At 38.4% G+C, this 72,089-nt stretch overlaps 2 protein-coding genes across 2 annotated transcripts; both read left to right on the top strand.

Annotated features, from left to right (window-relative positions):
- Positions 1-714: 714 nt before the first annotated feature.
- Positions 715-17,906, top strand: LOC101746043 (putative inorganic phosphate cotransporter). The gene is made up of 11 exons (XM_004925315.5): positions 715-1,120; positions 1,859-1,980; positions 6,284-6,463; positions 8,411-8,549; positions 9,395-9,612; positions 10,257-10,406; positions 12,638-12,770; positions 16,718-16,842; positions 17,027-17,146; positions 17,490-17,619; positions 17,780-17,906. The coding sequence occupies exons 1-11, from the start codon at positions 1,084-1,086 to the stop codon at positions 17,836-17,838; spliced, it is 1,413 nt and encodes a 470-aa protein (XP_004925372.1). The 5' UTR covers positions 715-1,083; the 3' UTR covers positions 17,839-17,906.
- Positions 17,907-33,750: 15,844 nt separating this feature from the next.
- Positions 33,751-69,762, top strand: LOC101745899 (putative inorganic phosphate cotransporter). The gene is made up of 11 exons (XM_004925314.5): positions 33,751-34,118; positions 56,571-56,701; positions 59,219-59,398; positions 62,338-62,476; positions 64,449-64,672; positions 65,038-65,187; positions 65,691-65,823; positions 66,932-67,056; positions 67,989-68,108; positions 68,694-68,826; positions 69,599-69,762. Exons 1-11 carry the CDS (start codon positions 34,076-34,078, stop codon positions 69,679-69,681), a joined length of 1,461 nt encoding a protein of 486 aa, XP_004925371.1. The 5' UTR covers positions 33,751-34,075; the 3' UTR covers positions 69,682-69,762.
- The last annotated feature ends 2,327 nt before the right edge of the window (positions 69,763-72,089 follow it).

The raw sequence follows: 72,089 nt of genomic DNA, 5'->3' as shown, positions 1-72,089 counted from the left end.
GAGAACGTTTTATCTTCCCGTTGACGCAAATGCAGAACAGCCATGGCTATTTCGGGCAGTCCCTGTACTGCGTCGCCCGGAGGGAACCGACAATGCAGTACCACCGCTGTGGCTGTGACGAGCACAGCGTCTAGCACACGCTCGCACACTGCCTCACATGGCTGGAGCAGTGCAGTGCCCACTTTTCGCAAATAGGATCGACGCGTCCCGCGATTCGGGTGTGTCTGGTTGTGCTGTTGACTGCGGTAACCTCCGTACTCTACCTGGGTTCTGACCTCGGGTGGAGATCAGGCTTTGGGTGAGTCGATTGGTGGATAGGGCCCTAAAAATATCCTTGGACCTACGGTGCTCCCAACATCAGCAGACCGTCAAGTCCAACCATCGATCTGTTGAGCAGTTAAGACTGCCACCATAAATATTCAAGGGGCTGCGTCTACTCAGGAAGTAGTTCTATAACATAATATGTTTGATGATCAGTCCCTAAATTGCCACCTCATCTGAAAACTCCAAAGTGCCAATAAACACTACAACGTCTCAACTAATCGCCTTAACGGCGAGTGATAGTGCAAAACACTGACAAACACACAAACAAAAACAAAAAAGAAGACTCCAATATTACTTTTATATTTTAGAAGAATCTGTTTTTGTAGGTAAGTATATTACATTTCATTAGTCGTAACAATCGCCGCCAATTTTTCCTTAAACTACTATTTAACATAAAACATGTAACGTGGTAACCTTCGTCGATACAACGTTTCGCTTCACATTTTACTATCAACTAAGGAGTACATAAGACAGACAGTCGGTCGTCGTGTATCGTTCGATAAGTGTATTATTTTCTTTCTTTATGATAAAATAAAATACAATATTTTTCTGTATTGTAGATTGCACTGTATAAAGTATAAAAAATTAAATTACAAATAAAAAAAAAATAAGTTTAATTCGACTCTATGGTTTTATGAATACAGATTTTTTGTGATTCAATGTTAGTGAATTGAACTCAGTGATCACTGAACGCGAGACTCTGTAAGATGTGCATCAAAAAAAAATTGTAAATAAATAAATGAAAATAAAAGAGAAAAAATGGGTGTTGCTACAAATGCGTTGGAAATAAGACCCAGTGAGTTAAGACTTTATTTTAATAAGACTTTATTTAATTAAATTTAATTTAATTAAAATTTAAATAAGACTTTATTTTAAATAAAAATGTACTTCATTCAAAAAGTATGACTAACTGTGTTATTAAATTTACATAAATAAATATATTTGCATAAAATATGAAAAAAAAATTACGTCTTTATTATGCATATATTATTACTGAGTTTGACATTATAAAAGTATGGAATACAATGTAGTAACTAGAGACTAGTTTCCAATTACATTAGATAACTTAGCTAATTCGCTCCCTACTGCTCACTTTGAGGAAGAAATCTGATGACAGTGCAATATTCTGAAGCCAGAGCCAGATGTTAAGTGGGAAAAATATCTCTGGAATGACTGTGGATTTACTGGCGGTAGGACCTTTTGTGTGTCCGCGCGGGTAGTTACCACCACCCTGCCTATTTCAGCCGTTAAGCAGTAATGCGTTTCAGTTTGAAGGTTGGGGCAGCCGTTGTGACTATACTAAGACCTTAGAACTTATATCTCAAGATGGATGGCATTTACGTTGTAGATGTCTATGGTCTCTAGTAACCACTTAACACCAGGTGAGCTGTGAGCTCGTCCACCCATCTAAACAATAAAAAAAAGCCTCTGCTATGATAGCGGCTTGTGCTATGATAAAATGGAGAGTAGTGCACAGCCACTGTGTATTGTATTGTATTGTATTGTATTGTATATATTGCTTTATATTTAACAGAAGGCCTAGGCATCCGTCATGTCCAGACTATACTACTTTTCCTGGCGATGCTGGTGGCGTTCATGATGAGGGTCAACATAAGCATGGCCATCGTAGACATGACTGATGAGAGGAAAGACGAGGTTTGTTCAGTAAACAGAATATTTTTAATGTATTTATTGAAATGGATACTTTTGGTGGCATATTTACATATTTTATTTAAAAAACAATTATGACCCTATCTCTCTTGGTGTACTGAAGTAAATTAAAAAAAATATATTAAAATTTGTTTTGGATTTCAAGAAAGAACATATTATATTTAAAAATAATAACACTTGCTTGATTTATTTTTTTCTGTAAGAAACGGTATGCGGTCCTAATTAGAAAATGTGTATACTATTTTAAATCTTCATTTTACTTTACTTTCATATTAAAGATTTACTAGAACAGAATCCCAAAAAAAAACAAATAACGTAACCATTTAAGCATTTTGGTCGAAATCTCAATTTCATCGAAACAGCTGTAAACCTTCTATAAATCTGAACTACATAGTAGCAAAAAGTGGGGCAGTTGTCATGACAGGACTTTCAATAATGGAGCGCAGTCTTAACAAAAAACATCAGAACGAACTTTGTTACACAGTTACCTATTTCCTCGCGACAGAAATAGGCAGGATAGTTGTACTAATCTGTATAGACCCAATAGTCGCACTACCTCTCCATATTATGTTGTATAGTTCTCTCTGTGTATAGAGGAGGCGCATTATCTCCAATTCCGGTGGTAGATTCTGCGAAGCCCTGCTTTTGCTAGGGCCAGTGATAGCAACACTCCGGTTCGAGCCGCGTGAGCTCGCCTACGTGTTAGGGCGAAGCTGAAATAGCCTCTCAAGGTTATCAGAATAGGTAGGGAAAAAAATCCCCAATAAACAATCGTCATAAATATCAAGGCGTGCTTGAATTGTACGAAACCCAGCAAGTCAAATTACATACATTCACGAATTTTCGTGAAATTATGACACTTTTATTAAACATTTTTGAATTGATCTTTTGACTAATTTATTTTATGTAAAAATACAAAATGATAAAAACTACTAATAATAAATAAGTTTTGAACTTCTGATAACATTTCTTGTCAATTGGTTATGGTTTACAATAACATTTTTATTACGTACTAATTTGCGTTTTTGATAATAAAATTATTAAATAATTAATAATGATATAGTAGTTTATGTTGTAAGTGCCGTGTAACGACGGCAGTAGAGTAAGGTTTGTTACCGGTGATAAACGCACAGCCGAAGGCTAACATGTCTCAAGAACCGTGATCAGGACAATAGGGTTAAGGAATTACATAGAGCTGACGCGCTACTTTCGAGGGCGTTTAGAAATGAACAAGGGTTGTCCACCAAAACTCGATGTGGTAACGTAAAAACAAAAAAAAATGTAAGCTTCGATGTAAGAAGCGTGATAGAAATAACACAGACAGAACAATAACACATCTTAAGACAACGGATTAACTGAAATGAAGAACAATAAAATAGAATATGTACAGATGATAAAATATAGGTCAGAAGATTCAGCGTATAAATTTTATAAATGATTTATGGATGGGAAAAGGAATTGTAGTCGATGATGATTTAGAAGTTAGTGTTACAGAAGTGTAAAAACTGAATGATAAAGTTATGATTATATTCTACTGAAATAAATTATATTCAAATGTCGGTGTCTTCACTGTCGTAGAATAATGACCAAAGAAAACAGGAGTAAATGTGGGAAGAAGGCCCGGTTGTGATCAGAAAAGGTATGGACATCTTTCAGGAAGAAGAAAGAGGTGCTTAATGAGTGATAAAACTGTACGGGAAATGATTTTATTGTCAAATAGCATAATGTCTAAGCCCGTAAAAATACAAGCCACATGAACGGTCAGATTATAAAATAAGTTCATCTGATGAAACATCTAATTGTTTACGGATGCACACATGTTTCGGGGACGTCATGATTGATAATAATATGATGATGCAGAGGTCACTGCAACGCAGTCAAGAGGAAATATTGTGCCGATGGAATCTGTGACGTTTTTGACCCTGGGTCGAACCACGCCTACAATCCTATCAACTTGTGTAATACTCATGATTTTCTTAACGCAAAAATATCTTCAAATACGGCATGTAATGGTAAAATTCATTGCTGTCAAAGTGAATTATTGTAATATTCGGAGTATGGGAGATAATCGTAATATCAAAATATTTTATTTTAATTTATGATTATTTCTTATTTCACTCTTCAATATTCTCAGAAGTATTTTATAGTCGTATAAGTTTGTGATGTATACAAACCTCGAGCTCTCAGTTTGCCCAAAGTAATTATCGAAAACAATTAAAAAAAAATTCCACGAGCTCTCAGAAAAATATCTGCGTCGCCAATCTGAATGCTATCTTCTTTTACTTTATAGATGATAAAATGCGTCTACAGGAAAATAAAGAAACCGAAATGCTAATTAGCTGAATTGTTAATTTTAACGATACGATCAATTATCACACTTCAGATAACTTAAATGTGTGCCAAGTAGAGGCAGACGACGACGCAACACTCCACTGAAATATTCCACTAGCTTTGACCCCCAGGTCTCATTGATTATAAAATTTATAGAGGTCATTGTTACCCGTTCACAATTTAATCTAGAGTGCAAATTTTAATGCACGTGTTTCCAATTACCACGAAAAATGATAACTATAATAATAAAACTATAAATAATACATACATTAAAAATATTCATTCATTCTAATTTTTTTAATGTAATGTAAATAATACATAATCTTTTTTAGTAATTAATTAATTGAAAATTTAAGCCTTAAGCAAATTGTTAGTGTACGTACTTAACGTGATGTACACGCAACTATACTCCAATACTAACATATCTTAACATACGAAACCGAAGTCTTGCTGTATTGTACAACGCTTAGTTGTAGTTAAAGATCAAATCGTAACGTGCAAATGATTTAGGATAAATTTGAAAAATACAATTTTTTTAAAAAGTCGCTAGAAAAAGTCAGTAATCTAAAAAATATGATAGAGTAGGAAATAACTAAGTTATGATTTTCTGAATTTGCCTAATTACCGACGGGAGGCCGCATTGCATACACAGGCCGAAATATTTCGTATTTCAGCGAATACTTCATTATTACGACAGAGCTGCTTTGAATCTTCTACATTATGTCTGAACATTCAGGTTATAATTTCTATGAGCACTGGGCCAATGTATGTCCGACTATAATGCCCCTATATTATACAAATTGCAAGCTCAGAAGTAATACGCCTCATTGCGATGTGTCATAAGCCTTACAGGCGAAAACGAAATGTAATTTGTTCAACAACTGAAAGATGAAAACAAACAAACAGTTTAGTATAAAGCCCTGTCCGTGTGGCACAGTCCTATCTCAAACTTGTCATGAGATAAATACGATATTACATAAAAGTTTATCTGATTAAATTTCAACAAACAAGTATCTTGCAGATCTCTCACAGTTTTATCTTAAAACCATTTGTTTACAGCTACTTATTTGGCAGCCCACTTCAAAAAAGATAGTAGTGGTCAATTCGAATTCCATATTGTAGGAAAATATTTTTGACCGTAGCCAAAGCAGCTGATGACTGCATGATTTAGTCAGTATCCAATGTCACACTTTGCTTCCCAGAACCACTGGAATCAATTCCCCATCATCTATTTGTATATCTAATTGATATGCTAGGTACTAGTGATAAGGTTTTAGCCCCGATGGTATTTTTGAAATAAATTAATCGACTTTCCAATTTGAAAGGTATTTTTCTTTGTTTCTGATATTCATTTTAGAATGTTTATCTACTCTGAATATTCATGACTTGTCTTTTGCGTAAAACTTGTTCGCCTTTTTCTTATTGCCCTTGTAGGCAGATGAGCATACGGCCCACCTGAAGGTGAGTGGTTACCGTCGCCCATGGACTTCAGCAATGCCAGGGGCAGAGCCAAGCCGCTCTTTTAAAGAAGGACATGTCATAGCGCTCGGGAAACACCGTGGAGGGGAGCTCATTCCTTAGCCGGATGGTACGTGGCAAAAAAGGCCTCTGGAAACGCACTGTCGATGAACGCAGGCGGTTCCAGATGATATGGATCGCCTAAACATAAATCGCCTTTATGTATATAAGTATATACCTAAACCGATTTTTTATGAAGTAGACGTTATTCCAAACCTACTGATTCTCCGACGACTCATATGTCAATGTTCAATACATGCCGTGTCTGTGAGATTCGGTATCTGCGCAAACATGGACAATTATCTGCAGCTCTCCTCGAAAACAATGCCAAAGGCGTCTGGTTTGGCGTCAGAAGTCTAATGTTTTGCTCAAGTATAGAACAATACCAGATCGTAAGATCCTTAACGTCGTACCTTAAAATAAGGTAATTCTTTTACAGTATTTCGACTGGAGCCACAGTGTGCAGTCCGTGGTCTTGTCCTCATTTTTCTGGGGCTACGTGATACTTCAGGTGCCAGCTGGTGAACTAGCGAGAAAGTTCGGCGGAAAACCATTAATCACCATCTCCGTGTCTGTTAATGCGTTGATCTCATTGCTCCTGCCGACTGCCGCTAAAATTGTAAGTGCCATTTATTTACTGTCGGTTCTACGTACAACATACACTTTATGAATTCTCTAGTCTCCGTCTTATTTTAATATCAGAGGCCCCGTGAACTCTACTGCCTTTAATAAAATCAATGTTTCTGGTAACGATTGCAGTTATTTCTGTATTTATTATTATAGCATAGTAATAACTAATATACTCTGATTTTAATCACATCAGATTAAAAATTATTTTGTTTTTCTTAAACGAGAGGTTTTTATGTATTAGGCAATAAAGTAAAGTGTCCACGAGGATTTAGATGGATATCGTTAAAATTATTATATTGTTTATATCTCGCGTTGATTATATGCTTACCTACGGCTTTTTGACAGATTAATAGGGTATTTTCCGATTATTCAACTACTTTATCATATATTCGTAAATTCTGAAGATATTTAGAATTTTATCACTTTGAATGCAAGTTTAGATAAACCGTCAAGTATCACTTGAAAGCAGCGGCTATCCTCCATCGTTCAGGGTCGCATTCTCACTTCCTTCGGACATATGTCGCGAGGGTACGACGACACGGTTGAGCGCCTTGTGGTGCAAGATGTGATAGGGGTACAAAACCGCGCGGCAGATCACCGTTACGATAGATCGGCCAAATAAAGGCAGCTCTAAACTATCGCGTCAACGATCGTACAAGAAGGGCCGCGAGGAATAGAGACGTCTCACCAGACGCTTCATCAAGCGCACCAACAACCGAACTGATGACCACGACCACTCTGTCAAGAGAGCATACGACTGAGAAGAAGAATAACTTGAAAATTCAAAAACAAAATCAGCTCTGAATTTAATTAAATGGAACATTACTGTGATATGAAATAAACCTATAACAATTTAAGCAGACTCATCACACATATCAAGTGTAATGCATGTGTAGACAACTTAAATTAAATTTTACTGGTGGCAGAACCTCTTGTGAGACCGCACGGGTAGGTATCACCACCCTGTATATTTCTGCCGTGAAGCAGTAATGCGTTTCGGTGTGAAGGGTGGGGCAGCCGTTGTAACCATACTTGAGTGAGACCTTAGAACTTATATCTCAATGTGAGAGACGCATTTACGTTGTAGATGTCTATGGGCTCCAGTAACCACTTAACACCAGGTGGGCCGTGAGCTCGTCCACCTATCTAAGTAAAAAAAAACAAGTATGTCATCGAGGTATCACTTACGAACAGATTAAACTGAAATCTTAATTTGATTTCGATTTATTTATTTTTATTTTTTATATATGGTTAGTTAAATCCACGACCCATTTGGTGCTAAGCGACCACAGGAGCCTATATATAACATTACCTAACCACAGCCAGTCACGTTGAGACATTTTATTCTCCAAGCTAAAAATGTAGTTAATTAATTTTCATGCATGGTCACAATGGAGCAAGGCCTCGTTTTATTACCGTATACCTATATATAAATATGAGTAAATCACAATAATATTTCATGGAATTGTATCGTGTCACTTGCACATTCCTTATCAGTAAACTTGTAAGATAACAGAATATGTAAAACTAGTTTATACATAATATTGATCACATATTTTATACGTTATGTTTGACGTTTTGACAATCCATTGCGATGAGCTGATTTACACTGCGAAGATTTAGTCCTATCTTTTCACGTCACAAGCGACTCATGTATCCTCAATTTTCGCAAATATACTAATTCTTATCTCAATCACCTGGAAGGGTAGTTCATTTTAGATTTTGAATGTTGCGTAAATCAACTCTTGTTGGCGCCGTTTGCGGTGAGATGTTGGGTGCAAGGCTTATTCGAATAAAAGTGGACTGTATTTAAAGCTGGTTTATTAATCGGACCAAAGCTAGTACAATTTTACGGGACCGACAATGGTTGTGTGTTTTTCGTTGATGCACGTTAATGCACAAAAATTAATTGACAATTAATTGTTACATTTTTCAGGGTGATTGGAAACTGGTGTGCGTCTGCCGAATCCTCCAAGGCTTCACGCAGGCATTCGTGTACCCTTGTATGCACCATCTCGTCAGCCAGTGGGTACCTCTGGAAGAGAAAGGATTGCTCACCACCATTGTCTACGCCGGTATAAGCTTTAGGATGTTCTTGATAAAAACGATGCTTAACCCTTGGTTCAATAAACTTGTCTCAGATGTATAGGGTATATAGTATACTAATCGGATTTGTATATATGAAGTAATGTTGTAGTGTTTTTGATTTGAATTCTTTATCTTCGCTTCGCTAAAATACTCGATCCACTTAAAGTAAAAGAAAATATTTTTTCTTCAACATTCCGACACTATTATTGTTCCAAAACTGTTTAGAATGCAAGAAACTGTGAAAATAATGAGAGAGAAAGATGTAAACAGCACGACTTACATTCATATTCCATACACATTCCTCCCTCTAGAATTCCCTATGCTTCACACTCAGGGATGTCAGATTCCAGAAAAGCGCATAATAATAATTTTCTATCTTTGTTGACCTTATATCGCGACGTTAAATAGAATATCCTAAATATCAGTGAAAAAAGATATTTATAAAAAAGAATTTTATCGTGGGTAACATGGGCACCTACCTGCTTGAAGCTCACTCTTGGGGATTATAAGATTTTAATGAATAAACCAGTATATGATCCGAAGATAAAGTCAAAGAACCACTATTATATTCTTCCTTCGAATACCTCTTAACATTTCAATAAAAAAAAACATGGAGCTATAAATAAAAATGAAGATATTCAAAATTTTACAAAAAAGTATAGACCTCAGTTTTGTATAAAATTTAGTACATCTGGTTGGAGCTATAAATAAAAATGAAGATATTCAAAATTTTACAAAAAAAGTATAGACCTCAGTTTTGTATAAAATTTAGTACATCTGGTTTACTGTTTCACAATCTAACTAGATCACGATCCCAAATTCATCTTTTCAGGTGGCCAATTAGGTATAGCGATCCAACTGATAATATCCGGGTTTATAGCCACAGACTGGGGCTGGCAGGCCATATTCTATACGAACGGAACCCTTGGGGCAATTTGGACTGTAGTCTACTTGATATTCGGCTCAGATTCCCCTGAGACATCCAAATACATTTCGAAAGAGGAAGTCAAATATATACAGGTCTCTCTGGGACGTGTTGGCGAGCAAAAGGTGAGATTTTTTATAAATTAGGCACGATTTTGCTGTCTTCGTTTCAACGTGCTTCGTAAATACGGTGTTTCGAGAATAAATGGAAAGAAATTTTGTTGTTTTGCAGAAAAAAATGTTTTTAGTTAAAGAATTTGTATGTCAAAGCTACAGACCTGTATGTCAGCATTAGTGCCATTAATATCGTGAGTTGGAGTTCGTGTCAGCAAACCTATGGTCCAGAAGACAATTATAAATTTTCACCTCAAACTACAAAGTCCAGCCTACGGGCCTGATACGCAAGATGACGGATGACTCCGTAGTTAAATGATTAAGCCTTAGTCGATCCTCGATGAAAAGTACTAATTTGAAACGATTGTGCATAAATATTACGAGTATATTGCGCTCACGATTTATTTTTGTAATGAATGACGAATACGGTATTAAAAATCGCGAGAACTTTATTAATTTATAGCCATACTTAATCGTACTAAGGCGCGTTGTGAGTTCGTGTGGGTAGTACCACTATCCTGGCAATGCATTCGTTAATCCTTACAAATGAAACTTCTATGAATTCTTCTACAAATAACATGAAACAAAAACAAATAACCACGACGTATAACCGGCGCCTGACTCCTAGGATTACAGCGGTTCTTTTTTATCCATAGATATATCCTGCACCATGGCTTAAGATCATGACTTCCTTGCCGTTCTGGGCAGTGATAGTTGCACATTGCGGTCAGAACTGGGGATTCTTCACTCTGATGACGGAAATGCCAACATACATGTCTAAAGTCCTCAACGTGAATCTTAAAAATGTAAGTCGTATTTATGTAACTACCATCTCAGTTTTTTTGCTTGAAAACAGTGTTCATAGATAGCTCTTTGGGCTTGGGTGATCATTGTTGCTCATAAACATCCACAATGCCGCATAACTAAGATAATACATGCGGCCCTGTCTAGTTTGCAACCGTGTAATCTATTTTTTTAAATTGTAACTTTCTAATAATATATTAAGCTAATTTCTTGTTATATACTAATTGATTATGTTCGTTAGACAAATCGTGGAATCAGAGAAGTGGTCTAAAGTTGTTTGGATACCACACCAACACAATAACAATAAAACGATAACAATAAAATAAACAACAAATAACAATAAAATTGTGAACCCTGCAGGAGCGTCTGGGCAAAATTTGCGTATTTGGTTATAAAATTACTACACAGGCGTTGAAAATCATTGTAAATATTTCGGAAGAAACAATTTCTTGGAGCTCTTATTAATTATGTACCTATACGGTTTTCGTAAACATTTAGAACTGTTATTATTATCTAATGTCGGGTATACTCATATAACTGATACTTACAGACATTTATGACAAGAGAAAACTGCGTTTTATTTAAGTTATTGAGCTCTATTCTACGAATAAATAATAAGTCTTATTTATTCGTAGGCTCTATCATATTGTAGGTATCTGCTGTAGTGTAGGCTTTAAAATTATGATTACATCAGTGTTTCGTTATAAATTCACTAAGCGTAATGCAAAGTTAGATTAGTTAGACTCGGTATTATTTAGATTTAATTTACATTTATATGGAGTACACATTTAATGAATTATGAATTTTCATTCGTGGGCTAACATTTAAACAGCTGTGCTATGAAAAATACAAGAACAACAAAAATATGCACTTGGAAAAGTAATAATTAAATTGAAAAACTTTAACAGCCGTAGCGTGCTAGGTTAAAGAAACCAAATAACATTTGCAAAACATAAGGTGATAGATAGATCAGAGAATGGTTTGTCAGCACACGAGAACTCCTTGTGATTTCCATCACGATTGATTGATATGGGACGGAGTGCGGATGGGTATTATACGCAGAGAACTTCTTTTGGTATCTATATATTAATACGTGAAGCAAAAACTTTGTATCCCTTTTTACGAAAATTGCGCGGACGGAGGAGTATGAAATTTCCCACACTTATAAGAGAATATAGAGAAGAAATGCACAATGCTAATATTTTTTTTAAATTATACATTAAAAATACCTTAAATCAATAAAGAAAACATTACACACACTACCACGTATTTGATGCACACACGCATGCATACTATTTATTGTCAAACTTTTGTTCTTGACGTCTGTGGTCAAATTGAGAATAGATTAAATATTGTTTGTCTTTATTAATATTTTTCTATAGTGTAGTCTTGGCGAAATTTGTGATTAGTCTTTGAAAATAGAATCATAAGTAATAGTGTTCAAATGTATAATTTCAATTAATTATAGTCGAATTTCGACTACTGCGGGACCACTAGTATTATTAATTACAAATCGTAGAGAAGTCGGCATCAAAGAAATGTACGACACGAAGACAACTCGAAATTAAACGTAAGCTGTAATAAAATCCCTACAATGTTTTGGATGTCAAATATAAATTATGTTCAAAACAGTTAATTAAATATAAATTGTGTAACTAATTAGTATTTTTAATTATTTACGATTTGCTAACAAAAATCTAATGAGATTCTTCGAATACAACTTGAAGACGGTAAAACAAATCATGTTCGCGGGGTCGCCATGTCAAAATAAATAATAGTTTAAAAAAACTAACAAAATACGCTTTTATAGAAAATCCAACTAAAAAATAGAAAATAAATTTGAATTAAAAATAGTGTAAGAAAAAATTCTTTTATTGTAAAAAAGCGTGGGGTGCTTTTCAGGATATTATCAAAATAACCCTTCTACTCATATCTGTTCATAAAATATTTATAACAACTGATACTCGCTGTAGCTGTAGTTAATTCCGGCTATTCTATACTATTGCAGAGAGGCAGTAGGCAACTACTAACACCTGCTCTTAGGTACAGGTTCATAGAAGTGAATTATTTCATGAACTATTTGCTTTATTCTTTTATTTTTCCTCTGGAACTTGTCCTGCCTTTGACCCCTGACCTAAAACGCACGTCAGATGTCAATAGCAGCGAATATCAATGTAACCCACTGGGTTATATCCAGAAAATAATATAAGTAGATTTATTTTGTTTATTACAGAACGGCGTTTTGTCTTCATTGCCGTATTTATCCATGTATATCCTGAGTTTCCCCATGGGCTACATGACCGACGTGATTATAAGGAACAAGTGGTTGAACGTGTCCAATACGAGGAAACTCTTTAATACTATAGGTGAGTTGGGTATCATTGTATTTTATACATTTATTTATTCTTAGAATAAATAAATGAATTATATAATAAATGAATTCTTAGAATAAATAATGAATTCTTATTTAGTATTCATTCTAATTATAAATTCTAATTAGGTTTTTCTTCAGTGTCCTTAGCGGCAAACGTAGGCAAACGTTCCAACTCCATACAAATTTGAGTCAACTTTTACGCTATCGAGAACGTTAAAAAACTCGCACTAAGCTCTCACAACAAAACAAGTTTGTGTCTGTCTTATTTTGAAGAACTAAATAGCTTCGCAGTACGGGCCACTTGATCTTAAATTATTAATTTGCCATTGCTGACCCATATTGGACATATTAAGGGACAACTAGGCTGCTGCCTACCGTTAAGGACCCTTTTCGATGTTAACGCTCGTGTTCGCAAGACTCCTGAGCCTGACGATATTATGGAGCAAAAATGTCCCTTGGAAACGCATCGAAGATTAATGCATTACAGTCTAGTCACGAATAAGTTCTTAGAGCGGGGAGTATCAGTCATCTAATTGATAATATTTATTTATATATATTTTTATATTATATGTATATATTTATGTATATGTATTTATTTAAGTACGAGTATTTGTATCTATACATATTATGCATCTTATATATACACATAGTTTAACGTCGTCCTAGGTACGACGTTAAACTTCCTCATCCTGGGTACGACGTTAAACTTCCTAGTTGCCAACCCGCATGCCCAGCGTGGTGACTTAAGGGCACAAACTCCCCAATGATAGGACACAAAATGCAGCGGCCCCCAGTACCCGGCAGCTCTACTATTCCTGGCCACGGTGGCGGTCACGGTAACGGTAGGGCAGGGGGTGCGAAGAATCCCCGGTCGGCAGGCCACCATAAACAACTGTCCATTGGCACGTTTAACACCCGGACTTTGAGGCGAGATGAGGATGTGGAAGAGCTGGAAGTAGAATTGAGGTCCATTAAATGGCATATCCTTGGGCTTTCGGAGGTCCGTAGAGAGGGTGAGGACACCGTCATCCTCGAGTCTGGAAATCTCTTCTACTACCGTGAAGGAGACCAGCTCTCTCAAGGCGGTGTTGGGTTCATCGTTCACAAAGCCATCGCTAACAACGTCTTGGAGCTATCGAGTGTGTCGTCGCGGGTGGTGTACATTATAGTTAAAATCTCAGAGAGATATTTACTCAAGGTCGTGCAAGTGTATGCACCAACGGCGACACACCCTGATTGTGAGGTTGAGGCCTTATATGAAGACATCTCTAAGGCCATTCATAACACCACCAAGACCCACTTCACCGTTGTAGTTGGCGACTTCAACGCCAAAGTGGGAATACAAGGGGAAGGCGAATCCATAATTGGACGGTATGGTTTGGGGACGAGAAACCACAGAGGACAAATGCTTGTCAATTTTCTGCAGATGGAGGGACTCTATTTGATGAACTCGTTTTTCAAAAAGAAGCCCCAAAGGAGATGGACTTGGCAAAGTGCCGACAAAGTGACACGGAACGAGATCGATTTCATCATGGCGGATAAGAAGCGAATATTTACGGATGTCTCAGTGGTCAACAGGTTTAGTGCCGGCAGTGACCACCGACTTATTTGAGGAACCCTAAATATCGACATAAGGCTTGAAAGAACCCGGTTGATGAGATCGACTCTGCGCCCGTCTCTTCCCCAAATCATCCAAGTTTCCGAGAAGTTCCAATTGGAACTTCAAAATCGATTCAGTCTGCTGGATCCCACTGAGGACGTGAACGACGTGGTGGAGAACATGGCGGCGACACTACATGAAGTTGGTGGAAGATACTTTGGATCACAGCGGAGAGTTCGTGAAGCCAAGCTAACCCCTGAGACTCTGGCATTAATGAGGAAACGACGAGAAGCCACTCCATCCGCAAGAGCTACAGCAGAGTACGCAACCTTAAATAAGGACGTCCGGAGGATGGTGAGGCGTGACTACCGTAGCTTTAATGCTAGACGCATTGAAGCTGCGATAGAGCGCAATAAAGGCCTTAAAGCCCTTGTACGGACGTCTAAAAGTGCTCCTCTGCTTAAGCTTAAGCGAGAAGATGATTCTATAGTTACTTCCAAGCCAGAAATCTTAGGCGAGGTCGAAAAATATTATGGCAAACTCTACGCAATGCACACTTCTCTACCTACACCTGCCAACCGAGCTAGTGACAGCCGAGCACCACTTACTCGGCATTACTCGGATGATGTCCCGGACATGAGCATCGGGGAGATTCGGATGGCACTGGAACAGCTCAAAAATGGTAGAGCGCCTGGTGAAGATGGAATTACTACGGATCTGCTGAAATCCGGAGGTTCCTATCCTGAAGGAATTACGGAGCCTGTACAATTCCGTCATACACAATGGGACTACACCATTGGCGTGGACAAGGAGTCGGGTCATGTTGTTCTTCATAAAACTTTGTTGAAGAACTATAGACCGATATCTCTTTTGAGCCACGTCTACAAGGTCTTTTCTAGGGTCATTACTAATCGTCTCGCCCGAAGGCTTGATGAATGCCAGCCACCGGAGCAGGCTGGGTTTCGAAAGGGTTACAATACCGTAGACCATATTCACACCCTCAGACAGATTATAGAAAAGTCTACAGAATATAATCTGCCACTTTGCGTGGCTTTCGTGGACTACGAGAAAGCCTTTGACTCTATCGAGACCTGGTCAGTTCTGGAATCCTTACAGCGATGCCAGATAGACTATCGCTATATCGAGGTGTTGAAAAGTCTATACGAAGCCGCGACGATGACCGTACAAATCCAGGATTGCCAGTCTAGACCTATCAAGCTGCAGCGGGGTGTCCGACTGGGAGATGTTATATCTCCGAAACTGTTCATCGCTGCACTTGGAGATGTCTTCAAGACGCTGGACTGGAAAACATGTGGAATCAACGTCAACGGAGAGTACATGTCACACCTTCGATTTGCCGATGACATAGTCTTAATGTCGGAATCGCTGGAGGACCTCAGTCGTATGCTCAACGATCTCAATGCTGCTTCCCGATGCGTGGGACTGCGGATGAACCTTGACAAGACGAAAGTCATGTTCAATGATAAAATCGTCCCGGGCCAAGTTACCATCTCGAATGCAGTCATTGAAGAGGTAAAAGACTTTGTCTACCTCGGTCAGGCTATCCAGCTTGGCCGGGGTAACTTCAATACAGAGATTGAGAGACGCATACGACTGGGTTGGTCGGCATTTGGGAAATTCCGTGCAATACTCACCTCGCAAATTCCTCAATGCCTGAAGACAAAAGTCTTTAACCAGTGCATTCTCCCCGCTATGACCTACGGCGCGGAAACCTGGACACTGACGGCAGGGCTGGCCCATAAGTTAAGAGTCGCACAGCGGGCGATGGAGAGAGCTATGCTAGGTATTTCTCTAAGGGACAAAATCCGGAACGAAGAAATTCGACGGAGAACCAAAGTCGACGACATAGCTCTCAAAGTTAGCAGGCTGAAGTGGCAATGGGCCGGTCACATCTGTCGAGCCAGCGACGCCAGGTGGGGGAGGAAAGTCCTCGAATGGAGGCCACGGATGGGTATAAGGAGCGTGGGGCGTCCTCCAACCAGGTGGACTGACGACTTAGTGCGCACGGCGGGAAGTCGTTGGATGCGGAAGGCGGAGGACCGCATTATGTGGAAGGCATTGGGGAAGGCCTATGTCCAGCAGTGGGCAGATAAAGGCTGATGATGATGATGATGATATACACATATGTTTAAGTAATATCACTATCACACTACACCTACCAAGGTTCATCTCTGCACCTGACTTTGACTGTCAGAGAATGCCTATGGCATTAAGTCCGCCTTTATACTGTCTAGTATATAAAGTTATAAATAAATAAATATCAGGGTTATGAAATAATGTGAGAATGTGATTTGTAATTAACTGCTTGTTTCATTCAGGTCATTGGGGTCCAGCTATAGCGCTCATTGGCTTATCATACGCGCCGGCCGGAGACACAGTACTGGCTGTCGTGATGTTAACAGTGGCAGTCGGTATCAATGCTGGGCAGTACACCGGATACTTGGTCAGTAACTCCTTAACTTTATGCCGTAAAAAAGCTAAATGGCGCCAGAATATTCTCAACTAAATTTCGCAAACTCTCAACAAGAATATCGCGCCCAAGCAGTCAAAACTGATCCGTGGTTGATATTTGCGAGTAGGGGAAGCTCTTAGAATGTCATTTCTAATGCTTTATTTATTTTTTACAGCTAGTACACATCGATTTGGCTCCAAATTTCAGCGCATCACTAATGGGCATCACCAACTTCTTGGCCAATATTATTTCGATCATCGCTCCTTTGGTTTGCGGCTTCATCGTTAACGACGAGGTAGTCCCAGGATTTTGGTGACCTTCTCTACACTCTATTACTCATATTAGTGATATTTTATGGACCTGAATCAAACACAGACAATGCAATTCGTGTTATGAGATATGATATTCGATCACAGATTCAAACTATGCACTCGGAGATCTAGGATGATTTAAATTCCAGTGGGGCAACCATTACACAATAAAATTGTGAGGTCTGTGCATGTATGCAACCACTTAATACCAACTGGTCCATGAGCTCATTCTCCCGTTTGCAAAATAAAAATCAAATTCAGGTTAAGGGCTTAGAATCGAACAAGGAAATTAATTGAAAATATTGATTGAAATCAACCCTTTTCCAGACCCAACCATCGGAATGGCGTAAAGTATTCTTCGTGGCTTCAGGAGTATACTTCTTCGGGAACCTGTTCTTTATATTGTTTTGTACCTCAAAAAGGCAACCTTGGAATGAACCAAAGGAGTCTGATATTGGTAAGTATACCTAACATTTAATGTCTTGTTTAAGAAAATTCCAATAGTTGACCTGAGCCAGATCCCAACTGTACTTTTTGATGGTGTAGTCATCACACAAGCCCATTTGAAAAACAATTACCTGTCATGTTTTAAACAATTTTTTCCTGATTTATTTCAGAATCGAAGGAACCAGAAAACAAGGCAGCTGAAAGGCAAACAGACACAAATTATATTTGAAATAAAACGACAAACATTTGATGTACCTGATTTATGTTACGCTTTTCGAATAAATACTGGAAACATTATATTTTATATAATTATTATGTATTTTAACCAACGACAATTTAATCTGGACCGGGATTATGGGACCTGATTAAGCCATAAAAATCTAGAAATTAACTAAATCCGCATTTCGATGTGCTCCCAAGCTATTCCTCACCCATTGTGGACACGACCTGGACACGGCGGAGCATACGCTCGCTGTCTGCCCCGCTTGGGAGGTGCAGCGCCGTGTCCTGGTCGCAAAGATAGGACCGGACTTGTCGCTGCCTGGCGTCGTGGCGTCGATGCTTGGCGGTAATGAGTCCTGGAAGGCTATGCTCGACTTCTGCGAGTGCATCATCTCGCAGAAGGAGGCGGCGGGGCGAGTGAGGCAAAGCTCTCCTCACTACGCAGAAATCCGCCGCCGCCGAGCAGGGGGTCGGGACCGGGGTCTCGTCCGTAACCCGGCCCCCTAAGAGCTTCGGGCTCCACCCGTTTTGTGCGGGAAGGAGCCTAGGCGTGGGGCGGCGTGGTAAGCCGCGTTCCCCCGACCGCTCCGGGGGAAGGAGTAGCGCGGCGCCATCAATGCGGGCTCTTGGCCCGTCGACCGAGGGAACCGGCGGTCGTGTCGCTGGCGGCCGCCGGTCCGGCGTCTGGGGGACGGCGGGATGGATGTAATATCCGGCGATTTTCTCCTGTGGAAAAAAAAAAAAGCTATTCCTCACAGACCAAATTTATTTTCGCAGTTTTCAGATTTGGCCTATTATAGTTTTTAATCTTTTTCAAATTTTTTGAAAAACAATTTATAAATAAATATTATCATGTCGACGCGTGATCGCCATCCCCGCCTTAATAATTTCCAATAACTATGAATTTTATGATCCCAAAGCAAAGTGCCAAAACATAAAGTCTCAACTCTACTGTGCTATTAGCAATCATCGGATACATGAGTTTGCCCTCAAAATATCTGATCGCCTGTAACCCTCTCAAGGGTTCTTTTTTTAGACAGGGAAATCGACGAAGAAAAATTTTTGAATAAAATGGCACAAGTGTACATACGTAGTATATAATAATATTTACATTGCTTAAATCTCAATTCTTGAACTTAGAATAATACAAAAGGACAATTTTTTTTAGTAAATGAACTAAAAATGTACCTAGATTTTTCTTTACAACTGACTATAGTTTGTATAGTCACGAAATGTGAGATGCGGATTAAGGCGTGTCTCGAGGGAGACCATTTTCACTAATTCCTATAGAAGTAAGAGTCGCACTGAGTCAAATCGCCGCCTGTGGGCTCCGATAAGCTAAGCCCTTTGATGACCCACTGTTAGACATCAGAATGGTTCGGGATATTTTATGTCAAAATACTGTCGAAGGAATCTTCGGTAAAATCAATTCAATTTAATCTTTACAAAGTAAACTGAAATCTTGGTAGATCAAGATCATTTTAATTACTTATGCTAAGTTTGATATTTGATGCGAACGACTCGTGTTTTTATTATGACTTGTTAGGCGAAAGAACTGGACTCCATAAATTACTTCCACCCAGGAGTATACTTGCTCGTTTCAGAAATATGTGATATTCTATTAATAAATCACAAGCCAGCCCGTCCGACGTTATCAGCTATCTATAAAATCTTGACAGATGATCAAATCTTATTATTATCTAACTGCAGTATCACAGCTCCAATTGTAAATAATTCAGACACTTACTCCAATACACACCAAAAATCATCAAAATCGGTATAAACGTATAGGAACAGTTCTGTGCACGTACAAAAGAATTCTAAACATATGTTTAATGATTGCCTGAATCAACTTGTTTGATTTTATGGGGAATGATTTGAGGCTGATTGTCAAATATTGCTTTAAGAAGTGAGTCTGCCTAACGTGCCATCATGCTTACGCTTGTGATCAATAAATTCCGCGGTGTTTATTACGCGAAAAAATTGGAATGAGCATCGTATTGAATGTGCAATGGACGGAATTCCAATATCGTGCAGTGACCTCTGCGCTATTTCATTATACCTTGTTATAATTCCAATACAAACTTTTATATTATGCATACGGACTTATATATTGAAATAAGAGAAAAAGTTTAATAGCCTTATTCACGCTAAATACGACATGGTAAATAAAATATTTTGATTTTTTTTTTATTGCTTAGATCGGTGGATAAGCTCACAGCCTACCTGGTGTTAAACAGTTACAGGGACCCATAGACATCTACAACGTAAATGTGCCACCCACCTTGAGATATAAGTTCTAAGGTCTCAGTATAGTTACAATGGCTGTCCCACCCTTCAAATACCACCAGTAATTACGCAAATTATAAGTTTGCAGGTTTCATTTTTATTATACGATGTTATTCCTTCACCGTGGAAGTAAATCGTGAACATTTGTTGAGTACGCATTTCATTAGAAAAGTTGGTACCCGCCTGATATTCGAACACCGGTGCATCGCTCAACACGAGTGCAGAGGACATCTCATAAAATAGAGTGTAAAAAAACACAATTTTGTTGCTGTAGAAATAATAAGGCAACGCAACACTCATCTTATATTGACATAGACGAATAGTGAAGTAGCGGGTCACTTAGTCTTAATTAGCAATCGTGCTGTAATACTCAGCACCCATAGTCATCTTGAGACATGAGGTCACAGTATCAATTAATCGCGATCCTAATAATCGACATCCTGCCCGTCAAACCGAAACGCGTACTAGCTCGTTTAGCGGTCGGCCTTTTGGTAATGATGGCTTCTAGAAATAACAGTACCTTTCACAGGTAAGATTTTATTCAATTAAAAAGAGACTAAGCAAGACGTTAGGTACATGCTTAAGTTGTTTTCAAATTATTCTTTTAATGATTGCATGACCGCGAGCAATTCTCGTCTATTTATACACATCTATCGTGCATTGTGGAGACAGAACAGACGATTTTAATCAATATTTGAATTAAGATATGGTTTAGTTTTTAATTTTAGATAAATCCCTAAAAAAATTCTCGCTTTTATGCGACATTTAATGTTTTTTTAATACAACCTACATAGTAAATGTTAGCACAACTTATTGCTTCTTTCTATCTAACTTTTTTAAAAGGGATTTTATGACCTAGTAACTAATACCTTTAGGTCATGTCTTACTTTAATTTATATTATTATTTTTATGAAATATGATAATATGGAGCGACATACATTAATCAACTGAGATGAAATTAAATGAAATGAGAGGAGATGATATGGGATGAAATATAATCTCAGTAAAATGCTGGTTGTTTATTGAGACTTTCTCAGTGGACTTTTTGGACGATCCCGAGAAGCTACGTTTTTTATTTATTTTTTATTGCTTAGATGGTTGGACGAGCTCACAGCCCACCTGGTGTAAAGTGGTTACTGGAGCCCATAGACATCTACAACGTAAATGCGCCACCCATCTTGAGATATAAGTTCTAAGATCCCAGTATAGTTACAACGGATGCCGAACCCTTCAAACCGAAACGCACTGCTTCACGGCAGAAATAGGCAGGGTGGTGGTACCTACCCGCGCGGACATACAAGAGGTCCTACCACCAGTAGTATGTCCAGCGGCCTTGTTTCATTTTCCCACATTTGTGCACTTTCACGGATACTACACGGATATTAATAGACCACCGTTATTGCACATTTAAACCTGAAGAAACTCTAAATAGACAAACTTCACTTCTCGCGTTCCCGCCAAAAAAAGTCTTTCTATCTAAATAATTTATAATTGAGACCTACTCACTGTTTTTTTTTACTGTTTTCAAAGGATTCCACCTACATAATGTAATTTGCTAGTAAAATATTATCACTACATAGTATAAAACAAAGTCGCCTTCTCTGTCCCTTATATCCCTATATTGTATGCTAAAATCTTTAAAACTACGCAACGAATTTTGACGCCGTTTTTTTTTAGTAGATAGAGTAAAAGAGGAAGGTTTATATATATAATAACATCCATTAAACAGTGGAGAAATCAATAATAAATTACAGTTTCCGAAGCGAAGCGAGGGCGGGTCGCTGGTTAAAAAATAAATAAAAGTTTTAATAAACTAACAAAATACGCTTTTATAGAAAATCCAACTAAAAAATAGAAAATAAATTCGAATTAAAAATAGTGTAAGGAAAAATGATTTTATTGTAAAAAAGCGTGGGGTGCATGATATCAGCAGATATAAATATTTTATGTATTTACGTATTTTGTTAGTTTTTTTTAAACTATTATTTATTTTTCATTTTTTAGTTGAATTTCAATTTTTTCAATTTCTTCTTTAATATTGCATTGTCATCGTTCCTTAATAAGTATACCAAATTTCGAGTTAATCCGATGTTTTGGAAGGGGTCAAAATCATGTTCAAAGATTCCGCTACATACTAACATACATACGTTTGAAGCTAATAAAAGCGTATTAAAATAGATAAGCTCGGTCGCCCAGGTGCTGAAAGTACCTATTGCAAAGTGGACAGGAACAAAAATACTGACCTAACAGGCACTAAGTTATTCCGACCAATAAACATTACTTCCGGGAACGCTGCCGTTTCTTTTGATTTACACAACGCTAGGCTTCGAACGCGGATGCACTCGAACCAATTGATTTTAATTTGCGATAGCGACATAATGTTTTGAATATATATTTTTAGTGCTTAGATGGCTGGACGAGCTCACAGCCCACCTGGTGTTAAGGGGTGACTGGAGCCCATAGACATCTACGACGCAAATACGCCACCCACCTTGAGATATAAATTCTAAGGTCTTAAGTATAGTTACAACGGCTGCAACACCCTTCAAAGCGAAACGCATTACTGCTTCACCGCAGACGTAGGAAGGGCAGTGGTACCTACCCGTAATAGGCAGGATGGTGGTACCTACCCGTAATAGGCAGGATGGTGGTACCTACCCGTAAATCAGAAAAGCTAAGACTTTCAGAGACGCGTACACAATTATGACATCTGTCAAAAAGACAATTATGATATCTGTCATCAGTAACATTACCAAATTAAGTGAATGTCAATGACACTCCTACAGTGTACCCGGTCTGGGTTAGGTTCCCACTTGATCTCGTCTCACCTGTTTAGGCATACCTTCCCACTGGTATAATGTACGGATAGTGGGCAAAGTACATGATAAAGTTCAGGATTTTCATAACGCAATTCTGATCTTCCTTGAACTAAGCTGTGTTCGGTTTCATTAACGTAGCCAGTATTGATGGTTTTCAGGAAGACTTACGACCCTGTATTATGATGAGTCACAGTCGTTCATTGAAAGTACGACATACTTTTTCCTTTTGCTTGGACCGTGAACTTATTGAACTGGTAGAACAATGAAGACACTGAAGAATTTAAATTCAGTTTGGGACTTAAAAATACAGTGATACACAAACGCTGGTTCCAAAAGATTTTACGTGTGTATCCATAGGGCACAGCTGGTATCTATGGGTCCCTTCGTCTCCCGAAGTGGCTTTTATAGCCATCTGACTTAGTTTCTGCCGTGAGCGTCGTTTTAATAATTTATTGCTGATAATAATATTTTATGGGCTCACTTAGAATTACGGTAAATAGAATTGATGGTCAAAAAAACTATAGTCATCTTTTGTTAGTTCTTCCACGCGTTAGAAATATATATGTGTATTTTTTTTTCTTCATAAATTATGAACTAATATACTTGGGTTCCTTCGATTATGAGAACAATTTGATGCCGTCATCAGAATTGTAACGTTTTAATTACCGATTTAATGAGTATGTACGGGCAAGCGCGCACATTCTACTGCATACGGATGCATTTTATATCGAAGTTATTCATTTTCAAGTCAATTCGGGCACCGCCATCAGCAAAGCATCACGTTTTTTTTTTGTTTGTTAGATGGGTGAACGAGCGCACAGCCCACCTGATGTTAAGTGGTTACTGGAGCCCATAGACATCTACAACGTAAATACGCCACCCACCTTGAGATATAAGTTCTAAGGTCCTCAGTATAGTTACAACGGCTGCCCCACCCTTCAGACCGAAACGCATTACTGCTTCACGGCAGAAATAGGCAAAACGGTGGTACCTACCCGTCCGGACTCACAAGAAGTGTAAAATACCACGTTTTCGCATAATATAATTTATATCATATAAACATCAACCAATTACCATAATCTTATCAATAAGCAATTACTCAATCATTGGAGTTGTTATCATTATCACAATAGAGGGTTGTTTGGACAAACCGTACAGAGTCTTGTAATAAGCCCTTTTCTTCAGGCAGTGAGACGAACCTCCTACGATCCGTCTATGCCTAGGAGGCACGCGGGGTATGTGGGACTTGACGGTCTGTAGATGTTGGGAGTAGATCGCGCGCCCAAGAATATTATTAGGCCTCTACCACACCAAACGACTCCACGTTGCACTCTCTCACCTGACGACCGATGTCCACCCGAGGTCAAAACCCGGTCAGAGTAAGAGGTTCCCGCGGTCAAAACTATAACCAGACTCGCGGCGCTACCCCGAGGACGTCCGGCCGACGGGTCATCGAAGCGATCGTCGACGACCAACGATGCCGCTGGTGTTCCGGGATACCCCGCTGGATCAGAACCAGCCTGTCGGGTCGGAGCGCGATAGATCGCCGACCGGGCTGCTCTTTTACAGTACGTCCGACAATGACAGCAACGACGGCAGCGCAAACCGCAACCTCCATCCCGTCATCCTATCCTCCTGGTGTCAGCGCGCTAGAGTGACGGTAGCGTGCGGCGCAGCCTCAACCTCCTCAGGTCACTTCGTGACCATCACCGGCTTGCAATACGGCCCAGCACAAGTAAATGTTGGTTGGCAATTTTGGAAATTGCGGTCCACTAGAATAATACTGAGAGAACGACGTTGACCATTCTCCGGTGATAACCTTAGTCACCAGTTACGTCACCAACGGGAAAGATAACGTGATGCTATTCTAGGCCCATACTGTAAAGTCTAATGAATGTTTAAAGCATGGAACAGCCTTTATAAAATACAAGTAACACTTCGACGACTGCTATTTCGATGTTGCCTAATTCAACGGTTCGAAAGAAATTTTTAGGTTAAAAAAATCCACTGATCTTCATAATAAAAAGTTAGCCATTGATCCAAAGGACGTGTGTCAGTCACTGCAAGACACACGAGCAATACAACCGATACGGTGTGCTATCTTATAGCTAGATAGCAAGTCGAGGCTTAGGCCAGTGTACTATCTAATCTAATCCAATACAAAAGACATAAATCACTCAATTAATTTGATAACACTGATCATAGATATCTTTAAACAAAAGAAAAAAATCTACAGAGAAGTAAAAACAGATAAAGTACAGCTATAATAAAGAATTAATTAGGAACAAATCATGCAGGGTCATTTGACCTCAAGCTAGAACTACAGACCCATAAAAGTTTTAATATATTCAAATAATAGATACTAAAGACACAAACGAGTGTAAGTAGATTGAAAGAGCATGACGAACTACAACCACCGCATGCTCTCTTCATGTAAATCATAGAATTTTCCTTGAGGATTCTAATCAATACAACGAAGCAAGGAAATCTGTAACCGATCACGTATATTCCCGTCAGGAAGTAGGACATGGTACAGAGGTCACGTTCGACCATGCTTTTATCCTGTGTGTGACCTGCTAATTACATTTTAGTGGAGGACTGGACAAGTCTAGGAGCTGACGATGATCGTTACATTGCTAAGTATTCCAGGAGCACTATGTTACTAGTATATTTTTTAATTGCTTAGATGGGTGGACGAGCTCATGGCCCACCTGATGTTAAGTGGTTACCGGGGCCCATAGACATCTACAACGTAAATGGTGCCACCCACCTTGAGATATGAATTCTAAGATGTCAGTATAGTACAATGGCTGCCCCACCCTTCAAGCCGAAACGCATTACTGCTTCACGACAGAAATAGGCAGGGTGGTGGTACCCTTGCGGACTCATGAGATATCCTACCAGCAGTAAAAAAAACCACTCCACACTGATTATTTCGGTATCAGCAGAAAGGCTGACAAAATAAGGTAAATATCCGTAAATTAAAATATTTTAATCTTTTTCGTGCCCCACATGAGTAGTGGCTTACGAAACACATAGACATCGCGAGATGAATTCTATCGCCCACCTCCAAACGTCAGGTCGCATTCTATAATATTATAGTGCATGGTTACATAATATGTTATATTTTAACCTTTTTTTTTTTCAATTTCTTATTTTATTTATCTTACTGTATCATAGAAGAAGTTATGAAACACGATGATTATATTTCAAAATGTGTCATCGTTAATCAAATGTTATCATTATAAATATTTCTCAATTACTTGATTTTTTTCAGAGATAACCTAGATTTTAATTGAATTGGCCAATAACAGATCTAGTATCTGAATATGTAAGGTCGGAAAGAAAGAGGAAGAAGAGGGAAAAATGCACTTGACCTCTATTCTGGTTAAAACGTTTGTAAAAAATAAAGGACTGACTGAGCGTGATAATCAAAATCCCTAGTTAGTAATAATTATCGATCAACATTAATAGCTTCATATTTTTATAAGGTTAATTTGCTATGAGGGCTTTATTAAAAATCTCTAATATATAAATGTAGCACCACAACTATCTCTCTAGCAGAAGCAATTCTCATTATATGCTACATCAGATCTTGTTGATGATTACATGTAAATAATTTATGAATCTTCGCTTAAAAGCTCCATCCTTTAAGTAGAAGATGAATTAGTCAAGTAAGAAAAGGCCCCAGTTAGGAGGTTGGGATTCTTCAGGAGTGTGGTTTTTCTATGAAACAGAATGATCAGTAATACAGCGGATCTTCTTAGACCTGAATGCTCTCTCTACAAAGCAAAGGCCTCCGAGCCCTTATAAAATTTTATGCTTTCGATTTTCTTTGTTTCAAAGGATCTAATTTTCCTATGTTCTCTAATATGATATCATAATCAAACATTGTATTAGTGAAAACCAAGTAGCTGCTGAAACGCTAAAGATTTAACTCTTCAAACAGTCTTGATAATCAACTCATCAAAAAATTATTAGTATGTCGAGTATCCAATGTGTGTTTTACATATCAGCTTGATATCAACACTCTCATTTTACTTCAATGACTCTTTTTTAAATAGTATGATATTTGTACCTGCATTTATCTATACGTCGCAGTCTCAATAAATGTTATCAATGGAGTTTAGTCGAAAACGTCAAGAAGTTCACTTGGGTGAAGTCGATACAGCGATGACAACACTAGTTTCCGACGGTTTGACGTTTGAGGCTGTTTGACAATTTAAATTTGAGGCATAGTTTTACGGTAAAAAAAGGACCGCCATTATTCTGTAGGAGGTCGTTACTTGGTCACTTCAATCACGATAATCACGTCAATTGGCCAATCTCAATCGATCCGTTTGATCATAAGTGATTCTCTGTAAATTTGTTTGCTACAGTGAAATTAAACGTCTGTGTTGATTGTCTCAACTGTTATTTTGAGTTCTCGGCAATGCGTGACCACATTCATAACGAGTAATCCTATCCCGCTTCGTTATATCTATATCTTACTATAAATCATAAGTTGATGATGACGCAAGCTAATCCATGCCTACCTCCTGAGGACGTGATGTTTGCGGTGCGCGAGTGCGTTAACAGAATGCTTCTAACATATTAATTAGTTATTTTGGAGTACGTGTCACGCGCGCACACATACTCTTCTGTTTTAATAATACTATGTGACAATGTGTGGAGCAGCTCATAATGGTGATATCGAAAATTGCTTGTCTGGAAATCAAGAAGCTGTGTCGGGGTCTCTGGGTTAATGGTACTGCTTCTCCACGGTCCGTCCACACGCACTTGTATAAGTAGTATCCGCACATACTTATCTATCTAAATTTCCAATATATTTATTAATGCTAAAATCTGTCAGCTATTCTGGCTTTAAGGGTCAGACAGTTGCTATTTAATACTGAATATTATGATGTTATGTCAACGATGATATTTCATTCATGTTCTGACCTCTAGCAGACCGTAACGAATCAAACAGGTCGAAAAGAACTCAACACGAAATCAAGTCCATCTAAATACATGAGGGTACAGTCAGTCGGTTCGGGTTAACCACGATCCCATAATACCTTACTTGCTTTACGGTGCAGATTTCCTAAATAAACACTTATCTTTTTGTAAATTAAATTTTGTTTTCCGCGAGACTACGAGAACCGTCATAATGAAATCAATAAAATACATACAAGATCACGTCGTTACAGTGTTATAGTCATAAATATCAATGCTCTCGGATGTTCTCGATCACCTTCGGATATAAGGAAATGTCTAACGATCGAAGGAATTAATATCTTAATCTTCAGTTTAATCTTCAGAAAGGTAACTAGCCTTGAGGCTGCCTCATAAGGACCAATAAACAGAGTCCATCCGACATAGCCGTAATCCCGTGCATTGACTTGAGAAATCAACTTCGGGCCTCAGCATTGGAATAATGCCTATCCTAGATACGATAACAAGCCACAACCGTATTGTTGGCTACTAGCAGTAAAGAAATGTTGCTGAAGCCGCTGAAGAAACAAGCCCGAGCGCGCTGACAATACGTCCTACCACAGTACTCCGGTCACTGTCCACGTAAATTAACCCATAAACGCAGCCCACTGAGTTTCTTGCCGGATCTTCTCAATGGATCGCGTTTCCGATCCGGCGGTAGATTCTGTGAAGCACTGCTCTTGCTAAGGCCAGTGTTAGCAACACCTCTGGTCTGAGCCCCGAGAGCTCACCTGCTTGGTAGGATAACACTGATATAGCCTCTCAAGGCTATCAAAATAGATAGGAAAAAAACCATATTACGAGATTTGCGTAAAATCCCCTTGAAACTTTAATTCCAAACGTTACTTGCATTGGATAAACCATTACCCCTAAATTATGAGAACGCAAGTTTTTCACCTTAGATTTAGATGGGCATTTATAATGAAGTGATCTACGTGACCTCAGCCGTGTCACAATTGAATTAAAATTCTCGACCAGAGCGCGAGCACACGTTTTCAATTTGACTCGAAATCTGCAAACAAACAATTGAAATACAAAATCTAATGCACGCAAAGGACATACATATTTGAAGTGTTTTCCTCTTGGCTTTATCTACTGTTTTACCTCAAGACTTAATTTGTGATCTGTTGAGGATATTAGGGACCTGCGGAAGTGTTGGTCGTGCATTTTTATTGGGGTTTTCTTTTTGGGCTAGGAGCAAAAAATTCCGGAAAGCCTAGTTTACAAGCGTATTTCTCATTTTTACTCATCTATAATTTAGTTTCTGTATTATTTGCCGTTGTAAAACGTGATATACATAGTGGTTTTTTTTGGAACGAAGTTCCTTATTTAATTATGTTTACGAACGGCATCCAAACCAAAATCAAAATCGCACTGTTTAAAAATTGACGTAATTGCGCAATTTTGTGATCCCCAATTTTGATCATAAGCCACGAAGTGGTCGTGCTCTGGTTCAGAAGGTAGAACAGTCATTTCTGATGCAGTCGAGTCCTTGACCCCACATGATGAGATGGTGGTGGCATACATATACGTAAAACTAACAAGGCCCATCTAATTATAAAACTGAATATTAAGATGGAGTTGACTCGTATCTGCGACCCGCTGTATTAAGAGCGTGCACGATGCCACCGAGCCACGAGCCCTCTAATGACGTACAATACGATCCCTCATTTTGTGTCGATGCAAGATTTTATAATTTCACAATAATTTATCAAGATATTTGAGTGCATGTTTTTCCTCAATCGGGGACATTCCCTTTCCGACTATGTAGCTTATTCTAAAGTTTTACAAGTGTACGGAAATTCCTGCAGTTTTATTTATTTATTACTAGCTGACCCGGCAGACTTCGTAGTGCCTCAATCAATTTTGTATAAAATAAACTTAAAAAAAACAAAAGGAATCCGTCCGACAGGGGACACATCAAAGAAAAAACAAAATTGTTTGTATTATATAATTCCGAGCATTTTCTTATTTATTCACCTTTTAAACCTTCTCTGGACTTCCACGAATAATTCAAGACCAAAATTAGCCAAATCGGTTCAGCCGGTTTCGAGTTTTAGCGAGACTAACGAACAGCAATTCATTTTTATATATAGAGATTATCGTTTATGTGGGTGGACGAGCTCACGGCCCACCTGATGTTAAGTGATTACTAGAGCCCATAGACCTCTACAACGTAAAGGCCACCACCTACTTTGAGATATCAGTTCTAAGGTCTCAGTATAGTTACAACGGCTGTCCCACCTTTCAGACCGAAACGCATTACTGCTTGACGGTAGAAATAGGCAGGGCGGTGGTACCTACCCGCGCGGACTCACAAGATATCCAGTAATTACGCAAATGATAATTTTACGAGCTTGATTTTTATTACACTATGTTATTCTTTCACCGTTGAAGTCAATCGTGAACATTTGCTAAGTACGTATTTCAATTTTAATATGATTTTCAAATTATCTTGTTAAAAGTGTGACAATACATATTTCGCACCGGCGTCGAAGAGTAGCGGTGACAACTTACCATCAGGTATGACATGAGGTTGCCTACTTACAGAAACACTAAAAATAAATAAATATTATTTTGTGTCTGCCTCTGTGATTTGAAATGTAAGGCTCACTTGTCAATATGGAGTGTTTGTAAAATACGAGTAGTTGCCAATAAAACGATCCGTTGATTGTAATCAATTTGTATACCGTAGTATAATGATTGTTAACTTGATATTTAATTGAATTTCTAATCGATTTTGTTTATTGATAGTTATTTTCTTTGACAGCATCTTGCGCGCTGTTTCCTATTACGTTTTATGAGGCAGGAAATTTCTTAAGTAAACATGCCTTGACGAGGTCGTGCCACCACTACACTCCAATGTGATGCCCTGCATCTGAATCTATCGAAATTTCACAGGTAAGTAACAGCTTTCTCAAATAAATAAAAATAATACGATTCTAGATTTCATTAGGTAGCTAGGATGGACAGACGTGATTAGAGAAGTCCATGGAAACTACAACGCGAGTGTTATTTTTTTTTATTGCCCTTGTAAGCAGACGAGCATACGGCCCATCTGATCGTGAGTGGTTACCATCGCCCATGGACTTCAGCAATTGCCAGAGCCAAGCCGCTGCCTACCGTAAATAAGGCCCGCTATATACATAAAATATTGTTATAAGGACATGAACTTCTTAAAAGTAAATGGTAATGCTAAAGAGGTATATTCCAGCAGAAATAGGATCTTGTTTAGTCAGGTGTTTTGGATTGAAGTGTATTGAAGACTTCGAGCTCAAGTCTCCAGGTGGATGGCGCCATTCAGCTCCTGATGTATGGTCGTCCGTAAAATTACCCACTAAGTTAGCTATTGACCAATTAAAATAAACATTGGCAATGATAAGTAATTGTTAATCGTCACCCCGATGGAAGTTAAAGACTTGATCAAAGACCTACGTCCTCGCAAGGCTCCCGGTTCCGACGGTATATCCAACCGCGTTATTAAACTTCTACCCGTCCAACTCATCGTGATGTTGGCATCTATTTTCAATGCCGCTATGGCGAACTGTATCTTTCCCGCGGTGTGGAAAGAAGCGGACGTTATCGGCATACATAAACCCGGTAAACCAAAAAATCATCCGACGAGCTACCGCCCGATTAGCCTCCTCATGTCTCTAGGCAAACTGTATGAGCGTCTGCTCTACAAACGCCTCAGAGACTTCGTCTCATCCAAGGGCATTCTTATCGATGAACAATTCGGATTCCGTACAAATCACTCATGCGTTCAACAGGTGCACCGCCTCACGGAGCACATTCTTGTGGGGCTTAATCGACCAAAACCGTTATACACGGGAGCTCTCTTCTTCGACGTCGCAAAAGCGTTCGACAAAGTCTGGCACAATGGTTTGATTTTCAAACTATTCAACATGGGCGTGCCGGATAGTCTCGTGCTCATCATACGGGACTTCTTGTCGAACCGCTCTTTTCGATATCGAGTCGAGGGAACCCGCTCCTCCCCACGACCTCTCACAGCTGGAGTCCCGCAAGGCTCTGTCCTCTCACCCCTCCTATTTAGCTTATTCGTCAACGATGTTCCCCGGTCGCCGCCGACCCATTTAGCTTTATTCGCCGACGACACGACTGTTTACTATTCTAGTAGAAATAAGTCCCTAATCGCGAAGAAGCTTCAGAGCGCAGCCCTAGCCCTAGGACAGTGGTTCCGAAAATGGCGCATAGACATCAACCCAGCGAAAAGTACTGCGGTGCTATTTCAGAGGGGAAGCTCCACACGGATTTCCTCCCGGATTAGGAGGAGGAATCTCACACCCCCGATTACTCTCTTTAGACAACCCATACCCTGGGCCAGGAAGGTCAAGTACCTGGGCGTTACCCTGGATGCATCGATGACATTCCGCCCGCATATAAAATCAGTCCGTGACCGTGCCGCGTTTATTCTCGGTAGACTCTACCCCATGATCTGTAAGCGGAGTAAAATGTCCCTTCGGAACAAGGTGACACTTTACAAAACTTGCATAAGGCCCGTCATGACTTACGCGAGTGTGGTGTTCGCTCACGCGGCCCGCACACACATAGACACCCTACAATCCCTACAATCCCGCTTTTGCAGGTTAGCTGTCGGGGCTCCGTGGTTCGTGAGGAACGTTGACCTACACGACGACCTGGGCCTCGAATCAATTCGGAAATACATGAAGTCAGCGTCGGAACGATACTTCGATAAGGCTATGCGTCATGATAATCGCCTTATCGTTGCCGCCGCTGACTACTCCCCGAATCCTGATCATGCAGGAGCCAGTCACCGTCGACGCCCTAGACACGTCCTTACGGATCCATCAGATCCAATAACCTTTGCATTAGATGCCTTCAGCTCTAATACTAGGGGGAGGCTTAGGGACCCCGGTAACCGTACTCGTCGAACTCGACAAAGAGGTCGACGTGCAACCTAACCCATGCATCAGCCCGCTGAGTTTCTCGCCGGATCTTCTCAGCGGGTCGCGATTCCGATCCGGTAGTAGATTCATTCGCGAAACAATTGCTCTTGAGTTGTTAGGTCTCCTTCGGAGGCGCTCGGGCAGTTGTTAGCAAATCCCACCCCTCTTGGCTGAGCCTTTGCTCGCCCACCTCTCCTGGTGAAACTGGAAAGGCCTTCGGGCCACCAGTAAACTTTCAATCATAAAAAAAAAAAAAAAAAAAAAAAAAAAATTGTTAATCGTATCGATGAGTGGGGCTCACACCGCGACTCGATTATCTTCAACGTATGTAGCTGATAAACTTACAATTATTTTTTATAGATAATATTAAATCGCTAGTGATATGACGACGTCACATAAAATGTTCTAATAGTTTAAAATAAAGTGCTTGAGATTGTTTGTGCGTTTCATTTTATGAATTTACAGGTATAAAGATGGGCGGCGGCATTTACGTTGTGATGTCTGTGGACTCCTGTCAGCGCAAATAATAAGTTAGTTAATAATAAGTTAGTTTTGAAGTCGTCGTGGCCTAAAATATAAGACGTCTGGTGCATTCGTATATAGCGACGCAACGGTGTTCGAATCTCGCAGGCGGGTACCAATTTTTCTAATGAAATACGTACGTAACATATATGTTAACGATTGACTTCCACGGTGAACGAATAACATCGTGTAATAAAAATCAAACCCGCAAAATTATGGTGGCGCATTTCCGTTGTAGATGTCTATGGGTAACCACTTAACACCAGGTGGGCTGTGAGCTCGTTCACTCATTAAAGCAATAAAAATAAATTCAAAATCCAATACTCAGAAATACATTTTTTAAAAAAACCAAGTAATTAAGGCAAGCGGACCCGCGCGACAAAACTCAGTTGTCATCTTAAATATAAACAGTCGTGGAGTGGACGGCGGAGTCACAGGCAGGTCGCGCGCGCGCCGGTCACTTCCTACCGATACAGCCTCCAACCACACCACAACCACATCGGAAATAAACACTTCATACAAAATAAAATACATTCAATGCACCAACCAATTGAATGTTACTCGAAACTATAAATGTTACATACAAAAATTCGAAAGTGTAACAAAAAAATAATTAAATAAATTGTACTGTAACAATATAAGCGAATACTGTACGAAGTTCGAAAGTGAAACGAGTGATTAATTATTTATTTATTAAATTGTGACAGTGACAATGGCCGATAGTAATGAAGCAGAAACTACTCCCTCCAAGCCGGGTAAGCGACTACTATTTATTTATTTATTTTTGATTAATTGAATTTTATTGCATAGACCGGTGAAAGAGCTCACGGCTCAGTTGACTTAAAGTGGCTCTCATAGATAATACGAAGCAAATGGTACGATCCACCTAGAAATTTAAAAGAATAGTCAGTATGCTAATACCTAGTCGTACGAGCCTACAATAAGCCATACCAACCGAACCAGTAATTCCATACTTTTACGAATTTAACAAATATACAGTCTTATATTAATGTACAGGCGTGTAGTGGGTAGACTACAGTTAAAAAGATACATTACGACTGTATTAGTTCGGAAAATATACGAGTACAATAATCCGTTGTATTATTACTCTGTCTGCGGGAGTGGGCCTGGAACAACACCTCCAAATCTCTCCCGCTATTCTCATAAAAGGCCACTAAGTGGATGGGCAGCAGCGACCCTGATATTAGCGTGCGTTAGCACCACCGTCCTGCCTATCTCTACCGCGAAAGTTTCAAGGCCAGGATAACCGTTATACGATACAATTAAAACTTTTCGACCTCATGACTTGAGGTGGGTAGCGGTATTCGCGGCACCCCTAACCCATTTACAGCGAGTGGAACGTGAGCCTCTTTACTTATTTGGCGCAATATGCATGAAATCCCTCCAAATTAATTAGTTTTCAAATTAAATACTACAAGTGAACTACACTGCGTATTTATTACTTAGATTCTCGCAATAGCTTTTCGAAGAATGAGAACACGGTGAGCCGATAATCACTTTTTAAAGCTTGACGACAATAACACTTTTTTTCAAGCACACTGACTTTTAAATAAATGAATTTTATCGTATATGAAGAAGTCTTTGCTGTGCTCGGGAAATGAAAGGCGATGAACAGGATGATAGTATGTGTGATCACGGACACTCAGAGGAATATCACGATTTAGAAAACTAACAGAAACATATAATCGCGAAGGTTTCTCGTGAACAGAGCTCACTCTCGTTGATTTACTGTAACAGCGTGTCGACACTCGACATACAATACTCAATCGTGTCGTGAGCTCATTACAATAGTTTTTTTTTTTTATTATATGTTTTGTATCCGGCGTCGCGTTGTTGAAATATTTGCTCGTTTGATTCGATCATGCCAACGAATAGGCAGCGAAAGTGTGATGACCTTGCGGCAAAATTAACTAGCACCGCGGTAAGATCAGCGCGGGCTCATAGTCTACGACCAGTACAGTCACTGCGGACCGAGGGGGCGACCACACCGCGGGCAGCTACAGGTACCTTTTGTTTAAGCAAATATGTATGTAGCACGTTGTCCCGAATGACAGTCTAAGATGAGGCAATAACATCGCTAAGTGGTATTTGTAAATTTCTGGTACAACGCCCGGCCGGGTATCTGCACGGAGGGTTCACCTACTCCATTTTAAGGCAGAGCATCGTGCGCTCCGGCTTACAGGATGTGACCGCCGCTAAACATCATAATCAAAACTCCATCATGTCTTAAGATGGATGATGATAATTAGATTTATACTGGTGGTAGGACCTCTTGTGAGTCCGCATGGGTAGGTACCACCACCCTGCCTATTTCTGCCGTGAAGCAGTAATGCGTTTCGGTTTGAAGGGTGGGGCATCCGTTGTAGCTATACTGAGACCTTAGAACTTATATCTCAAGGTGGGTGGCGCATTTACGTGGTAGATGTCTATGAGCTCCAATAACCGCTTAACACCAGATGGACTGTGAGCTCGTCCATCCATCAGAGCAATAAAAAAAATAAAAAAAAGATTATCATAAAATTCTGTAGCCGCTTATCATCAGATGTACTATGCACCCGTCTGCCTACCTAAACTAGCATAGGTAAATTTAGTTATAAAACTTTTTAAAGTATGACTGAATAGCAGCTGATCCAATGGTGAACCTTGTGAATTCAGGATGTAAGGCCAAAGTAATAATATTATAATTGTTTTGTCGTCGGTCAATCAGACGTCTTGAAAACAATGAAAATTATGTTTAAATATTGCAGTACATACTCTTGTTTATATATTTATATTATGCATATCTATATATATTAATACGTGAAACAAAAACTTTGTATTCCTTTTTACGAAAATTGCGCGGACGGAGGAGAATGAAATTTTCCACACTTATAGAGAATATAGAGAAGAAGTGCACAATGCTAAAATTTTCTTTAAAATAATGCATAAAAGATTAAATCAATAAAGAAAACATTACACACACTACATACCATGTATTTGATGCACACACGCATGCATACTATTTATTGTCAAACTTTTGTTCTTGACGTCTGTTGTCAAATTGAGAATAGATTAAATATTGTTTGTTAATATTTTTATAGTGTAGTCTTGGAGAAATTTGTGATTATAGAAGTATAAAATACAATCATAATAGTGTACAAACTTACAATTCCAATTAATTATAGTCGAATTTCGACTACTGCGGGACCTCTAGTATAGACAGATACAGGTTAAGCTACTGAATGTAAGAGTGTTAACATAAGTGTAACCCGAATCGACAGGTTAATCACAAATCATCAAACGCACAGTCCTATCAGTGTGAACGAACTTGTGATAATCACTTTTGGTTACGTATGATAATAATATAGATAATGTCAGTATCAACAATTTAAAAGACCATAAATAATTTAATAAACAAATGCTTTATTAATCTCATCGGATAATGTTGTATCACTCTGAAAACAGGGTATACATGATCCCACGATACCACCTCTTAGCGTGTTACGTTTTTTCACGAAGTGTTCTCCCTTATCGGGCTGAGAGCAGATAACAGTAGGACAGCAGCTGAAGAATACTAGAGAGACTTTGATATCGTGTCTTAGGAGGACCGGCAGTATTCACGTTGTGATGATGATGATAGTCCTGTTAACTTGTAGGGATATACGACAAAGGAAAGATCTTCCACCGAGCGGGTGATATTGCTCGGTAGACCGACGGTCCGAATGTTGTTGTTCGGAACTTGTATATATGTACTCGTACATGTTGAAAATGTCGTAAGCGAGATTCAGGCATCTGTCAATTATCTTGTATTGAATGATAGCTATCCGTCAAACTGCTTAGTACTAGGTGGGTCGTCGTCACCTTGCTAGTCCGTAGGTACTGTCTCTGTGTGTGCAACAATAACAATTATCGGAATTCATTGTAACGAATTCTGATCACACTGTGATGAATTGTTTTTATCAGAATCACATGTGATCGACATCGGCATCCATTCCTTTTGTTTTAATTATCATTTCTAACGTTCTATCGCTAATTACTTAACCGGAGTCGTTGTCATATAAAACCATTAATAACATCGATAAATAATCGCAATAAAAACACCTAGTGAATTCCATTGTCTGCCTGCTGTGTTAACAACGCGAAGCAGTTCCATCAAGTCCCAAGCTCGCGGAGTCAGTCACGTGTAGGACACACGTGCAATAAATAACAACACTTGATCCATTTTACAATCATTCTTGTTGTTTATAATTGAATCGATCATTACACAAATAATTATATTTGATTAAAAACGACATTGTTCTTTGATTCGTTTTAAAGGTTTTGTAATTTTTGCAGCATCCCTAAGTTTGATGTCACAGTCGAGTGATCGGTTGGAATTTTAAAATGGCTTTAACATTAGAAGCGGAATCAGACGCGCGTGACGTTTTTAATACTATCCAGTTTGCGCGGAAACTTCAGAATAAGTAAATGATAACATTAATTTTGTTTTATTACGCTAATATAAAGAAGAAGTGTTTTAAAAGAAATGTTTATTCGAATATGTTTTTGATGCGGTTAGAACGTGCAATTATGATTTTAAATAGCGCGATGTTTTTGAGATAGTTTGCCAGTGATTTGATTCGGAGCGACATTAAGTTGATCTACATTGTAATGAATATAATAATGATGCGATTCGTGCCATCGTCCAACTCTGAGGGTGCAACACAGATAATGGCTGCTGTATCGAGAAGGTATTTATAAACTTAACTTAAAAGATGTGTGGTGTCGTATAGGAGCGAAGTTCCTTATTATTATATAAAAATATTAATTTTAAGTTCTATTCGAGGTATAAAGAAAATAATTATTCGGGTATACATTTTTTATTATGGTTTTTTTATTGATAAAAATAAAATAAAATAAAGTACTTTACAAAGTTATCAACTTTATTTTTTTTACTATCTAATATATAAAATTCTCGTGTCACAATGTTCGTTCCCATACTCCTCCGAAACCGCTTGACCGATTCTCATGAAATTTTTTATGCATATTCAGTAAGCCTGAGAATCGGCTACTATCTATTTTTCATATCCCTAAGTGATTAGGGTTGTCCCCCCTAACATTTTTTTTTTATTTGGCCTTTTTTTTGTTATAATGAGGTATTATGTGGTTGAATGAGGTTTTGTTATTTTTATTATATATTCCCTCAACGTTCACAGCGCTACATGCCTCTTTCACTCATTTACCACATCCTTACACACTTACAATAAGTTAGTTTTTGTTTCTACACTAGGAATTCCCTAGAAATCTTATATATGGCAAAACAATATTTGCCCGGACAGCTAGTGATTTATAAAAAATATGTAATAGATACAAAGATACCGCTATTTATATGAACAATATCTAATAACAATCATCACGTAGACTATACATTAGACACTGTATAGCCATCATACTAAGACTATACATAAATATTAAAAATCTTACGTTACGGACGTTTTTTCTGGTTAGGGTTCGTCCCATAAAGAACTTCGTTCCAATTAAACACTTAATAACAACATAACCCACGCTGCTATGTACAATGAGCCAGAATGGTTCGTTCGGTATTCATTGTGTTTTTTCAATGGCATACCGAATCCTATTCGCGTTATCTAAAATAGGAACTCCATAGGTTATCGCGTGATTTAGACTATTTAAACAAACTGTTATTTGTTTTGGCGGTACTATTCATATAACGTCCTTGGAAATGATCGGACTTTAAATCGACAAATCGACACGTAGTTCACTGGAACGATTTTGTATGAAAATGATCTATCTGATAACGATTACGTATTTGTAAGTTTCAGAATCCACAAATAACAGAACGCTAAAGTAGTCACCTGGCAATAACTGATTTTTACAGTCTCGTAAAAAGCTAGGGAAAAGGGAACAAGAATTCATTTCAAAAATAATGAACGTAATAAATTAGTAAGCCCCTAATAACTTTTACCACAGGCAGAAAGCGCGCCATATTCATTAACGAAGCTGATGACAGCTTTATTTGACGATTCAGCTAAACTACATAAAATCGCACCTTTAGAATTATAGAGATAGATTTCGAAATTTTTGGATTACGACTTTAATTCAAAAATGGACCTATAACGAACCCCTTCAGCGACTCTCAATAATCAAATGACCAAAAGTAACTTAAAAAGGGACAAACTTATCCATCGGTCTCTTTCACTCCATCCCCTTCGTCTACGACTTTTCGGTTTGAAAATGTTATACGTTGTTTTCCAAAAATTACATTTTTTTAGTTGGATCTGTATTAATCTAAAGGTGGGATATGTTATTTTGGATGCACTTCTTCTTATTTTACGAAACAACAATTTTGGTCGATTACTTGAGGGAAATGGAAAATTAGCTATCAAACAACGGCCATTCCCCTTCGTTATGAATGAACAAATTATTGTGCTAGTTTACTGCCCTTTGTAGCGTTCAGTTCCGCGAAGTTTTCTTTGAAGCCGCACCTGAACTGATGATAACTTTATATTATATAACTTTGAATTTCTTTAAGACTTGCAACTAAATTTTTGGTTTCAATTGAATCAAACTTTTTTGAGTATATTTATATTATAGATTTAAAATGACTATTCTTACTGATGCCACGACTGTGAGCCCGCGCGACTGTACGACTGTACCATTATCCCAGCCCAGTTTGGCCGCGGATCAGACATGCGTTGTGGTCGGAGATCAGCCGTCACGTATACATTAAAGACTCTGACGTCACTTCTAGAGGTGACGGATAGCATTTATGTTGAATCGCTTAAGAAACAAATGAGCTCCAATGTTTTCCCTCAATTTTTTTTTATATCCCCATAAATGTATCATTCTTTCAATCCGTTACAAACTACAAACTAAATTCTTTAATTTGAAAAAGAAATTTAATGTAATTTTCATGTTGAAATTTCACGCAATAAGAGTAGGTATAGTAACATGATTTAAATATTACTACCGTGCTTAAACTACAGACCTGGCTTCGAATTAAATCTGCAGCTTACAGAAGATTGGCTGTTGAAAGAACCTAACATAACTCAGTTGGAAGTTGCTCTGAATCACGGAGGCACCTTTGGAGAACCAACTGTAATTGTGTAACCTTCAGATTGCACCCTACTGGATATTGGTGTTCGAGCATCGAGCATTGCTCTTGACCTCCGGAGTCGTTGGCAGGGTACAGGAGGTGAGAGTAGTGCTGTCGTTAAACCTTTGCTTATGTACGTGTAATGTTATCGGACAATCGAAATAAGCCCTAGGTCTTCCGATCGTTCTTTGAATAATGTTGTTGCATCCCAGCCCGGTCCTCCACGCCTCGTGGCTCTAGTGGACATTAGGAAGTAGGACATGACTTCACTACTAATAAAATCAGAACCGGAAATGTCCACTGGAACAAGGAAATAGTGGGCCATAGTGGCTCCATTTGGGACCATCGAAGTTTCAGCCTGACGTGTGGCACTCGACCACTGCATTCGAATTGACATCAGATCGATCGAAAGCTGATGTAGCCATTCAACCAAAGAAAAACTGTGTTTAATAAAAATAGATCGCAATAAAAAAAATGAACATAAGAACTTAAATCGAAACTTAAGCCTTGAACCTACAGAGCATTGAACTTCAAGTGAAACATTCTTTGACGAAAAATAGGATAAAAAATATCTACTCTCGCGTGACGGCACGACTCTGCTTAGAATACAGGATGCGCAACTGATCTTTGTCAAATATCATTGTCATCATAAGTATTCATCTCGTAAATGTTTATTAGATAAAAAAAAGATGTGTGGTGTCGTGGGACACCGGATAGGAACGAAGTTCCTTATTGTAAAAATATTAATTTTAAGTTCTATTCGAAGTATAAAGAAAATAAAACTGGAGATTTCGCAACAACATACGGCCATTCGGTAATGTGCGAACTTATTGTGGTACGCTTCATTCACGGTTGTTTGCATAAGAGTTAGTGTATTGCGCAAACGAACGCTCTGAGATCCTAGTCAATGAATGATAAAAAAATATGTTATTTTTTGTACGTTATTACAAAGTTAAGTCGTACACTGTGTACATTCCTAATAAAACATTTAAATTACGGACGTTTTTTCCCGGTTAGGGTACCCCTCCGCATTGTCCCTTAAGGAACTTCGTTCCAAAAATAATATTAATATTAATATTGATAAGCAAATGAGCTCACGATCGATCTGATGTCCAACGTTACGGGAACCTAAACTAAATGGCTATAAACGAGAAAAAAAACTAAAATTCTTAGGAAATTTTGTACTGGTTATTGGACTCCAACTCCGTTATGGTCATTTTGTGGTCACTTTGGCCTCAGGTGTCTTAATAGCAGGTGAATGAGCTAGTCTACCCATAACGCAATCAGGAAATATTTTGACAAACACTTGTCTTTTACTGGACACTACGACATATTCACGTCATCTCGGATCCACCCGATCCACTATAACGGTGCTTTTAGGTACTTCAAGCACCGGTCACCGTTCTCGTCGAACCCGTCGCTTGCGACGAAGGGCTCGACGAGTAAATTAACTCTCAGACACAGCCCACTGAGTTTCTCGCCGGATCTTCTCAGTGGGTCGCGTTTCCGATCCGGTGGTAGATTCTGCGAAGCACGGCTCTTGCTAGGGTTCGTGTTAGCAACGTCACCAGGTTTGAGCCCCGTGAGCTCACCTACTAAAGTTAGGGTTACGCTGACATAGCCGCTAGGGCTATCAGCTTAGGTAGGGAAAAAAAAAAAAAATGACATATTTATTACATATTATTATCATCATTTCATCATTCTCCCGCCCTTCTTCCAGTCACCTGGGGTCAGCGCAACATGTTTTTTCCTTCCATACTCCTCTATCATATACCATTTCTTCGCTCACTCCCCTCTTACACGTATACATAACACATACCTTTCACGCAACCCATCCATTTCTTCTTAGGTCTACCTCTTCTGTATAGCCTTCCACATTCATAATTAAAACTCTCTCTCACATAAGATTATATAAAGACCGATAAAATTTATTTCAATTAAATGTTTTGCTTAAAAACGTTTCCGGTGATTATAATCTCGTACGTTCACGGTTGGCTGGGTCGACAATGTGCGCGACAATGTGCACGTTATCGCGACCTCAGCTCCGCGGAACACCGGTGCCTCGTCTATTTGGGCTATTCTGTATTCAATTGAAGAAGTAACAGTGAACGGCGTAAGGGATATTTGAATTTACAAATAAATATATCTAGGCATGTTATTAGTTGAAATAATATTATTATACAAGCGGCCCGCTCCGGCTCCGCTCGGGTTTTTAACAAAATTTTCAACGATATTTGACATTGTTTTATTTTTTTAAATAAACGAACATTTATTGCGGCATAACTACAATAGTGAGACATATGCCGTGGCGACGCTTTTTGTAAATAATAATGTTCTACAAAGTCGCAGTACATTATTTTATTCTATCATGAATAGTTTTCGCAGGGCACGCGATGTAAAGAATATTTTAGGTAATTTTTTTACACCTTGGATTACATTATTAGAGTTTTATTAAGGATCCCTAATTTATTTCAAAAAAGCTTTTAGCCTAAGTATTAATGGTAGCGCGTATTGTATGACCGCAAGGGTGAAGGTAGGTACGTCCCTACCCGCAAGACCGCGAGGCGTTGGCAACGGCTTCACGTTATTGTGTTACATTGCGCGCTGTGCAATAAACTTTAGTAGGTAGTGTGGATTACGATATTGATTTTTCTGTTATTGCATCTGATTCCAACACCACCCATTATTAGTTCTCAGGGTTTTTGAAGTCGTCGTGCCAATCGTGCGTCGTGTTGTCGGGTACCAATTTTTCTAATGAAATACGTAGGTATTTAAAAAATGTTCAAGATTGAGTTCCACGGTGAAGAAATAACATCGTGTAATGAAAATCAAACCCGCAAAATTAAAATTTGCGTAATTACTGGTGGTAGGACCACTTGTGAGTCCGCACGGGTAGGTACCACCACCCTGCCTATATCTGCCGTGAAGCAGTAATGTGTTTCGTTTTGAAAGGTGTGGCAGTCGTTGTAACTATACTGAGACCTTAGAACTTATATCTTAAGGTGGGTGGCGCATTTACGTTGTAGATGTCTATGGGCTCCAGTAACCACTTAAACATCAGGTTGGCTAGAGCCTATTCTAATGAATTAAAATAATTGATCTGACAACCCAAATAACTTACGAATCTTAAAAAAATGTTAAACCGATTAAAAAATCATAGTACCTACCTAGAAGAAGCAAAATCGGCGAACAAAACTAAGCAGACCTCTATTCTTCGTATTATTTGATTCCTTTTTCAATACAAATAAAGCAATGACGCGTTTATATAACATTATTGTGTAGCTCATCATTTTACGACTCTGAGGCGTACATATCTCCAACTGTAGACTTCGAGCAAAAAGTCACTCAGAAACCTTAGTCTAGACATTTCTGTCCGTTTGTGCTGATTCAAGTGGGCTTACTTAAGATCAAGTGGGCCGTGAGAACGATTACTATTTAGAGCGTAATAAAAACATGAGGAGGGCCGTAGCCCGAATTCAGCAAGATTTTATTGTGTACTAGATTTTACAACCGGCTTTGTTCGCGTCAATGTAGCAAAGAAATTTATTATATACTAGCTGACCCGGCAGACTTCGTAGTGCCTCAATATATAAATAAAAGACCTAAACTTTTGTCTATGTCTATGTCTATTCTTCTATTATAAAGAGGAAAGATTTGTTTGTTTGTTTGTTTCGAATAGGCTCCGAAACTACTGGACCGATTTGAAAAATTCTTTTTCCATTAGAAGGCGACATTGTCCCTGATGAACATAGGCTACTTTTTATTTAAAAAAAATTTTTTTTTGTTTCATGTGTGTTTTAATGTTTCGAAGCGAAGCGAGGGCGGGTCGCTATATAAAATAAACTTAAAACAAACAAAAGGAATCCGTCCGACGGGGGACACATCAAAGGAAAAACAAAATTTTTATTTTTATTTAATTCCGAGTATTTTCATATTTATCTACCTTTTAAATCTTCTCTGGACTTCACAAATAATTCAAGACCAAAATTAGCCAACTCGGTACCGCCGTTCTCGAGTTTTAGCGAGACTAACGAACAGCAATTCATTTTTATATATATAGATTATAGGAATAGTACTTTTTCTCGATGAAGAATACCCTATTTTTTTCTATAACTTTGACAATGCGTATGCCATATTTAACGATGGTCGGTTGAGTAATTAAGAAGCGTACGCCTAATAAACAAACATACAGTTTCATATTGTCAGTCAGTGCGCGTGTACTAAGCGCGGATTAGTACGTAGCATTCATCTCGACCGGATATTGCTTTCTGAATGCTTTATTATTGAGATTAACGTATTTCCAACATTTAGAAGCCGGCATTATGACAAGACTGTCCAAATTAATTTCGAAGATTTGCAAAACAATTGTAAATTTAGTCGGCAATTTTTTTTGTAAAGAAGGGACGCGGGTGCCGAGAAATTGGAAAATAAGTTTTAAAATGTTTTCTTCGGGTCGCTTCCCTCAAAGTAACAGGCAGTGGCTTGTGTCCCTGACATTGCTAACGCCCACGGGCAGCTCTGACTACTTATCAATAAGTGCGCCGTATGCTAGTCTACCTCGAAATGTAATAAAAAAACCTTCGCATATATCCTGAACTAACAGAAAATGCCAATACCAAAGTCTAAACCGATATATCGTACTACTTCTGATCCAAAACTGGGACCGTTTTAACTGTTTTTCAAATTTTAATGCGGTGGTGATGCAAGGATACACTAATTTTTCATAGTTTTGAACAAGAACTGATACGTATAATCCAAAACTGTAAGAGATAGACGCGGAAGAGATCTAGAAAGCTTCAGGAAGGGGAATAATTAAGTGCAGTAGAATATTCATTTATCGACTTGTGTTATTGTTGGGTTGAGCCCGCGCGCGTTGAGCAGGGCTATGTGTGGCGATTCTTTTAGAAATCATCATCATTCTTATACTTGTCTAATATGGTTAGACAGAGACAAACTCAAGACCGATATGATTCCAAATGCCTCCTATGCCTATAGACCGTTTTCTAGGCAGAACTGTGGGATCTCACAGTTACATCAGTCGTGGATTCCGCAACAAATAACAATCAGTGCACCTACCTTTAAACTAATACGTGAAGCAAAAACTTTATACCCCTTTTTACGAAAATTGCGCTGACAGATGAGTATTAAATTTACCACACTTATAAAGAATATAGAGAAGCAGTGCAGAATGCTAATTTTTTTTTAAATTATGCATTAAAATAAATGTGTTTCCTTAATGTTTTTTCTATTGATTTAATGAAATCAATAGAAAGAAATATTAAACACGCTGTCTATTTTCTATTGTCTATTGTCTATTTGACACACACACGCATGTATACTCTTTTGTTTATTGTTAAAGTCTGTGGTCTAATCCAGAATAGATTAACATTGTTTGCATTTAATATTATTGGTCTATAGTGTAGTCTTGGCGAAATATGTAATTATAGAAGTATCTTTGACAATAGAACCTAATAATATTCAAACTTATAACTTCAATTAATTATGGTCGAATTTCGACCACTAGGCGATCACTAGTTGTAATAAAAACATTACATTCAATTCGCGAAGTACACAAATACAAGAATACGTAGTTACACAGTGACATGTGAACTGTTTAGTTTCCAACCCGGAACGTAACCTTTCAATACCGCGATACGCGATAGGAAATCGTGACAACCGGCGACTATACGCACTCATGTGGATCCACTTGCTATTTAAGTAGCATTTCATTACTTTAATACGCTTTCGGTTAGCACTATTTCGTCAATAAATACCGTCCACCGTGAACTTAGAAGGTGCAAAATATTGAAAAGTTTGGTAATACTAAAACAAATCTAAAGTTGGAGACAATTAATACTAGTATCAACCGAATTACCGAATTGGATACGGAAAAGTACCCCTGATTTACAGAGAAATCATAATTTTACGAATTAAAATTTTTTAATTTTTATTTTAACTAATTTTTTTTTAATTCTAGTTCCCCCAGATCTACCTTGTCTTCTAACAAGTACAACATATGACTTTGATTACATTTTTTTATAAATCTTAGTCTTCTAGTTGACATAGTTTTGATCTAGATCTTGTAGTCTCCATTATTTAAAATATAGGCATATACGCATTTTTAAAAAGAATCGCTTTTATGAGGTCTTGTCCTTAAAATGATCGCGTATCTAAAATACATTTTTTTTCCTACCTAAGCTGATGGTCTAGAGAGACCATGTCAGCGTCGCTGGGCTAGTAGGTGAGCTCACGGGGCTTAAACCTGACGATGTTGCTAACACGAACCCTAGTGTGAGCCGTGCTTTGCAGAATCTACCACCGGATTGGAATCGCGACCCACTGAGAAGATCCGACGGGAAACTCAGTGGACTAAAATACATTAGAACCAAATACGACCTACAATGTTCAATTACAAAAGTTATAATCCTGGATATATATCCTTATTGGCTTCTTTGTGAGATTTACACACTTGCTTGTAAGTAAATTATTATTACTTATCTTAAAATCGTGTATACACATTGTGGATGTGACAATTAAATGCAAACAAACAAAAGAATGTGACCGGCAGTATATTAGCGAGTCCGTTTTCGTAAAACCAGTTCGCGACCTCACTACGGCCGCACCCGAGGACGCGCGGTGCATTCACTCCGCTTATCAATTACCGAATATAATTGTACCTATGTCTGCGGTACGCGACACTCACTGTGACAACACACATTTAACTTGAGGATTCTAATCTGACCGCGGTGCTGTGGCATTGAAGTGACTTGTACTCTTACCTATACTGATAATGTAAATTTAGCACTGGAGGTAGGGCCTCTTGTGAGTTCGCGCGGGTAGGTACCACTATCCTGCCTTTTTCTGCCGTGAAGCAGTAATGTGTTTCGATTTGAAGGGTGGGGCAGCCGTTGTAACTATGCTCGAGACCTTAGAACTTATATTAAAAGGCGGGTGGCGCATTTACGTCGTTGATGTCTGTGGGCTCCAGTAACCACTTAACACCAGGTGGGCTGTTGAGCTGTGAGCTCGTCCACCCAAGTAAGCAATTAATGAAATATCGTATAAACATAATTTAACACGTTAATTGCCATATAGGTCGCCGGTGTCCTACGTGGCGCACTGAAGTAATTATTTCGATCTCTCTCTTCAATCGGCTTGCGAAGGCGCCGGAATATCTACTAGACTCTGGGAGCGACGAATTCGAATGATGCTGAGAAAAAATATATTACTAAGAGACTAAAACATACATTAACAAACAAAATAAGGCGAATTTGGACAATCCAGGCGACTTAGTTACAAAAATCGACATAGTTACGTCAGTGCGCCACGTAGGGCATCGGTGACCTACACGGCAGTTAACGTGTTAAGCCTCAAATAACACAAAATATTGTATTAGATACCAAGCAACGCCGCGGCGGCGGCTGAATTTGCTGTAGTAAATATGACGAATTGTTGGCTGGTTTATAATAATAACTAGCGACCCGCCCTCGCTTCGCTTCGGAAACTGTAATTTATTATTGATTTCTCCACTATTTAAAGGATGTTATTATACATATTATTATAAACCTTCCTCTTCAATCACTCTATCTATTAAAAATAACCGTATCGAAATCCGTTTCGTAGTTTTAAAGATTTAAGCATACATAGGGACAGAGAAAGCGACTTTGTTTTATACTATGTAGTGATTATACATCCCAACGGATCTACACTTCGACTACTACTTTATAGATGATACAGTGACACGAGAAGCTCTTTATTTAGGAATATAACTTTTGGGTTTAGGAAATTTCAACGGGTTTCGTTGTTTCGGAATTACAAATTTATCGCGCCCGGGACCGTACACAATAACACACTTAGCATGTAACCAAGAATCACACCGCATCGTTCTGACGTGTCTGAGCTCGTGTCGTTTGCCTTAACCCCTTGACTGTTATGTAGGTCACCGGTGCCCTACGAGGCGCACATGAGTAATTGTGTCGATTTCAGTTACTAACGCTCCAGTTACAAAAAAAAAAAAAGCCCGCTGAGTTTGTTTCGCCGGTTCTTCTCAGGACTGTGGCTTTTTTTGGAACCGGTGGTAGAGTTAACATTGTTATTTGTATTTTGACATTCAACAAGTGTGTCATACTGACATCTAAGTTGAAATAAATGATTTTGAATTTGAATTTGAATTTGAATTTACTGTTGATGGAATATCTAGTAGACTCTGGGAAAGATGAATCCGAAGATACTGAGAATGAATCTATTTCTAAGAGACCTAAAAGACTAAAATATAGATTAACAAATAGTACAAGGGACAGTTAGGCAATCCAAACGTCTTAGTAACGGAAATTGACGTAATTACTTCAGTGCGCCGCGTAGGGCACCGGTGACCTACATGGTAGTCAAAGGGTTAAAGGGTTAAACAGCCGTTAAAAAATACAATTAAGACTTCGGCCACATGTCTCAACGTGGATACTCGATCATACATATAGGCTCTGGTAAAACCACTTAACAACAGAGGGTCTGTGAGCTTGTTTTCACAATACAATGAATATAACAAAATAACTGTTTGTGCTATGAAATACTTAGAATCCTTGAGGGAAAAAAGATGAAGACGTTATTTAATAAAATTCTATAACTTCAATAAAAATGCACTTACGTTGTAACGCACTTAGCATTTACTGTGCGCTGAGCTCATCCACTTGTCTAAAGCCGTAAAAAAAACAATAAGGTCAAGTTTTCTTAACAATACCGATAAAATCTTACAAGTATTTAACTAATTGTGAAATATTTCATTTTCTATCGATCTTAAGTATATCGTAAGCTACAGTAATATCCAATTAAAAACAATGCAATAAACAAACTGATAATACGGGATAAGATAACAATATGTTGGAATTATCGATAACATTACATTATTGCACGTTCATCGCATAATATGCAATCGCCCGGGCCAGCCACGGGACTGTGGGGTAATTCTATCGTGGAGCAGCTACCACCGTGAAGTGAGGGTTAAGGGCTTCGGTAATCATTCAATATCAGAAAGCCGTTAACTCTTTCAACCGTCAACGCAATAAAATAAACTAATAACTTTATTTACTGGTGGTAGGACCTCTTGTGAGTCCGCGCGGGTAGGTACCACCGCCTTGCCTATTTCTGCCGTCAAGCAGTAATGCGTTTCCGTTTGAAGGGTGGGACAGCCGTTGTAACTACACTTGAGACCTTAGAACTTATATCTCAAGGTGGATGGCGCATTTACGTCGTAGATGTCTATGGGCTCCAGTAACCAATTCACACCAGGTGGGCTGTGAGCTCGTCCACCCATCTAAGCAATAAATAAATAAAAAAACATTAGCTTCCTCTCCCCGGTTGATTGTCGATTGTTTGGTGCTTACATAACTGAGAAACACTCCTTATTAAAATCCATATTGTATATTGAAACATGCTCGAACCGTAACGAGCGACTTTTTTACTCTGGGTTATATATGGTTTCTGAACTACGAGAGCATTAAAACTAATTTAATATTTCGCAACATCTGTCAGAACCGGCCTAATCCGGACGAGGCCGGTTCCGCACCGGTTACATCCGGGTCTGTTAAACCGTGAACAAAACCGGATTAATGGTATTCAAATACGAAAACCGAAAGCGAATTTTAGTTGAAATTCACATTGCATTTAGCTTTTAATCTGACTATTGTGGATTTGTAACTGGCTTTGTTTCAAAGTTGGGATTAATTGTAACGTAAATGGGAAGACTGCGGTCCATCTTGCATATTTCATTTTAAATTACCAGTACATAGCTAGTAGCGGACGAAATCATGACCCACATCTAATTATCCGACTTCAGCATGGACATCACGAGGTGAATCGCGCGACCCGCCTTGAGACACGAGGTTGAGGTCTCAATTAAATTGTGCTGCATTAGCCGTGACTGTCTTTGGACACGACACAATACTGTTGCGATACGGACCCGGAGTAGTCGCATTCCCAGCAACCTTATATCAGCTTACCAAGTGTCGTTAGCTTCTATATCTTCTGATGGTAACCTAATTGGAGGCGTCCTGTATCACAATATCACCACTAGTTACTACAGCTCACTGAGTTTCTCGCCGGATCTTCTCAGTGGGTCGCGATTCGGATCCGGTGGTAGATTCTGCGAAGCACTACTCTTGCTAGGACTAGTGTTAGCAAATTCTCTCAGGTTGAGCCCGTTAGCTCACTAGACTACCAGCAAATAAGTAGGGGAAAAAGGTATGTCATCAATATGCAACATAAGTTACTACGGTCTATGAAGACAGCAATATATCCTTCCTTCATACGCATTCAATGTTAACAATGTTAAGAGGCTGTGATCCGGGAGACTTGTGAACAGAGTCCCTGTTATCTTACGCATCCGTCTCCAGCCTCTGAGCACCAATCGCCTACTGGCACAAGATGAAAATATAAGACCTATTTACTCAAAAAACATCAGCTCATAATATAGCTTGCACATTAAAATAAAATGTGTCGTTCGTGTAGATGCATATCTGTACAAGAAACTTTACTGGTGGTAGGACCTCTTGTGAGTCCGCGCGGGTAGGTACCACCACCCTGCCTATTTCTGTCGTGAAGTAGTGAAGCGTTTCGGTTTGAAGGGTGGGGCAGCCGTTGTAACTATACCTAATTGAAACCTTAAAACTTATACCTCAAGGTGGGTGGCGCATTTACACCAGGTGGGCTGTGAGCTCGTCCATCCATCGAAGCAATAAAAAAAAAACAATAAAATATATTTACGTTTAAGACAGGAAGACAGTAATCAAATAACATTATACATCAGAACTACGGGTGCGCGAGGAGCCAAATTAAATCAACCTATGCAGACAGCTATCCGTACTGGTTAGAAGAATTTACATGGAAATGGTATTCGTGAAGCAAAAAAAGAACACTTTCAATGTTCTATCAAATTGTTATGTTATTGTTGTCGACAAGATGGACAGAGACAGCTTAATAGATAAGACTGTCGCAGACCAGGTACGAACTTTTGTAAGTAAATTCGATTTTTTTTTTATTGCTTATATGTGTGGACGAGCTCACAGCCTACCTGGTTTTAAATGGTTACTGGAGCCCATAGACATCTACAACGTAAATGTGCCACACACCTTGATATATAAGGTCTCAAGTATCGTTACAACGGCTGCCCCACCCTGCAAACTGAAACACATTAATGCTTCACGGTAGAAATAGGCAGGGTGATGGTACCTACCCATGCGGACTCAGAAGAGGTTCTACCACCAGAAATGGCCACATGTTTACAAATGACTTCCATGATGAAGGAATAACGCCTCATAATAAAAGTCAAACTCACAAAATAACACGTGAAAGCTACAACCGCTGTTACTACCATGATATTGAGACGACTTCATGGAGTGGGTAGTGGACTTTTAGTGGTGCTGTCCATGAACTATTGAGCAGTCAGCTCTTAGTTTATACACTTCTTTGTTGTTCGCTTTTCCTACTATTTTGGAACATGAGAGAATCGCTAGACTCCCGGTTAAACGTTGGCTGTGGTAAGCAGGGAATATTGGGTTCGTGTCGAATAAAAATTCCCAGCGATCCACAACTGATGCCAGAAACTTGGATGAGACAAAACTCAACGGAACCGAGGCTAGTTGCCAATTAGCAAACTTAGCGAAATTATTGAAGGTGTGAACAATTAACATAAAGGCTGCCCATACTTCAAACAAAACTGAATATTGGCAGGAGAACACAGCTGATACTAAATTAGTCGTGTTGTCAGATCAACCATTAAGCTGTACTTGGGCATAATTTGCCATTGTCATTATTATTGGCAGCGAGTGCGTCAGATATATATTAGCAGCACTACGATTGCTCGTCACGTTTCAAAAACGATCATTAATGTATTTCTATCGAACTATAAATCTTTTTAATGAGGCCGGTACCACCTGCCCTGCGATCATGCGATCCTACTTGATGGGCAGAATAGCTTAGAAAATGCACTGTGGCTAAGCATCCGCTCTTACTAGCTCTTGCTAGCGACTTACTAATGGTTGAGCCTTAGCTCGCCCACCTGTCCTGGTCAAACTGGAAAGGCCTATGGGCCACCAGTAATCTATCATTCATGAAATAAACGAATAATGCAAGACCTCAAAACAGTTAAGGTTTGCATTGATAGATGTTTTTCACTTGTTCTGAAAGAAATGGATTCAAAATTAGTTCTTCGGGAACATTTACGTAAAGGATGCCCGGGAGTGCGCGGTGGGTGGATAGACGAGGGTTCTATTTAGGATGGCTTGTTTTTTTGCAAGAGAAGACTAGTACTTTCATAGACAAGAAGGACAACGCCAACAAGTGATGTTCTTTTCTGAATTTCGTAATTTACGTCGTGTCTGTCCCTCTGTATGTCTCAACCATTTTTTTACTCATTTGGCACTAAGTAGATAACAAAGATTAGTATTCTATGACCCGCAACACAAAACCGTATCAAAAAAGATCTGTTATAGCACTCCGAATGTGTCATCGACGAATTGAAAAGAAGTTAAGCGCACATAACTTTGTTTGTTTTTGACCCTAATATCTGTTCGCAATCTCGTCGTCAGGGCAGAGTGTGCAAAATCTATGTAGCAAATTATAATGTAGTCAGGTCTCACTATAGGTATTTAAGCTCTATTCTGTACAACAAGATAAATAAATTACTAAATATTTACCCACTTATTTCTAAAGAAGTTAAAATTATCATTGATAGATGGCTTTTCTCCCTTACATACGAAGATATGGAAGAATTACTGGAGTAGATTACACATTTTTACACATTTTGGTAATGAGCAATTTATATATTAGGTATTAACACGCATCTACACATACACTCAGACATACACACACACACACACACACACACACACACACACACATACACTAATTGTACTTCTAGATTTTGAAATAATATTGTATTAATTTGATAATTGTATCTAAAATTAATTATTATAATGTGTTTATGAAATATTTAAATTTATATGTTATTGTTCGTTGTGTGTAGGGGTTGGCGTTGTTATCTGCAACACAGTCTATGACTACAGCAGATAACATCGTTTCAATATTTGTTATTATGATTAAAATTGTATGTTTTTGTAATAAATAAATAAATAAATAAATAAAATAAACTGTGTGGTTGTCGTTAGACAATTCTTAACAATCAGAAGGAGGTTTCTAAATGAATAAAGCAAACGGTTCCCGTCTACCTGAACTCAAAACGCCATAGAAATGTTCTGCGAAAAAATTGATTAAGTCAACGAAATGGATTTAACGAAATACGTCTTCTGCGTTTTGAAAAAAACCTTTACCGTTTCTGACAAGCACACAGCCTATGTAGTGTTGAACGGTCAGCGGTGTATGCATTTTAAACAATAATTTCCTCTAGAAACCTAAACATTTTTGCAATGTAAAATCTTTATTGTTATATTTATTATATATTTTTTTAGGCTTTCTATCTTATTTTTGTAAATAACGTATCATCGGATGTAACTTAAAATTCACTCACTCTAATAATTTTGCTTTTGGGGAAAAATCGTTTCGTTAAAGTTTGGGCTAAAGTCAAAATCGATATAATTTTATTTTATTCATAAATAACAAAAACCTATAAACAAAAACAAAAGATTTGTCCAATAATTTCCGGCCTCACAAAAATCTCGTTGAAAGCCTTTTAGTGATGAGCTTTTCTTTGAGCTGAATCGTCTGCAGCGCGGTCACGTTTATCGTTTAGCTTTTCGACTTTACAATTGAGCTTTTGCGTAATAGAAAGTGTCAGTTTACGTTTCATTTATATTCTTAGTCTTTTTTACAATATTTATTTCATTTTATTCACATCGGTGGTATGTTTACAAAATTAAGAATTATTAATCATTTTGCAGTTTCCATCACTGCGATAGCTTTACATACATAGCATTAGCTTACTAAACTTTTACGAGTTAAAATAAAAAGAAATTTAAAATTGTTAAGTAACCAAACTTTTACAAAGAAGATCATTATTGTATATCCCACTAGCTACAATAAAAAAATCTTTTATTCTCTCTTACTGTCTTAAACTGTACTTGTCAAAAATTACATAATATCATACTGACATTTACGTTTCTTTACACAGACAATAAACTAGCATTAGCATGCGGTGTGAGGGTTTGCATTACTTAAATTTGAACTTGACGATTAGACGATCACTGGTTAGACTGAGAGGATATTGCAGCCACACACGGGCGGGGCGAGGTATAAGATAATTCGATGATCTCAAACGAAAGCCTGATCTTGGTGTTGGTTGCAAATTGTGTTCTCTGCGTCTTCTGTGTTCTCAACGCAGATACGTTCCTCCATCGTCTTCCTTTTACCAGTGCACTGTTCGCCATCAAAACAGAGTTAATTCCTACTCCCCACAACTAATATGTTCTTCCACAAGGGGTTTTGAAAGGTAATTTGTACTCTTTCACTCTGGAATGAAGTTCAAAGATACGCTCATTATCTTAATGTGTGCTAATATTAACTATCCATAGCTATTTATGTAAATAAGTGTCAGTTTTAAAGTATTGAGAACTTATACAAATTGATTAAGGATATGTTTTGTTGTGTTAAAAAGTTCAGATACAAAAAACCCTTGTTCCACATTATGTGGCATTACAGGCAAAGTGTGTCCTCCTATTATGGTACATAGGGATTTGGCAAGAGTTTCACGATGGGCCTCCTGCCTAACGTCAATTCTCTTTGATATAATTTATTCACTATATGAACAAATAATGCCTGTAATTTGCTCTGATCAAACAACACACTTGAAGACGGCCAGGGTTACAAAGTAAACATTCCCTTCTTTGAACAAGAGTCGTGAGGTGCCCCCAAAGCGACATACAACTTTTTGGTGTGTAATCAACAGAAGACTTCAATCCCGCGTCTCAAACGTTTGAAACATTAAAGAGATGAAACTGTCAAAAAGACAACGAGTTAAACCCAATTAAAACAGCAATTATGAACATGTGCTCTGTCAGTATTTCACTTCGTCAGCTAAATACCTCGAAAACTAAACATGAGCTTGTAAATTGTACATGTTCTAGTTTCCAGTTGGTCTGTCAGCTATCAGGTGCTAACTTGTTCAGAGAAAGTACTGAAATACACCACAAAACCGAAATTACAGAACTTTTACTCATCAAAGGTGAATGGTGTACTCAGCTGATATCAATTTCTCTAGTATACCTATTATTTTAAAGGCGTCGGTAGTCTACATAAACGGCACAGTAATGCACGAGGTTTGGGTTTTATTCCCTTACTCAAAAATTTGGTGCAGCACACTAGGTATTCAGAATCTATTTGTACTTGTTAATTTCTCGGGTATGAGTTTCTATCATCAATAGCACAGGCGACAATACTAGCGGGGTTATTTGATTTTGAGCGCTTTTGAACTTTTACTTCCTTATTGATTTCCTCGATTCATTAATACAAAAACTACTAAGTTCATCAAACATTTCTTGTGTTAATGTGATTTGTGCTGCCCGACAAGCTTTCATCTATATTTCGTTTGACTGTGGAAAAGTAATCATGCATTTTCTAAGAAGTTACATTAATGTATAGTTAGGTACTTAGTAATAGGGAAACTCGCGAATGCTCAGACCAGCAGTGACTATTTTGTTTGCACTGAGCCTACTTTAGGTACGTTTTGTTGTGGCGCTCAAATGCTTAGATATAATAATAAATTTCTCGCGACATGTTGTTTTAATATCTGCGATGGGGTTTGGGGTAATGTGGCGCGAAATTACAAAACTGCTCCCCCTTTATTCGAGAATGTATTTTACGTAAATTTACATTCTTTTTCATCGTCCTTTAAGGCATTCGGTCGCAGGGTGTTTGTTTATTGGGCTCGTACTGATCCTGAGTACTGCTAGTGCGATGCCATTATGTATTCCGGTTTACAGTGTACGATGTTATAACGATTTCATTGAGAGCGACCTTGACCACCTCGTGGCTCATGTGGTTAGTGAAAGTGACTACTGTACCACTAAGTTCGGGTTAGAATCCCGGTTTGAATAAAAAAAACAAAGACATCTTGCAATTTAGGTTCCCTTCTCAATATACTTAAATCTTACTCTTCGAATTGTTTCAGAAAATTCGATGGGAATCCGGCATTTAATTATCTTCCTCATGTTCCTGGGGACCACCGTGTCTTATGCCACGAGGGTGAGCATGAGCGTTGGCATTGTGGCCATGACCTCCAACAACGGCTACGATTATCCGGTATGTTGAACATTTTTTTCATTATAAAACTCTATTTAAATTCAATTATATATTTTTCCGTAAATCAAAATACGAGCTTTGGCCCACTTGATGTTAAGCGGTACGGGAAATGGTAGGCTACAACGTGAGTGCTTCCACACTGGATAAGTATAATAACCAATTTTCCAATGCAAAGGGAATTTATGATTCGCAAGTCGAATTGTTGAGGATAATGACACGGTTCATCCTCAGCCTCCTCCCATCGTCTCCAATAAAAGTATACTTAAATATCTTTCGATTGATTTGATGAGCTCTAAAAGATTCACTTCCGCAGCGTATTTACGACTGCTTGACTATAAAACATATATGGCGTCGGATTCAAATTCCAAATCCCGTGGATACACATTTTTATGGCTCGTGAGATAATTGAACATGGTAAATTTTGAAAAGTCATTTACGATTATTTATTACGTAGCAGAGACTGGAAAAGGAGCAAACCGTTCTCGAGCTCTAAAGTTTGACCAGATAATCATAGATCGTTGCGTATGTTACAGGGTGTTTGGCCTGTAGACATTCTGGGCTTACTTTTTGTAGTAGATCCCGAAAACTACTGGTTTAAGGACTTTACGCAAGGACTAGAAATACATACATAGACATAGATACAAAGAAGTCTATAAGAATCTGCCGGTGTTCGAATTCCTTGGCGGGTACCAATGTTTTCAGTGAAATACGTTCTTAACTTTTGTTCACGAATGATTTTCACGATGAAAGCTTCAAGTAATAAAAATAAAACCCTCAAAAAGTATAATTTGCGTAATGACTAATGGTAGGTTTTGGTCCTGATCCCGAGCGGACATTGGACGTCGGGTGTGAGAGTGCAAAGAGAGTTGGGTAGGACTCTAAAACCATCGTTGGGCCCGCGGTATACTCCCAAAATCTGCAGACCGCCAAGTCTCACATTGCCCGCGTGTCCCCTACGTGAACACCTCGCATGAGGTTAGTCCTCCTGCCTATTTCTGCCCCGAAATAGTAATGAGTTTCGGTTTGAAGGGTCGAGGCAATCTTTGTACTAAAAAAGTAAGATTATAACTCATGGGTAGGTGGCTGCATTTACCACCTGATGGTGAGTGGTTACCGTCGCCCATGGACGTCGGCAATGCCGGGGGCAGAACTAAGCCGCAGCTTACTAGTTAAGAAGTAAAAAATACAAAAAAAGGTTGCATGACAGTCGCTCGTGAACGACGGTAGTCTCCTGATGGTGATCAAGTGGACCGTAGCTCGATTAATTTTCTAGATTCATCTAGACTATTCTAGGTAGTCTTGCTAAATTTTCAGAATTCGCACGAATCTGACCATACTTCATGGTATTTAGATAACAAAACTACCCACTCTGAGGAAACTACCTAAACTCCCGGCGCATATCTCGTTAACTCCATTACAGATGTCGCTCGAATACTGTGAACGACTGCGTTACCTCCAAACGATCTTTTTAAGGGTACTTCAGGCGATTCGGTCGGAATTCGGTTGTTTTTTCGATAGTTCCCACAGTTTATTTGTCTTAACGGCCAATCGTAATGGCTTATGACTTGGCTCTTCTTTTAACGGACCAATTGGAGTTAAATTTAGAGACTTTTTTTTAACTTATCGAGATTTATCCGAATAATGCAGTTAGCTTTTAGTTGAGTCGTGAGCTTATTCAATCAGCTATGGCTGTAGTTATAACAACGGGCATGATGACAGAGACATAGATACTTAGTCTCAACGACCTTTGGCTCAACGACATTTTCGTCGGTTTTTCAAAAGACACGACACGACACGACACGACATGATACGATACGATAACTTACAAAGATGTATTTTTGGAGTCGTCGTGGCCTAAAGGATAAGACGTTCGGTTCATTTATATCTAGCGATGCACCGGTGTTCGAATTAACAAATGTCTACGATTAACTTCCACGGTGAAGGAATAACATCGTGTAATAAAAATTTAACTCGCAAAATTATAATTTGGGGAATTACTGGTAGTAGGACCTCTTGTGAGTCCGCATGGGTAGGTACCACCGCCCTGCTTATTTCTGCCGTGAAGCAGTAATGCGTTTCGGATTGAAAGGTGGGGCAGCCGTTGTAACTATACGGAGACCTTAAAACTCATATCTCAAGGTGGGTGGCGGCATTTACGTTGTAGATGTCTATGGGCGCCAGTAACCACTTAACACCAAGGGAGCTGTGAGCTCGTCCACCCAACTAAGTAATAAAAAAAAGTATGTATACGATTATGCCCATGCCCACCATGCGTTCTGTTCAAAGGTCGCCGCAGCGATTGGGAATGTAGTTGTATTATCGTGTGTACGTCTCAAGGTAGGAGATATTCACGTAATGGTACTCACCGCCCCGTAACAATTTTAGACACGTAGTTTAAGCAGGTGATTGATACGTATCTATCTAGAAAACATGTTTCACTTGATACGCTAAGCACGCAATGAACACTACGCAAAATTAAATAACGTAGAGTATGATGTTTGTTCTTCTTTTCTCCAGGTGTTCGACTGGGACCGCAGCACCCAAGACACGATTCTCTCTTCGTTTTTCTGGGGCTACGTGCTGCTGCAAGTCCCAGCGGGCATGCTGGCCGGACGCTTCGGAGGAAAGTTCCTGATCTTCGCAGCCATGGCGTGCACCGGGGTCGTCAACCTTGTTATGCCTTTAGCCGCAGTTAAGGTCGGTAAATGGTACTATTCTGCGTAATAAAAAATGATAATTTATCTCAAAGTTATATAAAATGCATACCCTACACGAAAATCGATTCAAGTAAGCACCTCCTTATCTTTTTATATCGGCCAATAAACTATACCTCGTCCATTTTCAACTAAAATTTTCCCTTTTCACGTCCAATATAACTTGGTAAGGTTTAAATTAATTTCGCGTTCAACATCTTACATTAAAAGGACATAGCATTTTAATATAACTAACTCTTCCAAAATGTGGATGTTACAGAAATTCACTCAATATAACTTCAACGTCAACGCTCTTTAACAAGTTGGATTAACTTTATTACTATATAACATTCAGTAACTGTTTGCCATAGTTGAAGCAAGTACAGTAGCATTACTGCTCTCTACTTTACTACATTCGCAAAGGAAAACAAATGCGTTATGTGAATATACTTAATACCGGCACTATGGTGTGTTCGTATCGATCGATGAGACCATGTATGTCCAGAACTGGGACGATCAAGAAATCATTATATACTGGAATCAAATTTATAGGCAGCGGCTTGGCTTTGCTCCTGACATTGCTGAAGTCTATAGGCCACGGAAACCACTCACCATCAGGTGGGCCATAAGCCCGTCTACCTACTAACAAAAAAAAAAAAAAAAAAACATTATTATGAATCTGCATAGGTAGATAGCACTATACTGTTTATTTTTAAAATATAACAGCCTGGCAATGTTGTTTGAAAGATAGTTAGTCATTATACAATAGAATTGTAACTTCAATTTCATCTCTCGAGATGGGTGATGTCTATGGACTCTGGTTGCCACCTAACACCAGCTGGGTCGTGATCTCGACTGGCCGTCTGTACAATAACTGAAAAACAGCTTTAAAATTTGATTAATTAAATAATTGAGTGGTAATAGTTAAGATACATTTGATTTGCTGTTATAAGCGAAACTATGTTTTATTAAATTCTTCAGAATACGTATCTCTGATGCGCGATTGTATAAATGCACTAAAGTAACTTATGAAAGTACTGTATTACAGTTTTCATCAGTGCAATACAACGAGATAATGTTTTATTATTACTGATCCCTGGTTCTTGCAGTTATTTATATTATCTGACGTCTAGTCCTTTTAGTTTTAAAGTCTTCGGCTTGCATTATGAGGCCTTCTAGTCGTTATTATTACTAAAGAGTTTTCAAATTGTTGTTCTTGGACTGATTAATGAAAATTTCATTACCATTTATCCCAATTTATAACTGTAGTTAGGGAAGAATTTAAAAAAAAAGATATCACTTCCAGATTACGTCTTAAGTGGCCAATAGTGGAATTCAAAAACATCAGAGAAGACTTGACACACACCATCAGCCAAGTTAATTGATAGAACCAAATTTGTCAAAACTGCTTTAGACAAATATCCAAGATTTATATTAATGATGGACATTTTTTTTGTTTTATCTCGGAGAAGATTTTCCTTTTTTCACGTGTGTAAGAACTTACGATAGAAATTTATTGATGTAATTTGTCTTATCAAAATTATGCTTTCATATCTTGTAAAAAGTATTATAGAAGGTAGTGATAATATTTTCTTTTACCGTTTTTTGTAGCTATAAAGTCTGCAAAAGCTATTTATTATTATGTTTTGCGTATAAAAATAAAATAATAAACTGTAAAATCCTAGAGCTAGTATAACTAGTTTACTGGTGGTAAGACCTCTTGCGAGTCCACGCGGGTAGGTACCACCGCCTTGCCTATTTCTGCTGTGAAGCAGTAATGCGTTTCGGTCTGACGGGTGAGGCAGCCGTTGTAATAGAATTCATATCTCAAGGTGGGTGGTGCATTTACGTTATAGATGTCTATGGGCTTCAGTAATCACTTAACACCAGGGGGGCTGTGAACACGCCAACCCATCTAAGCATTTTTTTTTTTTTTAGATGTAATTGCAAAGATGAAACATCAATTATGTTAGAGATACGGTAATTCTGCCCGGCGTAGTTGTAAGCGAACCATGAGGCGAAGCCGGGTCCGAAGGCCTTTAAACAGATCCCAAACATTTTTGACTTTTGTAGTGTAGTATTATAAAAACCAAGGAAGAAAAAAAATTAACAATTACTGTTGAAGGATGTACTAATAAGTCCAGCTCCTTCATTGATTGTCTGATGTAATAACACATGACGGCCTAACTTAAATAAATTATTATATAGTAAAAATATATTTATGTTTTATAATAATAAGTGTTAGAATACAAGTTCACATGCACTTTCTGGTGAAACGATGTTCGTAGTGGATACTATCAAATATGACGTACGCATGGGAAAGTTTTTTTAGTGGTGTTGTACGCAGATTAGATTAAGGCTCATCTGATGGTGAGTAGTCACTGTCCCTTAAAGACCTCAGCAATGCCAGGGATGAGCCGCTGCCTACCGCTGCCTACCTCTGGGAGCTCTCCAGAAACCTCGTTTAAAGAAAAACATGTCATAGCGCTCAGGAAACACCGAAAAGGGGAGTCATTTCAGAGCCAAATGGTATTTGGCAAAGAAGGATGAATGCAGCAGTTTCAGATAATTGGAACTCTGCTTATTGCTAAGGCTATCAGCATCTTGCTACGAACTAGTCATAAGTTTCGATTTTGAAACGAAGAACAACAATTATGCAATTGAAACTTTCACATACCAGAGTCGGTAAGAACATTTATGTTGTGATGTCCAAAGGCTACAGTAGCCCTTTACCAATAGGCACGACTATTCGCTTAGATAGGCGGTTGCTTGGCTCTGCCCCTGGTATTGCTGAAGTCCATGGGCAATGGTAACCACTCAACATCAGGTGGGCCATAGCCCGTCTGCCTACCAGGGCAATTAAAATAAAAACCTATTACAACAGGCACAAGACGCCATATCACCATGTAATAAAATTTTATAATTAGTATTTTGTTTCTCCAGGGCGACTGGATAGCGGTGTGCGCGTGTCGCATCGTGATGGGCTTGACGCAGGGCCTGCTGTACCCGAGTCTGCACGGCATCCTGGGACGCTGGGCACCGACCAACGAGAGAGGAAGACTTGGAACTTTTGTCTATGCTGGTAAACTTCTGACCTCGTTCATGGACATCGGCAATGCGACAATTGCAGAAACCATTCAAATAATTATTCCACGTGACGTGTCCGGGATACCACTAAGCCACGAGGATGCAATGAACTAAACCAGGAACTAACTTCGTAATGTTCTTTGTGGTTTATACGTTATATAGTAAACCGGGAATGGACTGTATTGCCATAAAATTTAACCGCTTCACTAGGTATGAGGAGATAAATCTTAAGCACTTCTCTCTCAGATCCCAGAATTTTACCAGCACATTTAAATAATTTCCCACTTTGACCTATTATATGACTATTGGCATTAAAGGTTCAAGGTAAAAGTTGTATCAAATTTTTCTGAAAACGCTGTGGTAGGGGTTTGTGAATATATTTTTTGTCTTAATCTCGGTCGGCCTATACAGACCTCCTAGTAGTATAGTATTTATTCTATTTTTATTTTACATTATGGCTTAGATGGGTGGACGAGCTCACAGCCCACCTGGTGTTAAGTGGTTACTGGAGCCCATAGACATCTACGAGGTAAATGCGCCACCCACCTTGAGATATAAGTTCTAAGGTCTCAGGTATAGTTACAACGGCTGCCCCGCCCTTCAAACCGAAACGCATTACTGTTTCACGGCAGAAATATGTAGGGTGATCAAACTTTAGATTAAACTCCAAATAAATCTTTGTCTGAAAATAAGACATTGAGTTTTTGTTACACCGCCACGTGAGGGACCTGGTCTCAATTGCATTGCACCTTTCCACTCTTACACGATGAACCTGTAAATTAAAACTTGAAGTTGAAATATTGAAATCCCGTGAATGTGTTGCCAAGGGTCTATTGGCAACAGCTATATACTTCGCCAACCCACTGGCCACTATAAATTTTTTACAAATTTCACTTTACTAATGAAAATAGTTTTTTTCAAGTTTGGCGAAAATAGCTCCCAACTGTTATGTGTAGTAGCAAATCTAATTCCTCGTTCTCTCTTGCTCGCACTTATCGTTTGAAGCTTATAAAAGAGTGAACATGAAATATGCGGATTAAATAGGAGGTTCTGTTTTCAAAATTCAGCCCTAATTGCCCTAGTTTAGTTCGTTTGTCCTAATTGCTTTTAATTAACTTAACGACACTTCTTAATCTGGCTACAACAAGAAGTTTAAAATGATTAAAAGCACAAAAATGAACAGTTACATAAAGTTCCTTATTGTTTTTTGTGGTACACGTTTGTGAGTTAGAAATCCTCAGCGGCTGTTCGTCCAATGGTACTAGTGTTATAGTGACAATGTATATATAAGTGAATGTACTAGAGGTAACCGACGATAATTTATTGCACTTGATAAGCGGATTCAAGACGCACCTAGGCCTAGCAACTAGGTGGCTCCTAGAGCGCGTGGATATCACAACTGGAGACACGAGATCGAACATACAATGATACAGTGTAACGCTTCTTCCACCCTTCAAGTCGGAATATACGATTGCCGCACACATGATATAGACGTCGTCTGGTGTAGTGGTAAGTGACATGGTCACTACACAAGGGGGTCGCGGGTTCGAATCCCGCCAAGGGAAGATATTTGTATGATAAATATAAATGTCTTTTCCAGGGTTATGGATGTATATTAAATATATGTATGTGTATAATAAAAATCTTACATTTATATCCGTTATCTGGTACCTGTAACACAAGTTCTTTACGAACATAGCACGGGACCAGTTAACGTGGCGTGAAAAAAAAAAAAAAAAAAAAAGATACCATTCTTGTACCTACATGTAGCACGCTCGACCACCATACATTTTCAAAATTTTGTACAATAGTTAGTTAATTTAACGTACTGTTGATTTTTAGCAACAGTTATAACGACACGCAATAAAAAGATCAAGTTAATAAAGAGTTTATTTACTATTCTACTACTTTAAATTATTTGCATCTCCAGCTCGTTAGCACCAATAACCTCTTCGACTTTCTAACAGGTGCTCAACTCGGCACAATCATCGAGCTGATGACATCCGGAATGCTATCAGCCAGTTCTTGGGGCTGGCCTTCTGTCTTCTACGTAGCTGGAGTGACCTGTCTAATTTGGTCTCTTCTGTGGCTTGTACTTGGGGCTTCAACTCCTGGCACTAGTAAATGGATTTCAAAAGAGGAGAGGAAATATATTGAGAGCAATGTTGGATCTGATGAATTGGGACACTCGGTAAGTACTTTTCATATTAAATATGAATGACGATGTGCATGTGTACACATAGGTTCAGTATTAGAAAATTTGCAAGATCACTCGAGAAATGGTAATTGAAATGAAAGTAATCTAAAAATAAATTTTTGTATTACTCTAAAGATACGATCTCTACGACAACGTTTTTCAATTGATGATGATAGTGTTTCGAGCCTATGTCAAAATGATATAATTCAGCGACTTCATTTTCAAGGCAATCAACCTAACCCAAAAAAACTAAACTAAATCGTATTTTTATTTGGCAAAAATAGTACCTACCTACCTTTTTGATGTTTTGCTACATTTCTTCATTCCGTTTTAGTAAATCTAAGTATTTTTTATTTCAGAAAATGCCAACACCCTGGTCCAGTATTTTCTCTTCCTTGCCGTTCTACGCGATCCTGCTGGCTCACTGTGGACAAAACCTTGGTTTTTGGACCTTGCTGACTGAGCTACCTTCATATATGAAGAATGTTTTACATGTCGATATTAAAGATGTAAGTATTCACGTGTAATCGCTTAGTTTTAAGTAATTTTATGTCTGTATAGGAGCGATCGCACAACCCTTCCTAATGTTTGTTACCCGAGTCGATAAAAAACCTTACCCTCTTTAAGATATGAGGTCTAAAACTTTAATTGTATTGTATTAATAGAAAAAGCAGAATGGTCGGTCCCGCACAAGCGAGCTCAGAGTGGGCGCTACCACCGAGAAAAACTAGAAATTAGGAGAACCTGTAGAATTTATATCTTTTGCGACGTTATGCTTTTATGTATAACGGTAGGTAGTCAGTTTTAACAAATGTTTGGTACCTATAATCGCTATGAGAATCTTAGTGTAATTAATTTAACGAGCAACATAAGTGCAACTGGTCTTCTTTAAAATTCAACTTAGAGAAATTGAGCGCACAAACTTGTACATGAGCCACGTAAATTGTCAAATCTATTCTGTGTGCTCTTATCTAAAGTAAGCTAAATCTATCTTATCATGTGTTTCTTCCAGAATGGCAAACTCTCGGCTCTGCCTTACGTCGCCATGTACGTCCTAAGTTTCGTCTTCAGTTGGATAGCGGACTTCCTCGTCAACAGGAACTTGATCAGTCTGGTTTCTTCTAGAAAGATATTCAACACTATCGGTGAGCACTAATGCCAACTTTATTCTCCATTGTTGTGTATTCATTTTCAATTGCTCTGGTGGTTTTTGTGCCCGAATGTGTGGGCTTTGGGCAAGCCAGGGATTTAACGTCTTGGCAACACAACTAAACTACTTAATGTACAAATTGAACTACAAATTCCATCTAACAACTATTTTGGTAAATTACTAATTACTTCCCAAACATTAATTTATTGGCCAAGTTCAATTATCTGATATTCCCGATCGCTATGTACAAATTTAAGGGTTAATCGAATACTATTTATTGTTACTAGAATTTGAATTTTAGTTGCTTCGCCATAAAGATTGGATTTGATTAATGGTAAAATGAGTTTCATGATATGGTTGAAAGCGGATGATTCCAGAAATGATCCTACGAGTATCCGAATTGTTGTGGTTTTATTATTTGTTTTTGTCCATTCATCGAATTTTGACCATAATCATTAATTATACACCCAATATTTATATTCTTTGAATTCAATTACACTTTCTGTTGTATGTTTTTGTTGTTTAAGTTTTATTACTTCTAAAAAAATGAAATAAATCGGTCGAAAAACAGCGTTGAGCGCGGTATTTAACTATTTTGTGCTTACCACACTAGATTTATACTTAATCTTTACCTTTACACTAACACTAAGATTCTCAATGTTGTTTCAACCCTTAATTATTCAACAACAAAAAAAACTATGAGAACATTTGATGTCAAAAAATACGTCTGATGCATTTTTTCTTTCGACTTGGCGTGAATGTTATTCTAAAATGAATCACAAACGATATGATATACAGAATGCAATGATATATTATAGAATAGGACATGATCTTCGATAGAAAATCTCATTATTTTCTGTGGCAATAAAAAAGTCAAACTTTGGGTGAATAATTTACATACAATAACGACTGAAGATTGTATTCTTAATATTCTGTTCCCGTGCACCATAGCTTGCCTATTCAAGATACGAAGCAAAGTTGCGTTTCTCCAATTGAAACTCCAAAATTGCTCCAGATTCATGCCAGTGATGCTCGTGAGCTTCCGTAACCACTAGTTACCCGAGGGGCCTCACTAACCACTTTCTACTTGAATTTACCTTCAGCGCACTGGGGGCCCGCGGTCGCTCTGCTCGGCCTCTCGTATCTTCCAGCAGGAAATCTAACCCTGGCGGTCATCATTCTGACCCTGACTGTGGGACTTAACGGTGCTCATTATGTTGGTTTCATGGTAAGTGTAACTTTACCTCATAATTTTAAGATGAAAGTTTATTTTGTTTATGGGTATTTATTTACCTACTAAATTGCCGTTTACTGTACAAAAAGTTAAAGCCCTGTTTTTATAAATGTTTTTTATTTCTATCAATCAAAATATGCACGTATCGACGTAACCGCCACTAGACCACCAAACAGTGACTATGACTTTTTGGGGGATGTTTTCGTTTGGGGCATTGCCTAGGTGCTGAACCAAGGTCTAACCAACACGATAACCATTTACGATTATCAAAAAGAATTATTTTTTCATCGCAAGTGATAATGGGGTTCAGTATCCCTTCGTTTCTGTATCTGTGGAGCAACGCAAGGCATACCTTATACGTACGAGGCTCTGGCGATTGTTTAGTTCGTGCGGCACTCACTTATCAAGTCTTTTACCTTGGCAATTTGACGCAAATGGACCGATTATGTTTTGATAGTAGCTTTTAAAGCTGCTACTAACTCGGCAGTCGATTTAGTATCGACAGCTTCGACTAGCGCCTTTAATTGTTCTTTGTTAACTTTAGTTTTCGAACGCAAATTTTTCAGATCAAGATTTCGATGTCGGAAGCGTTGAAGCCAACAGCGTTCGTTTATAGTGTTCACTTCGTGCACGTCATTAATGTTATGAGCCGTTGTTTGTGTGGCTACCGCGACAATACTCGTCATCCATAATTACTTGTATTTTTGTCGTGTCCATTTTGAAGAAAAAGCTACCAAAATTGCTCATTTCATCATTTGAATTTAGAATTTCTTTCCAGCCATACATAAATTACGTTTCAAATTACTAGTTTCATAAAACGGCAGCTTCACAGGTAAAGATCTATTATAAATACAAATCGCCATTTTATTATAGGTTACAAATAAACTTTCAAATTTTATATTCATTGAATTCTTGTATATTTCCAGTTGTCACACATCGACTTATCCCCGAACCATGCCAGCACGCTGATGGGAATCACCAATGGCGTCAGCGCCATCTTCTCCATCATGGCGCCACTCAGCGTCTCCATCGTTGTAACTGATCAGGTTCGACTGATTTAATTTTCACCTGAATATAAACGAGTCCACGGTCTACCGGAAAATAATAAGTACTGTTCACGGACATCGGTAAATTATGCACACTGCTTAAGTCTAGTTTGAATAAAGAAATGTTGCAGCTCCTAGGGAATATCCTAAAATGCATTTCATTGTTGAGTTTCGACGCACGAACATATGGTGGACTACAAGTATCCTGAAAGTTGAGGACCAAATTTCAATCGAATACACGACTAAGTTTCATTCATAACGGCCGTCTGGTGTAGTGGTAAGTGACATGGTCACTACACAGGGGGGTCGCGGGTTCGAATCCCGCCAAGGGAAGATATTTGTATGATAAATATAAATGTATTTTCCAGGGTTATGGATGTATATTAAATATATGTATGTGTATAATAAAAAATCTTACATTTATTTCCGTTATCTGGTACCTGTAACACAAGTTCTTTACGAACTTAGCACGGGACCAGTTAACGTGGCGTGATTGTTAGTAAATATTTATTTATTTATTATTATTTATTTATTATTCATTGATGACATTTTAATAATATGGACGACGTCGCTAAATCGTTACAGACCGAAGCATCTGAATGGAGGAAGGTTTTCTTCATCTCAATAGCCTTCTACTTCCTGAGTAACCTGTTCTATTTGCTGTTCATCTCTGGAGATGTTCAAGACTGGAATGAACCTAAGACTGATGGTGCAATTGGTAAGTGACATCGATCCATTAATGTAATAAAGAATACGTAAAATATTTTATCAAAATTCACGGTTTGACTGTAAATTTTAAACTGTGTTATTGTTGGAAACAAACTTAAATTTTATTCGGAAATCAGAAAACATTATGCCTTTGAATTTTAAACTGAATAGAACGTTTATTGAATAATGACATCATTGTACACATAGCAGTCGTCGCGCACGAAACATTTTTGAACCCATACATAAATTTAATCGTCTTCATCTCAGAACTATATAGCCGATTTCAATTGTTTTATTCAGTACACATGTTTGCATTTGTTTTATTATTAGATTATCCAGTGAGTCTTTTTTTTTAATAAATACAGCGTTCATCGATTTCTTGTTATTCCTTTATTAATCTCAGTGGGACTGATGCTACATGCACTTAAATTATAATTTTATTTAAATGGAAGTTAAGCATTCGAATTCAAGTCAACTTTCCGTTTAAATAATATGAATACATTGAATTGAGGACTGATGGGATGGTTCAGAGTATAAACGTGAGATTACAACTTCCAAGAATAGATAAGGTGCTGACATATAAGCAGTAGCGTAGCAGTATGTAAGATGGATGGCCGCACATACATATGCTTGCTAACGTCAGAGTATTAGTGTCTAAGGTTCTCTATTTACCATCTTTCAAAATAGCATTGACGTCGTGATGGGATGTGATATCCACTTGATATCAGATGAACCGTAAGCTCATCGACATCAATAAATAAACATCGTTGTATATTTTACAGAAGATGGAAGTAAAAAAGAGAAGAAGCCAGAAAACAACGCCGCGTATTACAGAAGGAAGAGCTTGGGAGAAAACATTTTCTAAAATGCTCTTGAAATTTATCTTGTAAGCTAGTCGTAAATATTTATGTAAGCTTTAATAAAAGTTGAGGCCCTTATTTCAGAATATTGTTTAAATTATAAGCACGGGATGCCTTAAATTATCGTTCGTGTAGGTTGGGAGGTCGCAGGCTCGGTACTCGGCTCATCCCATATAGTTATAACAACTGTGATAATTATAATTTATTTCAAACCAAAAAAAAAAGAATTAATTTAATTATAAATTACTTAGTGTAGTTTTGTTCGTCAATTTCTTGAATGTTTGGTTTAAATTTTCTTTGGCATCCACGACGACTTCAGCAGGACCAAAGTCTGTTTTCGATATTAAATCCAGTGCCTTAAATAACTATTTAATGTAAATATGTAACACGTTGCGACTTAAGCCAATAAATTATATTTAAAAAAAACGTGTGTGCTTTCATTATTACCACGCCATGAAATGATGTTTGTAATGACAAAGCCTTAATTGTCTTGTGCATCGACCGCCCCGCACTTCACAGCAGGACGCACGACTGCCTCGTGACAGAAATAGGTAGCAGCAACTAGGTGCTCGCCATCATCAGTCAAGTGCAGAATGACCGCTAATTCAAAATTCTAATTCAGAATTCGACTTTATGCATGTCTTCTTCTTCTGAGTCGATCTCTTCATTGCTGAAGGTCGTGTCTAGTTTGAAATGTTGATCACTCGATGCACTATGCGTGTCATAAGCGAGACTCAATCTCCCTACGGTAAAAAAGAGTAAAAACCTTTTTTATTCCTAAAATGGACGAGCTCGTGTTCCGTGATCATAGGAGCCCACAGACATCAACCACGTTAATGTCGCCATCTATGTTTGAGATAAGTTCTAAAGTCTCAGTTTTTCAGTGCAACGGCTGCCCCACCCTTCAACCCGAAACGCATTACTGCTTCACAGCAAAAATAGGCAGGGCGATGGTACCTACCCGTGCTTAGTCCCAAGACGTCCTACCACCAGTCATCATCATCATCATTATCCTGCCCTTCTCCCAGTCACCTGGGGTCGGCGCAACATGTTTTCTCCTTCCATACTCTTCTATCATATACGATTTCTTCGCTCACTCCCCTCTTACCCATATCGTCTTTCACGCAATCCATCCATTTCTTCTTAGGTCTACCTCTTCCTCTATATCCTTTCACTTTCATAGTTAACACTCTCTTACCAACCTCATTTTCATTTCGTCTCATCACATGTCCATACCATTCCAAACGCGCACTTCTCAGTTCTCTGTCACAGGTACCACTTTCAGACTTCCTCTAACATATTCATTCCTACCTCTAGTAATTACGCAAATTATAATTTTTCGGATGTGATTTTTACTATACGATGTTATTCCTTCACTGTGGAAGTCAATCATAAACATTTGTTAAGTACCTATTTCATTAGAAAAATTGGTACTTGCCAGCGGGATTAGAACACCGGCACAGTCGCATTTCTCAATACGAACACTGGATGTCTTATCCCGCAGACCACGACGGTTACTTAAAACAGACATAGTAAATCTATCCTACGAGGCTATAAAATTAAAACAATAGTATTGTAACCCGTTTACTTTATCTAACACTATAATAATGTTATAGTGAAGCAAAGCGGTTTAATGCTCTAAGCAGTCGAAGCAGCGATGAGACGAGATTTAAATTTTAGAACGAACGAGATTAGCTTTTAAGAACGTAGTTTAATCTGGAATTAATTTTAAAGTTGTCCTGTGAAGCTTTCGTACCCCCGTGGGCTGCTTACAGTGGATTATCACTTTAAGCTTTACGAAGATCGCTTCAAGTTTTTTATTATAATATAATCATTGTTAATAAATATTTATTTACTTACCAAGTCAAGTCAGTCAGGAAGTACTCACATTTCACAACGCCCTCCACACCGCCAGAGACAAGAATAGATGGAGGAAGATCGTGCGTGCGAAGGTGATACAAAACGGTGGTCACGACCCTCAGCAATGAGGAATACGACGCAAGGAGGACCAAGTCAGGAGAAATAAAAAAAAAATTCAAGTTTTATAGGAATAAAAGTTGAATAATTTTTATTGACTAACACATAATATAGGAATATTATGACGTATAATATAGGAATATTATGTGTAAGTCTGCATGGAAAACTTCTCTATTCCGCGGCAGAAAAATAAAATAATAAACCATGGTTCTAGTTTTTTATAGGCATTATAGACAGACGTAGGCGCATCCATATCACCAGGTGGCAGTAAGTAAGTACTGTCGCTCTTGGATATCAGCAAAGCCAGTGATGCTTCAGCAGTAAGCCACTGCTTACTGCTGAAGACACTCCTCAGGCCTCTTCTAAAGAAAGACAGGTCATAGTGCTAAGCAACCTCCGTGGAGTTGTCTCCTGTGTTCTGGTAGCTATTGCTCAT

This window comes from Bombyx mori, chromosome 8 (genome assembly GCF_030269925.1).
Source record: "Bombyx mori chromosome 8, ASM3026992v2".
Taxonomy (NCBI): domain Eukaryota; kingdom Metazoa; phylum Arthropoda; class Insecta; order Lepidoptera; family Bombycidae; genus Bombyx; species Bombyx mori.
This window is presented reverse-complemented; position numbering and strand designations above follow the sequence as displayed.

Bases quoted from the DNA above. Each gene is read 5' to 3' on its own strand.
- LOC101746043 (XM_004925315.5), top strand. From the start codon at position 1,084: ATGGGTGTTGCTACAAATGCGTTGGAAATAAGACCCA. The intron at 9,613-10,256 runs GTGAGATTTTTT...TTTTATCCATAG, and splicing joins GACGTGTTGGCGAGCAAAAG to ATATATCCTGCACCATGGCT. The intron at 10,407-12,637 runs GTAAGTCGTATT...TGTTTATTACAG, and splicing joins TCAACGTGAATCTTAAAAAT to AACGGCGTTTTGTCTTCATT.
- LOC101745899 (XM_004925314.5), top strand. From the start codon at position 34,076: ATGGCCGATAGTAATGAAGCAGAAACTACTCCCTCCAAGCCGG. The intron at 34,119-56,570 runs GTAAGCGACTAC...GAATTGTTTCAG, and splicing joins AACTACTCCCTCCAAGCCGG to AAAATTCGATGGGAATCCGG. The intron at 65,188-65,690 runs GTAAGTATTCAC...TGTTTCTTCCAG, and splicing joins TACATGTCGATATTAAAGAT to AATGGCAAACTCTCGGCTCT.